Below are 72089 nucleotides of genomic sequence, written 5' to 3' on the forward strand. Positions count from 1 at the left end.
GTCTTCCAGTCCCGTGCTCTAGACTGGTGGATGGCCGAACGAAACAAGCGCGGAAATGATGCAGCTTACGAGCTAACATGGGAGGAATTGAAGGCAATCATGATCGACGAATTCTGCCCTCCTCATGAACGCCAAAAGCTGGAGGATGAGTTCTGGGCAATCAAGCAGAAGGATGGAGACAACGCTGCTCTCACTGCTCGCTTTAAACAGCTTAGCATCATATGTCCCGACCAAGTCAAGACCCCAGATCAAACCATCAAGAAGTACATTCGAGCCCTGCCCGACTGTGTAGCCGACTTTGTTCACGCCGCCAAGCCAGCAACGATCGAAGAGACTTACCTACTCGCCGCTGAGATCAATGACAAGCGAGTGAAGTCTGGCTTTTGGGATAAGCATACTACCAAGTCTCTGCACCAAGCCACTGCAACACCCACCGACTCATCTGCTCAATCCTCCAAGTCATCAAGAAGGAAGAAGAAGAACAACAACAACAGCTCCAGCAACAAGAGCTGTGCTGCCGCGACAACTGCCACTCCTCTACAAGCTGTACCAGCTCAACGGCAGCAACAGCATTGCTCAGCTCCAGTGATCAATGCACCGCCAGCGAAGCATGCATACACAGGCCCTCACCCACTCTGCCCAACGTGTTCGTATCATCACCCGGTGGGTCTAGCCTGTCGTTTTTGCGCTCACTGCAACCTTTACGGTCATTTCACTGCGAACTGTCGCTATGGTCCCCGTCAAGCCCCAGTTCAAGCCACTGTCAACCAAGCTTTGCTTCCTGCCCCTCAAGGCCAACCATCAGCTCAAGCACCAGCAACCAATGCTCGAGTCTGCTTTGCATGTGGTGACCCTAACCACTTTGCAAACAGGTGCCCGAACAGGGTGGTTAAGCAAGAGCCCCAGCAACATCAACAGCCACAACAGCAGCAAGCAGCCCATGCCCGAACCTTCAACATCAATGCCCGTCAGGCTCAGGCGGATAACAACGTGGTTAATGGTACGTTCCTTGTGAATGGTATTTATGCATCATGTTTGTTTGATACTGGAGCCGATAACTGCTTTGTGTCGTTTGAATTCGAGAAGCTCCTTAGTCGTAAGCGCTCTTATCTGTCCTCGTCATTCGAAGTCGAAGTACCTACGGGAAGAACTATTGCCGTTAATTCTGTACTCCGTGATTGTACTCTCGAACTCAACAATCATATCTTTCCAATCGACCTTATTCCAATGCAACTCGGAAGCTTTGATGTCATAGTAGGCATGGACTTTCTTCGCGAAAACCATGCTGAAGTTGTGTGCTTTGAAAACATGATTCGATTCTCGCTCGCGAATGGTGATCTATTGTGTGTGTACGGTGAAACAGCGTCGAAAGGTCTCAAGCTTATGTCATGTATTCAAGCCAGCAAGTATCTCCGCAAGGAATACCGAGCCTTCTTGGCCAACATTGTAGTAGCGGGGAAGGAAAAGAAAAAGAAAGTTGAAGTCAAGGACGTCCCGGTGGTTCGTGAATTTCCTCTGGTGTTCCCCGATGATCTTCCCGGACTACCACCAAGTCGTGATATCGACTTCCGCATCGATCTCATTCCTGGAGCTAACCCCGTTGCCAAAGCCCCTTACCGACTCGCACCATCCGAAATGAGGGAACTCTCGAATCAACTCCAGGAATTACTCGAAAAAGGCTTTATTCGCCCAAGCACCTCTCCTTGGGGCGCGCCAGTCCTCTTCGTCAAAAAGAAGGATGGATCGTTCAGGATGTGCATCGACTATCGGGAATTGAATAAGCTAACCATCAAGAACCGATACCCCTTGCCCCGAATCGACAATTTGTTTGATCAGCTACAAGGTGCATCATGTTTCTCTAAGATCGATCTGCGTTCAGGATATCATCAGCTACGGATTCAAGAGGAAGACATTCCCAAAACCGCTTTTCGAACTCGTTATGGCCATTACGAATTTGTTGTTATGCCCTTTGGTCTAACCAACGCACCCGCAGTTTTTATGGACCTAATGAATCGCGTGTGTAAGCCTTATCTTGACCGTTTCGTCATCGTGTTCATCGACAATGTCTTGATTTATTCCAAGACGAAAGCCGAACACGCGCAACATCTACGTTTGGTTCTCGAGTTACTCCAGGGGAACCAACTCTATGCCAAGTTCTCCAAGTCTGAATTCTGGTTGGAGGAGGTTCAGTTTCTGGGTCACATCGTGAATAGTCAGGGCATCCATGTCGATCCCGCGAAGATTGAAGCCGTCAAAAGCTGGATTACGCCTAAGAACCCGTCAAAAGTTCGTTCTTTTCTCGGACTAGCGGGCTATTATCGACGATTCATTGAAGGATTCTCCAAGATCGTTGTGCCACTTACCGCTCTTACTCATAAAGACAAGCCTTTTGTGTGGGGAAACGCACAAGAGACCGCTTTCCAAACCCTCAAGCATATGCTGTGCAACGCTCCGATTCTTACGTTGCCCGACGGAAGCGACAATTTCATTGTCTACTGTGATGCTTCTAACCTTGGTCTCGGCTGTGTCCTCATGCAACGAGACAAGGTTATAGCCTACGCATCTCGTCAGCTCAAGATCCACGAGAAGAACTATACAACCCATGACCTCGAGGTAGGCGCGGTTGTCTTTTCATTGAAGATTTGGTGACACTACCTGTATGGCACTAGGTGTACAATCTACACTGATCACAGGAGTTTACAACACATCTTTAATCAGAGAGAGCTTAATATGCGTCAACGCCGATGGGTAGAACTTCTCAACGATTACGACTGTGAGATCCGTTATCACCCAGGCAAGGCGAATGTGGTTGCCGACGCGCTCAGCAGAAAGAGTTACGTGCTCAGTACCAGAAATATCCAAGCCCAGCACAACCTCGAAACCCTTATCCGCGAAGCTCAACATGCTTGCTTTAACGAGCGTACATTGAAGAAAGAAAGGATCTATCACGATGGAGCTCAGTTGGTAAGCAAATCCGATGGGATATTCTATTATCTGGACCGAATTTGGATCCCTAAACGGACGGATTTGTGAAAGATTATCATGAACGAAGCCCACAGATCCCGGTATTCTATTCATCCCGGCGCAGATAAGATGTACAAGGACCTTCGTTATAAGTACTGGTGGCCGGGCATGAAACGAGATATCGCCCTCTACGTTGGAAGTTGCTTAACTTGCGCAAGAGTCAAGGCTGAACATCAAAGACCTTCTGGCTTACTCGAACAACCGCCGATACCTATATGAAAGTGGGAGAGTATAGCTATGGATTTCATTACAAAACTCCCGCCCACGCCATCAGGTCACGACAGTATTTGGGTCATAGTCGATCGTCTAACGAAATCAGCCCACTTTTTGCCGATACGAGAAGACTATAAGGTGGAACGACTAGCCCAAATCTACACCGACGAGATCATTTGTAATCATGGTACGCCTCGGGACATCATTTCAGATCGTGACGCTCGGTTCACTTCGCGATTGTGGGAAACGTTTCAAGCGGCCCTTGGCACGTCGCTTAATCTGAGTACTGCATTCCATCCTCAAACCGACGGACAGACTGAAAGAACGATCCGTACTCTTGAAGACATGCTCCGAGCGTGTGTCATAGATTTTGGTGGTAGTTGGAACAAACACCTGCCATTGGTGGAATTCTCGTACAATAACAGCTATCATGCCAGCATTCAAATGGCACCTTTCGAGGCTTTGTATGGTAGAAGATGTCGATCGCCTATTGTGTGGCACGAGATCGGTCACTCTCAACTAACCGGTCCCGAGATTCTACAAGAAACGACTGACAAAATCCACAAGTTCGAGACAACTTGGTGAAAGCTCGGAACAGACAGAAAAGTTACGCCAATAAAAGACGCAAGCCCCTTGAATTTGAAGTTGGTGACTACGTACTCCTAAAGGTATCACCTTGGAAGGGTGTAGTCCGATTCGGCAAGAAAGGGAAACTCGCGCCTCGATATGTTGGACCTTTTAGGATTCTGGAAAGAATCGGAAAAGTCGCCTACAGACTCGAACTACCGGAGGAACTCAGTAACGTCCACCCGACTTTCCACGTCTCTAACCTCTGAAAATGCCTTGCTGATCATGATCTAATCGTACCACTCGACGATCTTCAGGTCAACGAGGCCTTGCACTTCGTGGAAAAGCCTGTCGAAATCATGGATCGCCAATCCAAGCAACTCAGGCGCTCACGCATCCCTATTGTGAAGGTCCGATGGGAAGGGAAACGAGGCGCGGAGTTCACTTGGGAACTCGAAAACGACATGAAGGCCAAGTACCCGCAGTTGTTTAAATAGATCTGAAGCGTCAAATTGGTCAAACGACTCACGGCGATGTGCAGCTTCGAGCCTAATTTCGGGACGAAATTCCCTAAACAAGGGGAGGCTGTAACACCCCGTGTTTTCGAATGTCAAAGTCAAAGTCAAAGTCCAAGTCAACTTTGACTTCTTTGACTGTTAATGTTCCTTTTTACATTTTGTATTATGTGGAGTAAGTGTTGTCTAAATAAAATGATCGAATGTTTAATCAATGCGACCGATTTACGACTGTGAATAGTAGGAAGTAACAATGCGATAAAGTTAATCAATCAATAATCAAGCTAATCGATTTATCAATCAAGCTCGAGACTCGAATTATGTGAACTCTGGTATTGTTATACGTGTGTGTGTGCCTTATGTGTTACTTGTGCGTGTTTACTTATATGTTTGGTGTGGTATTTAAGCAAATCAATCGAAAGTCGAATAGAAACTCGAAAAGCAATCAAACTCAATCGAAACCGACATCGAAACGTGAAATGTAGATGCTTGTATGTAGATATAGTGATTGGGACTGAAAATAATTTGACTAGAGACTCTATCGTATTCGTATCATCGTCCATCGAAATCGAAACATCGAAAATCGTCGCGAAACGCTCAAAGTGGGTCGCGGATCGAACAGGAGGCATCCTGGTCGAACAGGCCAGCCGATCGGCTAGCATCTTCCTAGCCGATCGAGCAGCCCATTCGATCGGAGCTCCTCATTCAACTATGAATAGCTTAGATCTGACCGGTTTCCATATAAACAAACTAAGATTTGTAAGAATCTTAACATTTTTATGAATAATTTCCAACTTTCTTCAACCTTTTACACTCAAAACCTTAAAACCGGTAGAAACGGCGCTTGAACCGGCTAACTAATCGTTCTAACAGTTAAGAGGTTCAAGATTCGGATTCTACATACAAGGTTCACCGACGATGGGTTAAACTCTAAACCGACGTTCCGAACCGTTCACCGGCCGGACTTGGGTGATTCCTGTCCGAGCCGAAGAAACGAGTGGGAACGGAGGATATCATAGTTCAACTCGTTATCAAACTACCTCGAATGACAACAAGTAATTAAACAGCCAAGAGTTAGACGAAAGGCCGACCAGGTCAGACTTGCTGGCCGAACGGCTAGGCTGTTCGAACAGCCCAGCCGATCGGACATGCCAGCCGATCGACCAGGCCAGCCGATCGGCTAGCACATGGCGTCTCACTTTTCAAACTTCCTGAGGTATGGTATTGACGAAGTGATGTTCGATCGAGTATGCTACTCGATTGGTAAACATTACTCTTCGGATCATGAGATACTATGCTTCAACACTTGATTAATTTGACAACTCGTTCATAGTAGGGAATGCCAGCCGATCGAACAGTCCGTTCGATCGAGCGACATCCTGTTGAGAACCACTTCAAAAGTTCCCAGCCGATCGGTTAAGCCGGCCGATCGAACGGACCGTTCGATCGATCGACCTGAAAGGTAAGAACACCTTTAGTGTTCTCATATACTACAACGAAAACTTCAAAAGTTCAAATCCTCAAACACAAACACACCAGAGGAAGAAACAATCCACTCGAATGGTCCAGCCGATCGAGCCTACCGGCCGATCGAACAGGACTGTCCAAACGGACATACCAGCCGATCGAACAGTCCGTTCGATCGAACCTGCCGTTCGATCGACCAGCCTATTCGATCCATTCACACTTGTCTGTTTTTCCATGTTACTCATTGTTGTGCTATCGAACTATTCAGGCTAACCCTACTCTCAGCGCTCCCTTCAATCCATAATCAATCACTGTGAGTATACTCGAACCCTTTTTGCTTTAGCACTTTTGGGTGTTACATACGTTACTTACCAAAATCACAATCGAACACACTATTCAAACTATTTGAACGCTAACCGATTGCATGTATTACGTGATTAAATGTATGCTTGTTGTTATGTTTACACGTGGAATGCTGTCTACCTGCCTTAGCAACGTAGTACTATAGTTTGGACTCAGCACCGTTCACACGGGGGTTGTTAAGGACAAATACTTGCATGGATTACGGTGGTAATCATGTATTGCGAACTGTCTCGGACAGTCAACCCGCAGTCGTTGGTATTGATAGGTCCATGTCGATAATTAACATGCATCATTTCCCTCTGTGTACGTGTTGGTTATGCGTAAACTATTCGAACTCTATATGCTATTATCAAACTTGTATGCTCACCTTTACATTTTATGTATTGACTTTCTTTTAACGTATGTGACAGGTGTTTAGGATGCTTACTTGTTCTATCTGCTTTGAAATCGAGGCTAGGAAAGAGTCTAGAAACCAAGACAATTTATATTTATGTTTAATTTAAATCTGAGTTGTCGGAACAGGATTATTTGTTTGGATGTTATCTGTAATAACTTGTTATTTATTCGGGATACGGTATGGGATGTATCATTTTAAACTGAATTTATATTAATAGTTGTTGTGGAAACTTCTGGACAATCTGTTTCGCTCAGTGCCGCGCCCCGATGATTCCGCAATCGGTTGGGGTGTGACATCAGTATTTCCCGTCACGTCACCTTTAATGAACTAGAGTTCCCGCTCTCCAAAACTTTTAAACCTCAACCCACGTCATACACCTTCTTGGAGTCTGACCCCTCCCCCATAATATTCAACAACCCATGGCCCCATCTCCCAACACAATACCACCTTCCGCAACCTCTCCAACCTCATCTCCCTCACAACCGACCTCACCACCGCCCACCTAACACCCCACAGCTCCAACGGTTGTCTCCCAGATCCAACATTCACCATACACCCTTCGACCACCACCCACTCTAACATATTCCCGAAGACCACCACAATATCGACCCCTACTCCATACTTCGGCCCAATCCCCATCATCCAATCCACCATCATTTCCATCTCAATCAACCGCCCACCCCAACCCAAACTCGATTCCTTCATTCCCTATACCAACACATCCCATGATCACTCGGTCTCGTGACGGGACATCCAAGCCAAAGGCCCCATTTAACTTAAATGTTGAAACAATCTCACCTTTACCAAAGTCTCATATTGTAACCCAGTTTGATCCACACTGGTCTGATGCTATGAAAACTGAATACACGGCTTTAATGGATAATAACACGTGGGATCTTGTGCCTCGGCCTCTCGATGCCCACATTATCAGGTGTATATGGCTATTTCGCCACAAGTTTCATGCAAATGGCACTTTGGAAATATATAAGGCCCGTCTTGTGGTAAATGGAAAATCCAAATAGGTTGGCATTGATTGTGATGAAACATTCAGTCCAGTCGTTAAACCAACTACTATTCGTACAATTCTTAGCCTAACCGTTTCAAGATCTTGGCCTATACATCAGTTGGATGTTAAGAACGCATTCCTACATGGGGATCTCAACGAAACGGTGTATATGTTTCAACCACCAGGGTTTATCGATGAACGTAATCCAAAATTTGTGTGCAAGTTAAAAAATCGTTATACGGGCTTAAACAGGCACCTCGGGCTTTGTACCACAGGTTTGCTACTTATATCATTCGTTGTGGTTTTCGGACATCCACATCTGACAGCTCCTTGTTTATCTATTAAAAGGGCAATGACATGGCCTACCTCCTTTTATATGTGGATGATATTGTTCTCACCGCATCTAATGATCGTCTCTTACATCATTTTATCACAGCTATGTCTCGGGAATTCTCTATGACTGATCTTGGCAGGTTACATCATTTCTTGGGCATTGAGGTCACTCATAATTCTGGCAGCCTTTTTCTCTCACAGCGTGCCTACATTCAGGATATTCTAAGTAGAGCGAAAATGGACAATTGCAAACCTTGCTATACGCCTGCTGATACCCATTCAAAACTCAGTGCTTCGGATGGTGCACCTCTTGCAGACGGGACTTTATATCGCAGTCTTGCGGGCGCTTTGCAATACCTTACTTTTACTCGCCCGGACATCTCCTATGGGGTACAACAAGTATGCCTCTTTATGCATGCCCCACGGGAGGCTTATTTTGCTTATCTCAAACGCATACTACGCTACCTCAAGGGAACTGCTGATCATGGTTTGGACTTAACCCCCTCCAAGTCGACGAATCTCACAGCTTATTCAGATGCTGATTGGGGGGGTTGCCCTGACACACGATGTTCGACGTCCGGCTACTGTGTTTTTCTCTGGGACAATTTGGTATCTTGGTCCTCCAAACGTCAGCCCACCATCTCGCGCTCCAGTGCTGAAACAGAATACAGAGGGGTCGCGAGCACTACTGCTGAGTTATCTTGGATTCGCAACCTTCTTCTTGAGCTCCATCTTCCGGTTACACAAGCATCAATTATTTACTGTGATAATATTTCTGCCATGTACTTGTCACAAAATCCGGTTCAGCATCAACGTACCAAGCACGTTGAAATTGATATCCATTTTGTCAGAGAGAAAGTTCGTCTTGGAGCTGTACGAGTTCAGCATGTTCCTACAGAATATCAATACGCTGACATCTTCACGAAAGGTCTCCCACGTCTTCTGTTTGAACGTTTCAAGTCCACTCTTTGCATCCGGCCGGCTATTGCTTCGACTGCGGGGGGCTATTAGCGGAACATATTATAGCATTTATTGTATTTAATGTATAGATAATCTCTCCTTGATTTACGGAGATATTGTTTCCTAGTTGTGCTATTGTATTCTTGTATTTATACCCAGCTTTGTATAATGAGAAATTATTGAATTTTACCAAATAACATTTCTGACATGTGAATAAATATGGGTAAGAAAAGGAGATAGAAAGCACTATATGCTATAGCAAGTAAGTTGATTGAAAGTATTGAGTATTTTTATCAATGAGAGAACATGCTTATATACCTCCAAGAAAGTTGATTTGTGAGCACTAAATACTCCCCATCATGATTCTTCACCGTCGGCGTGGCAGACTAATATGTCAGACTTTTGTCCGCTTTCTTGGCTACAAAGAGTGTCCAAGGGATAAAACCATTATCCGTTGGGTAGTGTAATAATGCATTATAGATTTGGTGTCTGTTGGGCTCTTTGACGTTAAATGCTTAGTAGACTTTACTAAGGTTTGCTTTGTCTGGGTCTCACGCCACTGACCATGGCATTGGTTACTGCTCGACAAGACTGATTAGGCCCAATGTAGTTTGATCCTTCTTTCCTTTATGTTTATATTTCTAAGTTTGCCCCTGTCCGGGAGTTGTTATGTAAACATCCACATCTTACCATACCCATCTCCAATCTTTTTTCCTCTGCCACCCTTGACGCCCTTTCATACAGACAACCGCCTAGCTCGACAGCCTTTTAAAGTTCTCACCAAGCTCAAGCCACACGAGAATCAAATCCCGCTATTCATCACCTAGTCGGTGTTTCGCCTTATTTGTAAGACACGTCTCCTCTTGCCCCCCTGTGTCTTTGATTGGTGCTTACACTGTAACACCCCCAAAATACCACCTGCGGAAATCCCGCGAGGCGTGTTACACATCAGAGTCTGAGCCACCAATCACATTGAACCAATGGTAAATACTTAAATAAAACATGTCATTAATGGCCAAGATTAAATGTCAAACACAATATTAATTCACAAAGAGTTATGTAGCGGAAGCATATGATAAGTCGTTTAGTAATTGTTTCAAAATAAACTCAAAACCAATGTATTAATTTTAAGTAGTTCCAATAGCTTCGATCCATGACCACTCCAGCACTCCCAGATAGCAAGTCCATGTTCCAAGGTTAACGACCTACAAGCATGCAAACAAGTGTGTCAGACTACGCTGGTGAGTTCAAGGTTTTGTTAACGTGTCGAGTTACCAGAAGTATGTTAATGCGATTCAATGTTGCGTTACGATGTTGCTCATGTTAGATACCCTAGGGAGTGTGCCCATGTGTATCCGGGGAGTGGGTACCCCTAGTTTGCTATGTTGTCATCGTTAGATACCCTAGGGAGTGTGCCCATATGTATCCGAGGAGTGTGCCTCTAACAACCATAGCCCTATCCAGATAATTAGTTCACGCCCGTCCTTACGGCCCGGTGTGAGGTTTCCCACCTAATAGCGCTATCAACTAATTACCCCCATTGCCCTCCAGGCAATAACCAAAACCGATTAAGTTGTTTACCCAACGTTTCCCTTCCAAATGTTTACCAGTTGTCCCAAACCACCGGGACGCATGCTTGAGAAAATGCATTGAACTCACCTTGGTTTGATCGGCAGATTATACCAATAGTTACTTGAATTAAAAGTGATCAAACACGTCCTAACAGGATTACCATACAAGTCAGGTTTGGTTCAAGTAAAGCACACATGTTTCACACAAGTTATCACGTTACAAGCTTGAATTAATCATGGCAAACACATAACAGTCATACATTCCATTCAACTTGTGCGAATAAATAAATCAGCCCAATAATATCCGGCCCAACATGTTGTGCGATCGGCACAGCCTTGTGCGATCCACAGCATGTTGTGCGGTCCAATAAGCCCGGCCCAATATAAACGTTTAGCATACAAGTGCGGCCCAAAAGCTATCAAGAAAATACAACTTGTGCGATCCAGTTGCCTTGTGCGACTTGACACTTGGGCTGTCCGGCCCAACAGTTTGTGCGTTTGTGTTTGGGGCTGGTTCGGCCCGACTGTGACATTTATATGTGACGTTGTGCGATTAGGGTCCCCTTGTGCGACTCGACTGTGCTTGTGCGATCCGGTGTCTTGTGTGATTAGATTCCTTGTGCGAGTGGACCTCTTGTACAGTCAAGAGGTCTTGTGCGATCCGTTCAAAACATTCCAATAATTAAGCAATTCGGTTACAATCATTCCAAGGTTTCCATGTTTAAAATCAATTAACAGTTAATCTAATTCCAATCATGCCCATATTCGATCCAATGGAGGTTTTTATCATCCTAATTCTCATGAACCCTAATCCATTACAACATGTATCAACAACATGAACAATGATCCTAACACCCATAGCACATCGATAATCTAACAACCCGAATCATAAGTTATAACATCAAATTAACATCCATATCAAATCGATTCTCATACATAACAGCATATCATCGAGTATCCTACGTACACTTCAAATCATGCAATCGAAACATGTAATCATGCACAATCAAATCATCATCTATAAAAGCAAACAACATCAAGCACTAACCGGTTAGAAGTAGAAGGGAATGGTAACGAGAATGCTTCAACAGGGGAAAGAATCCGAGCACTATGACCTTCGGTTGAGGAGGGTATGCTTGCCGTCAAGCTTGAGAGGAGGAAGGAGAGTACTAGGGTTTGTAACTTGTGTGTGTGTGTAACTAATGAAAGAACACCCCAAAGGTGGATGTTTGTTTGCGTAAAGTGGAGTGGGCCGGCCCTCACCTGGGCTGCCCCTTGTCCGATTACTAGAGTAAAGCCCAATCGGCTTGTGTGGTTGTATGTAGTGTTATGCAATCGGTTCGTATTGTGCGATCGTATCACTTGTAACGTTAAATCAAATAATAAAGCATAGCATTCAAATAATAATACATAACATTCAAACATCCATTAAATCCAATAACATCGTTCACATACGCATGTAACGTTACACGAAGTGGGTTCGAATTACGAGTTGTCACAGTATCCCCAACTAAAAGGAAATTTCGTCCCGAAATTTGGTACGCACTCACTAACGTAAGCTACAATGTTCACTAGTTTTCCTGGGGTGTCACATACACTTCCTACGAGACCCAACTTTTCCAACAATCAACATCCACCATCCACTGTAACCCTATAAACAAAGATAAGTGTGTGTGATGAATTCAACAATCAATGCCCATGCAACCGTTAAAATCGAAAAAACAAGCTTAACTTGAATCCAACGAATATTAGTTATTTTCCCTATATTAATTAGCAAATTACTCTCCTCTCACATATTTACTACATATTTACTGTTCAATTTTCTCTCATCTCATTTGTCCATTTGTCAGTCTCATATGCTGTAAACTATTTTCAAAACTTCAACACATTGTATAACCAATAAAAGAAGATGGTACAACCTCATTGAAAAACCAAAACTACCAGCACCACAGTTGATTAATTACGGTGAAAAGAGAGTTGAAAAGGAGGAACAAAGATGAGAGAGCGACCCGAGGTAAGGGTTTTGCAGTGGTCAGCGGCGACGGTGGGTTGGGTGGCAACGGTTGATGAGAAGATCGGTGAGAGAGGGGAAAAGAGTAGAGAGGAAGATGTGATGGGTTAGAGTTGGAGAGATATTGTAAAGTTTATGGCAAGGTAAACAATGGTTGAAGGTGGGAGCAAAAGGGGTGGGGCGGCGGCGGTGGGGTTGCTTTTGGTGGTTGTGTTGGGTGGTGGGGTTTCCGGTGTCAGATCCGATCGGTGGGAGTCATGGTTGTTAAGAAATTTGCAAAACCAGAAAACATCTTCAACAGAAACCGAATAAATCTTATGGCTTCAAAACCAGTTATGGTTGTTAAAAGATTTGCAAATCTAGAAATTTTGTTGCATAAGAACAAGAACTGAGCTTTCCATTCTTTTACACCTTACCAGATCACCAATCCAAGTCAATTCAAGGCCCGACTAGGATGAAACACCTACAGTTTTTGTCATATTTCTTTTTTTGGTCAGCCATATATTTAATTATATGGTTGTTGAGACTTGAGAAAGTGTAGAGAGATGAATCACATATAAAGTGTAGAAGAGGGTTGTAGAGGTTTTTTTTTAGGATTTCACATATATTTTCTTTTTCTTCTCTTCCACTTCATGTGTTTAGGTGAAAGAAGGCCGGTAAAGAATTTGATGGTTTTCTAAACCACCTAAATAATGGTGTAACTGGCCCAAAATGTTAGGGGTAATCTAACATTTTTTTAGGCTCAGGGGTATCCTTTATATAACGGAAACGGAATTAAAAGATAATTTTACACTATGAAAATGGAGTTAAGGAGTATTTTTACACTATGGAGACGGGATTGAGGGATAGCCCGTGCTACCCCTATTTTCACTCTAAGTCCGCCTACGCACCTAACGGTTTCTTCTTTAAATAAAATAATAATAATAATAGTTAACTTAATGATTTAAATATAGTTGTATAGTAAACTTATAAAATGCCTACATAAATGTAATTATATAGTTGAAAAAACTTCCAGAGTTTTTATTATTGGATCTTCGAAATATTTGTTTATAGCTCCTTTTTCTCAGAGTTTTATTATTGGATCTTCAAAATATTTGTTTTTAGCTCATTTTAACAACCATGAAAATAATTATATGTTTAAAAGAAAACCAGGTTAAAGAAAACTAATTATACAATGAAAATTTTGTATTACAAGGTTATATTATTAATTGAGCCACGCGTATACCAACATAGTTATTTTTTTATATAATAATAATTACGTTTTGGTTTAAAGTTGGCGAGTTAACACCTTACAACACATATGCATGATTCAACATTTTTTCGTTTGTTCTGTTTAACGGTCTCACCGCATCACGCGGGTCATAAACCTCGTATAGTTTTATTATACTAAGTTGATTAGAAAAACAAACCTAAACGAGTCCAATGAATAACAATTTTTATTGTTAGTATAGAATTATCATGCTAGGTTTAAACTTACAGAATAGTGCCCGGGCGATACAGCGGGAAACACAACACTTAGTTTGGTGATTTTAAGGGCATTCATAGGGTGGTTTGATTCAGTTTTAAGCAAGGTTGTGAAAAGCGCTAGGCACTAGTCGGCCGGTGAGATACCGACTAGCAATTAATCAGGATTAGTCGGATTGAGATTTTTATATATATACATATACACATTTTTATAGGTAAATATTTTAAGTAGACAGGTTTTAACCCTTCCTCAATTCATTTTTTTAAGTATACAAGATTAATTGCTAGCTTTCACATGGTTTGGTTGGAAACAAGATGAAATTTACAGGTTTTGGCCGGAGTTTACAGGTTTTTGGCCGGAATCTGGTTGAAATCGCCAATTTTTGGCTGGCCGACTAGGTCTGACTACCGATTAATGGACCGATTAACGAAAAATTACTCGGTTACTGGCCGACTAGTGGTTAATCACCGACTAGTCACGATTTTTACAACACTAGTTTTGAGCCATAACCATAACCAAAATTTTCGATTTGGTTCAGTTTTTGATCTGGCATATGAACAAAGAGAAAAATCAGAACTAAACATGAAATGGGCCCATCGGAGCAGCTAAACCAATCCGCTAAGGAACTTTGTTGAGTTACTATTCCTTAGTTATAAGAGTTTTCATTGGCAATGTTTATTGAGACAAGTCATGTGGGACAAAATGAGTTTGAGAGTTACAACTTTATAAACTTTAATATATTGGTTAAGTAGAAGGGTGGAAGGGTAAGTTTATCCTTATTTTAAGACACTAAACTCCTTAAGTGTCTTAAATCCATGGTAAAATTACCTTTTTACCCTCAAAGAGTTGCATTTTAAGATAGTATAGATACACCACCCCTAACATCAACAACAACAGGAACAACAATAGCAACAACAACAATTGCAACACAAACAACAATATATATCTAATAATAATTCTGGTAAATTACATAGATGGTCCATATAATTTACTTTTTTATTGCCAAGGGTAAAAAGTAATTTGATATCACTTTAATTTTTTTGAACGACGACTTTCTTGTATTAGGCTATCGCACTCTCCAAATTGGAGAGTCTCGTTGCCCCACTCCGGCTAGGCCTGTAAATGAACTGAACTTACATGAACTGTTTGTGAACTTGTTTAGCGGGAAGTTCGTTTATGTTCGTTTATTTAATAAACGAACGGACACGAACAAAAAATTTTGTACGTTTATTTAAATAAGCGAACATGAAAACACCTTGTGTTCGTTCATTTGTGTTCGTGAATGTTCGTTCATTTATGTTCATGAACGTTCGTTTATGTTCGTTTAAATTTTAGTAAATATTTATATAAATATTAGGTTTTCTAACTACTTAGCAGTTGAGTTTTCTAGTAATAAAAAATGAAATTTTAAAATTTTTCTTAAATCATAACTGATCACTTACTTAATATTTATATTATAAAACTACTTAATTTTAGTGTCTATGAACACTAATTTAGATGTGTTTTTGGATGAACTATAATATATTAGACTTGTTTGTTTGTGTTCACTAATGTTAAATAGTGTTGTTTATATTTGTTCAATTACGTTCATTTGTGTTTGTTTATGTTTGTTCAATCACGTTAATTTATGTTTGTTTATGCTCGTTTGTGTTCGTGAACTATTCATTTAGGTTTTATGCGAACACGAACATGCCCGATTTTTTAATGAACGAACATGAACAAAAAAAATGTGTTCGATTATATGTTCGTGTTCGGTTAAAGTTAAATGAACGACAACGAACATTTCGTGTTCGTTCGGTTCGTTTACAGGCCTAACTCCGACCAGACTATGTTGTCTTAACCGGGCTCACCGCCCACTCTGGCTTCAGAGTCTGGGTTGGGCATTCTCCCAGGAAACCACACCGCCGGCTGCCACTTGACAGTCGTTGTGCCACCACAAGAGCATAACTCTCTGACGTAACGTAACACACGATGGGACAAAAACCCGTATACGCTCGTAGCTATATTCATCTACTAAAAGTCTAAAATAACACAAGTTTATGTAGCACTGAATTACTTCTGCTATCCAATCCTCTAATGGCGTCATCTTCTTCTTCGCCATTGATTCACCCCCTTCTCAGTAACAACACTCGCATTTCATCTCTTCATGCTTCCACCTGCAACTTCTCATCGCGACGCCCCCTTAACAAGCTCAAATCTACTATTACAGCCATGGCGCAACCACAGAGAAGCGCCATGCAGTATAACCAAGTTGGGGATTCTAATCTTGTTGTCAGCGAAATCACCTTCGGCACTGTTAGTTTCTTCCTCAATTATCTTAATTGTGTTTTAGTAAATTTCGTTTCTGCTTTGTTAATTGTGTGTTATATATGTATGTGACTTTTTGCCCTAATAGTCATAATTTTTTAGGGCTGCAAATGAACCAACCTTGTTCGTGTTCGTTTGTAAGAAATATATGTGTTTACGAGTTGTTCAAGAACACTTACCGAACAAGATTTTGTGTCGGTGTTCGTTTGTTAAGGAAATGAACTTGTTCATGTTCGTTTGTGTTTGTTTGTTAATTTTAGGTAACGAACAAAACCGAACGTTGTTGAACACAAATGAGCACAAACAGGGGCGTAGCTACATACCCGTACCCAGTGGCGGATCTAGAAAATCCGCATAGGGGTAACGTTTCAATAAAGAGGGGTAACGAAATCGAAAAAACGTCAGATTTTTCCAAAATTTACACTAGCGTCGGAGCGTCACCAGAGCGTCAAGGGACAATGAAGGTTACCCCTTCTATCACTCTAGGTTCGCCCCTGCCCGTACCAAATTATGTGTCATATATACGTGTATTTCGACATTGTACTACCTATAGAAATTTTGACATCGACCCGTAGAAGCCTTTACACCGAACCCTTAAAAACCTTGACACTGAACCCTTAGAAAGCTTAACACCAAACCCTAGAAAATATGACAATGAACCTTAAATCACATTTCAATTAAAAAGGAATAACTTATTAAGCCCACAATCTATTAAACAAATTACTCATTTACTCAGTTAGCCCACACTCAAATAAAACATTAACTCATAAGGTTTAAGCATACCACATAAGCCTACAATTCATTTAAATCTTAATTAAAAAAAAGTAACAAATAAACTGTTGAAGGGAAGGTAAAAAATAACTCGTTTTTACCCGGTTGCAGCGATAGAGAGATACTTTTCACCAATGAAGCACGTGAAGTCCGATTTTTGTAATCGGATTGGTGATAAACATTTAAGTGATAGTTGCATTTGTTTTGTTGGAAAAGATTTGCTTAGAAAGGTTACGATTATTGATGTAATGGATAGGTTTCATAAAACCACGTAGAGAGCAATTTTAATGAATCTGTATCATTCACTTTTTATATCGATTGACGTATTTTTAATTAATTATTTGCATTTTGATTTGATTTTTGCTATTTATATTGGTCCTTCGTCCCCCGAAAATTTCCGAACCTGTAGGAAAATAATCATGGCTACGCCCCTGAGCACAAAATTATGTTCATGAACACAAATGTAAACAAACAAACATAAACAAGCGTTCATAAACGGAATATATAATACCTTGACACTCATCAAATATTCTATTTGTCGGAATTTTGAAATATTTAAATAATATATAAAAACTAAAAAAACTAATGAACTATCGAACACAAACAAACACGTTACCGAACGTTTGCGAACATAAATGAACGAACACGCCCTCTGTTCGTGTTTGTTCATTTAACTAAAAAGAACGAAATATCTTGTTTGTGTTCGTTTCTTTAATAAATGAACTAACACAAACGAACTTCCAGCTGAACGGTTCACGAACTATTCGCCAAACGTTTGGTTCATTTGCAGCCCTACAATTATTACAAATTTTCCTATTGAAATGGTTATGCCGATTATTAATTTCCAAATGTGGTGTTTATGTTTTTAATTTTGTGGTCGCATGTTGGAGATAGAAAGTTAGGGTGTAGGGAGTGGTTAGACACTTGAAAGTGGTAAACTTCAAAATCAACCAATGAGAGTGTGCCATGTCATTCAATGAAAAGTGTTTAAACTATGCTCAAAAGTGTTGGCAATGGTTAAACACTTCATGAATTGGTAAACTATTTAAAAAAAGGAAAAAGGTGTGATTGGTTGAGATGGCATGGACCCCACCACACACACCTTCCCTCCCTTCACTGTTCGGCAACCTGTCACCGATCGAGAACTTCACCGCGCGGCAAAGGGGGGTAGGCGGCGGTGTTCCCGCGCGGCAAACTGCCTTTGTCGATCCCCTTTGCCGCCCACTCCGTATCCCCTTAAACCCAATAGTCTTTATACAGTTACACACAGTGTCAGCATCATATGCAATATATTGTTTGCTACAATGCTAAAATGTTATAACTTATAAAAGATATGGGATTGGTTTATCTATTTATGAACTAGAGATTTGTAGCAACTTAGATTTTTAGTCTCAAAATCAATAAGTTTTTAATCATTTATTGTCTGTGGATGAGACGATAACTCCATACGAGTAACCAAAAACAAAGTCATGAGGTCCTCTAACCTTACCTGACAATTCTGGTTGATATGCAAGATTGGATTTTATGTTTATATTATTAGATTCTATGTAAACCAAACTTTAGTTAATTTACTATATATTAATTAGGATTCATTATGTACCGTTACTTAATAACCGGTGGTTTAAATAATGCTTATGTTAACGACAATTCTAACAGCCGTTTGGCGGTTAAAGTTGGCGGGAATTAACTGTCTCTAACTGCCCTTAGGATCCCATGTATATATTGAAGTGTCTGAATCATATGATCGGCTTATTAGTTGATCAATCCAGTCCACTACATACTTATCAAAAAATTGCCTTGACGAATTGATACAAGATCAAACTCTGTTTATTCCATTTTAATCCTTTCTTTCCTTCGAAATCGACGCCCCGCTTGCTGTATGCGCATATAATGTATATATGTGTGGGCCATCAGGAGGCAAAAGTGAAAGTGCAGTAATTTTAACGTTATTTTACTAATTTTGTGAAAATAACGTTAAAAGCTGAGGACGGTTAATCAAGCATCATGTGGTGGCGTTGATAGCTGAAAGACAAAAGGGTACATGCACTAATCGGTCTTTGTCCCGATTGCGAAGTGTTATGTGCCTTATGTCCAAGGCTTGATGCAAAACTACTATCGAGCCGGGGGTCTCACTGGAAACAGCCTCTCTATTCCTACGGGGTAGAGGTAAGGCTGTCTACATCTTACCCTCCTCAGACCCTACCTTTGCTTTGCTATTGGTGGGATTTACATTTACCGAGTATGATGATGATGATGATGATTTTCTTTCAAAATCGATTTGATTTACTGCTGCAAATCTTGTTCCTAACATATATTTAGGCAAAAGATCAAATACAAATAATCTTAACATACTAAACATACAAATTGAAGGAAAACCCAAAAAGACAAGGTGGCATTTTTGTAATTACCACCAACTATCAAAGTTACAACCAAAAATACCTAAAAAAACACAAATTTTTTTTTAACATTTTTTATTAAAAAATCGCTACATTTCGTTAGCAAAAAAAAAAAATATATATATATACTTTTTTTTTTTTTGGCTGCTACTAAAAGTAGCGATTTTTTAATAAAAAATGTTAAAAAAATAAAATAAAATAATTTGTGTGTGTTTTTTTTTATTTTTTTAGGTTTTTTGGGGGGTTTAGTTTTTAGCATTTTAGCTTGGGTTGGGGGGGGGGGGGGTTAGGTTTTTTTAGGTTTTTGGGGGTGGGGGGGGGGTTAGGTTTTTTGTTTAGGTTTTTGGGGGGTGGGGGTTAGGTTTTTTTAGGTTTTTGGGGGGTGGGGGGGGGGGGTGTGGGGGGTTTAGGTTTTTTTTGGGGGTGGGGGGAGTGGTTAGGTTTTTTTAGGTATATTTGTAGAGTAACTTTGATAGTTATTGATAATTACAAAAATGCCACCTTGTCTTTTTTAGTTTTCCTTCAATTTGTATGTTTAGTATGTTAAGATTATTTGTACAAGAACTTTACCCCATATATTTAATAGTTAGGTACTTAGGTGTTTCAGCATATATTGTTCACTTTGATGTTCTTATCATTCAAAACAGTTAACTCTTGCAAGTGTGCAACTTATATATTTCCGAACAAATCTTTTCATACAGCGGATTTGTAAGGTTTTGATGTCGTTTCATGATAAATTACAGATGACATTTGGGCAACAAAACACAGAAAAGGAGGCTCATGAAATGCTTTCCTACGCATTTGAACATGGCATTAATACTTTAGACACTGCAGAAATGGTAAGAAATAATCATTCCCGTTATAATCCCTTTCTTTAGCATTGGTTCACAGCTTTGATAATTAATAATAGAGTTAATTGCCCGGATGGTCCCTGTGGTTTCATGTTTTTTCACGTTTAGTCCCCACCTTTTGGAAATAGCAGGTATGCTCCCTATGGTTTGTCATTTTGTTACTCGGATAGTCCCCTGACATTTACTCCGGGGACTATCCGAGTAACAAAATGACAAACCATAGGGAGCATACCTGCTATTTCCAAACTAACTGACATCTACTCAGGGGACTATCCGAGTAACAAAATAACAAACCATAGGGAGCATACCTACTATTTTCAAAAGGTGGGGACTAAACGTGAAAAAACGTGAAACCACAATGGACCATCCGGGCAATTAACTCTTAATAATATATTGTTGTTGATTTGATGTTGATAATAAATAAACTAAATAACTTTTGTTCTTCCCCCCCCCCCCCCCCCCATTTTCTTAAAGTACCCGGTTCCGGTGAGTAAGGAGACACAAGGATTAACCGATATTTATATTGGAAACTGGATGAAATCGCAGCCTCGTGACCAGGTACTTTTCCTCTTTATAACATAGTAATAGTCTCCTTCGTATCATTTTTTTACTAATTAAATGACAGTAAAAATGTTCAAATTGCAAGTGTAACTAGTGGGAAGGTATTAATAATTTGATATCCCTTCATTTCCATTAGAGTAAAATGCACGGATAGTCCCTGTGGTTTGGTGAAATTTCACCTTTAGTCCCCAACTTTTCAGAATTACGCTCTTACTCCCTGTGGTTTGACAAGTTGTTACACGGATAGTCCCTAAAGCGGATGAAGGTTACTCGGATAGTCCCTGTGGTTTGACAAGTTGTTACTCGGATAGTCCTTGTCATTTCACACCCAATTAACCAGAAAAACTAACCTCCATCCGCTTTGGGGACTATCCGAGTAACAGCTTGTCAAACCACAAGGACCAAGAGTGTAATTTTGAAAAGTTGGGGACGAAATCCATGCATTTTACTCTTTGCATTAGTTACAAGACTTTATGCTTGACATTTCTCGGAAACAATTCATTTTCGTTGAACAAATCTTTTAATCCATAATATGCTTTTGGCATATTGCAGATTATATTGGCCACTAAAGTAGCTGGTTATTCAGAGAGATCCGCTTATTTAAGAGAAAATGCGGACGTTGTGAGGGTTGATGCTGCCAACATTAAAGAAAGCGTGGAGAAGAGCTTAAAACGTCTTAATACTGATTACATTGATTTATTACAAATTCATTGGTGAGTTTCATATCCTTCAAATTTAGATACTTAACCATATAACAATTCTGTTATCTGGATTATATATTATGAGTGAATTTCAAGAATTGTCCTTTATCTTTATACCCATTTTCAGGCGCTGTCCTTTATGTTCAAAATTGACGAGTTTTGTCCTTTAGGTTTTCATATCATACACGTTTTGTCCTTTAGGCCTAACCCAGTTAGTTTTATCAGTTAAATTTGGTCATGTGCTTTGCAAATGAAGGCATTTTTGTCAATTCAAAGGTTTTAAAAGCTTTGAGCTGTAAATCTGCCGTTGAACTTACCTTTGAATTGACAAAAATGCCCTCATGTGCAAAGCACATGACCAAATTTAACTGAAAAAACTAACTGGGTTAGGCCTAAAGGACAAAATGTGTATGATATGAAAACATAAAGGACAAAACTCGTCAATTTTGAACATAAAGGACAGCGTCTGAAAATGGGTATAAAGATAGAGGATAATCCTTGAAATTCACTCATATATTATTAATGCTTTTTTTTTTTCTAATTTCTTTCCAGGCCAGATCGCTACGTTGCTTTGTTTGGGGAGTTCTTTTACGATCCTTTAAAATGGAGGGAAAGTGTGCCATTTGTTGAACAACTCAGGGCCTTTCAAGAACTTATTGAAGAAGGAAAGGTAATACTTTTAGAGTTTGGATCTTCTAAATTTGTACGAACGTTGATGGAATATTTAGCAATTGTTGAGACATCCTCGGACCGTAAAATTGACATGATACGTTTTTTAGTGGTTAAAATTGTGGTTATGATAACAACCTTTTTCAATATGATCAGGTACGCTATATTGGTGTTTCAAATGAAACTTCATATGGAGTTATGGAATTCGTTCATGCTGCAAAAACTCATGGACTTCCGAAGATTGTCAGTATCCAAAACAATTACAGTCTGCTAGTAAGATGCCAATTTGAGAGTAAGTTCTCATTTTTATATATATAAGTTTAGGGGTGCAAATGAGCCGAGCCCGAGCTCGACCAGGCTCGAGCTCGAGCTCGTTTAACATATGAAAGCTCGAGCTCGAGCTCGGCTCGATTCGAGCTTTATTTCAAAAACTCGAGCTCGGCTCGAAGGTAAATTTTCCAGCTCAAGCTCGGCTCGGGCTCGACTCGTTTAGTAATTATTAATTATAATTATTGTTATACATATAATTTAGTTATTTTTTTATATTTAAATAAATGGTAAATATTATTATTTAAATATATGTTTAATATATTAAAAAAATATACAAAAAGAAAGCTCGTTAAGGCTCGCGAGCCGGCTCGAGCTCGATAAGCGAAGCTCGGGCTCGGGCTCGTTTACTAAACGAGCTTGTTTTTAGGCTCGGGCTCGAGCTCGTTTAAGCTCGGCTCGTTTGAGCTTTTTTTCGAGCCAAGCTCGAGTAGCTCGCGAGTAGCTCGGCTCGTTTGCACCCCTATATATAACATTTGTGAAACAAGTTTGCACTGTAGTGATTGTCAATTCATGGTTTTTCTTTTTCTTTTTCTTTTTTCGTAACTCAACCTCTCAACATTCAGGATTGTCACTTACACCCCCTTAGTTTTATAAAAACTTCGTAAATATCATTTTGACACCTACGTGCTTATTTTTATGTACGTGGATCAAATATAATACGTTTCCGTGCTTATTTTTATGTAAGTTCTCAGTTGGTCTACTACGTTTTGTCTATAGTTTTGTTCGAAAATGAGTCGGGTCAAATATAATACGTTTTCACTAGGCGGTATAAGTTCAGGTTACTTTACGTTTCAACGCCGCCGCAATGCGCGTTACCATTCTTTAACTTAAAAAAATGTTATTTTCTTACGCTTGTTTTAATACGTTCCGTTGTAAATGTTTTGACCTAAAATTTTCTCGGTTGAGTCATGTCAAATATTATACGTTTTCGTGCTTATTTTTATGTCCGTGTTCAATTGGTCTACGTTTTGACATAAGTTTTGTTCGAAAACGAGTCGGGTCAAATATTTGATGGTACAAATTCTAGTTACTTTAAGTTTCGACGCTGCCACAATGCGCGGCGGGTCAAAATACTAGTTATATAACAAACATTGGATGATGTTTTCTCTGGACCTTTGCAGCTGATCTTGTTGAAGTATGCCACCCGAAAAACTGCAATGTGGGATTACTTTGCTATTCGCCATTGGCTGGTGGAGCGTTAAGCGGAAAGTATTTGGATTCAGAGTCCGAAGCCGCAAAAAAGGGCAGGCTTCAGTTATTCCCTGGATACATGGAAAGATACAATAAATCCATTTCCAAGGTATATTTCATAACATCGCTAAACACATGTTACTAATTTTGGTTCACAAGATTCGGTTTTTACACGTACTATACTCGTATGCCAGGAAGCAACTGCACAATACATTGAGATGGCAAAGAAACACGGATTGAGTCCGGTTGAGCTGGCACTTGGGTTTGTGAGGGACCGGCCATTTATGACGAGCACAATCATTGGCGCAACGTCTTTGGAGCAACTAAAGGAGGATATGGATGCTTTCTTGACAACCGAGAGACCATTATCACCGGATGTGATGGCGGATATTGAAACCATCTTCAAGAGATACAAAGACCCAACCATTCTTTAGACACTGAGGTCCTTTTTCAGTTTTTTGTCACCTTGTTTGATTAATTGTTTGAGTTTCTGTTGTACAATATATTCATAAATTTTTTATGGTTTTTTCGGCGAGGGTTAGTTCTGTTGGCCGTTATGACCACTGAGTCAAAAGGTGCCAATCTGATTCTGGACGGTGGACATTTCGTCGAACGTTTACTTGTGTTGTTGTAACTTATAAAAACAACATATATATGGATACTGCGTTCCAGTACTACATTGATACTGTCGCAACGCACGAGGTAAAATACTAAAGTTATCAATTAGTCATTAAACTATAATTCCAAAATATAATACTAACATATTGTTAATGTGAAATAACTAACAATCCCCCTTTAAGGCTAACTAACTCACTTAACTGAAATGGCAGTTGGCACCAGTAAGTACTAAGTAATGCCTTTGTACACCCTTCAACTTTGCAGAAAGTTCATTCCAGCCCCTGAACTTGAACAAACCATAAACCATCTCTAACTTTGACCCATTGCACACACGTAACAAACGGTCTCCACCTTTTGTTTATTTATCTCCATTTTCTTAAAGTATCCGATTCCAATGAAGAAGGAGACACAACAGATCTTTATATTGGAAACTGGATGAAATCGCAACCACGTGACCAGGTACTTTTCCTCTATATAATATAGTGAGTCTTTTTATACAATTTTTACTAATAATAGTGAAAAATATAGATGTTTTGTGAAAAATATAGATGTTTTGTGGTAAATATGTAAAAACAAAAAAGTTACATGTATATATATATAATAATTTATACCTTTAATACTAAATAATAGTGAAAATATAAAAGTTTCATGGTAAATATGTAAAACAAAAAAGTTTCATGATGATATTTAATATATATAATAATAAGTTATAACTTGTTATTGCTTTCATCCTTCGTTTTGTGGGTGATTTATGCAATGTTCACTACAACCGGATACAGATTACGACAAAGTCCATTGTTTGATTTATAGCGCACAAGTTGGATGATGACAACTTAAAACTGTATATTATCTTTAAAGTAGCACAATTAAATACGTTTTTAGTTCAATGGTTGTCACTAGACAACTCCGTCGCTCACAAAATCGACCCATATTTACATCTGCGTTAGAAGAGTTTGTTAAGTTGGTCATGTTTGTCATTCTAGAAAGGGCTATAATGGTAAAATTCCAACCTCATATTACCAGTTTTGTGCCAAAACATTTGATTGTAAACAACTCTGATGCAGCAGAAGCATCAAAATTTGGAAACCTTCCATTCTTCTATCTTAAACCCTGAAGTTTCAATGTGTGTTAATATGCTATATAACAAGTAATTTAGTCAAAAGGTGCCAATCTGGACATTTAGTTAAACAGTTAATTTATGTTGCTTAACTTACAAAATAACATAATTATTATGTGTATATGGCAAGCGTGGAGTTCCGCCGATTTTTGTTTTTTCGGCTCATGGTCTTCTAGTCATGCACAAGATAGTTCAAATTGGGCCGCCCAGAAAGAAAGTTTTTCAAGGGATCATCCTCAGAGCTTGTTGGTGTATTTGGAAAGCATCGAGTCTGTTCAAACAAGATGGATAATGAATGACGAATCCAAAGTGATGGAAGATTTTTTTTTTCAAGAAAGGTGGTTGATAACAGACTCAATACGATTACAAACTAATGACAGGTAGACGAGCAACAAGCTGCGCCGCTACCCTTTCTGAATAGCAAATCCTACCCTGCTAAACACAAAATTCTGCCCCTTAACATGGATTAAAACTAGATCTCCTTTTCTAAAGCTTTGTCTTAGATAGATTGGTGTAATTTTATTTTGTAATGTCTTTGTAGTTTTGGCTCTAGCGTCTTGCTGGTGCCTTGTTTTTAGTGAGATTTGTTCCTCAAAAAAAGTACTTTAATATTATAATTAAAAAAAAAACTATAAAAAGCCATGAAGCATGCTTTCATGGAATAACTTTGATGACTCAATTTTCCATGCCCTTGAAAAAACAATTTATGTGTCATTTTCAAGTTTCAACTTCATGCCCTTGAAAAATAATAAGCTACAACTTGACTTTCTTATTCTTTATTTAATATGAAATAATTTATATTAAATTTTGAGTAGAATATATTTCTAGTAGAATAAACTACCATTTTGGTCCCTGTGGTTTGTTACTTTTGCCACTTTAGTCCAAAACTCAAACCTTTTGCATCTAGGTCCCTGTGGTTTCAGTTGTATTGCCATTTTGGTCCAAAAATGAAATCAGGTCATACTTGTCTTATAAAATTCTACAATTTTGTCATTTTCCTCAGGGGCAAATCAGGTCATATTTGTCTTATAAAATATGGTATTTATTTATAAAAAAGAAATGATCATTTTGCCCCTGCGGAAAATGACAAAATAACAGGATTTTATAAGACAAATATGACCTGATTTCATTTTTGGACCAAAATGGCAATAAAACTGAAACCACAGGGACCCAAATGCAAAAAGTTTGAGTTTTAGACTAAAGTGGCAAAATTGACCAAACCACAGGGACCAAAATGGCAGTTTACTCTTTCTAGTAATATAGTATTATGAAATGAGTCCCCAAGATAAAGGATATATATACACTGTTCTAATTTTTATACTGACAAATGATAGCACTTTGGTAACAAATAACAAGATGGGACATGAAGAACTCAATCTTGTTCAAGTTTAACTTTTTCTTGAACCAAATGTGTATTCATCTTGATATGTTTGTGTATAATTTGAATTGTCACAAATAAACCAAAATAGATTTCTTAACTCTAATCTAACCCATTTCTCAAAAACCAAGTCATGATTGCCGGTAACAAACCATTGATCGCAGCAGAGACAACATCATCATCATCATCATACTCAGTAAATCTCACCAATAGCAAATTAAAGGTAGAGTCTGAGGAGGGTAAGATGTAGACAGTCTTATCTCTACCCCGTAGGAATAGAGAGACTGCTTCCAGTGAGACCCCCCCCCCCCCCCGGCTCGATAGTAGTTTTGCATCAAGCCTTAGACATAAGGCACATAACCCTCAGCAATCGGGACAAATACCGATTAGTGCATGTACCCTTTTGTCTTTCAGCTATCAACGCCGCCACATGATGCATGATTAACCGTCCTCAGCTTTTAACATTATTTTCACGAAATTAGTAAAATGATGTTAAAATTAGTGCACTTTCACTTTTGCCCCCCGATAACCCACACATATAAACATTATATGCGCATACCACAAGCGGGTTGTTATGACGTTATTGCAGCAAAGACAACAAATGAACCTAAACTTTACGAGCAAACAAAAAACATTTAGGATGTGTATGATATTAGTTTAAATAAATTTCACGAGTACAGGCCATATATGGTATTAGGTGATACCCAATCCGGTAACCCGAAAAATGCATACCCGATTACTCGAACCATACCCACAAACATTTTATTTTTATTCACTAACATTTAAGTATGGGTAATCTAAAAGAAACATACATACTCGTTTACCTCATACCAGCGAGCATACCTCATACCCGACTGCGATGACTATTTTATATTTCTCAGATTAAAATCATTCTAGGACCCTTTTTTTACCGTTGTATTAGCGTACAAAAGGAAGCCCACAACAGACCACAGGCCCACAACCACTAGTGCGCCAGGTGTGCGGTCCGTGAACCATCCTGACGTGGCCCAAATGTCAAAGCAGATAAAAAAGCAGATATTGTTATCCAGAACGTCGTCGTATCATACATCCTCATCGTCACCTCCATAAATATCCGTTCAAAATCACACCCTTGCTCTATCTATCCACCACTTCCTCTTTCATCGTTTCCATCGCCTCTTACATCTTTCAAATCTCGTTTCTCTCTTCAGATCATCAGAAATGGCGAAAGATCCAGTTCGTGTTCTTGTTACCGGTGCCGCAGGTATTGTTTCAGTTTCTCTGCTTGCTTTTGATTACGGATCTGTTAACTTCATATCAATTTGTTTGAACATCATCATGCTGTTACCGATTACTGATTACTGATTACTAATTGAATTTCTCCGATCGGATCTGATCTGATCTGATCTGGTCACCTTTACTTGTACTTCACATAATTTGTTATTAGCAAGTGTTGCATGAGTATGTAATCCGTCTTGAGTTCGATTTAAACTAGATCTGAACTAGTTTTACTTGATTTGACTCAATCGTGGACTGAATCTGTATAGTTTGTGTGACTTGTGATATAAATGTTTTCGATCTAGGCGAGCTAGGGTTTTAGTTGTGGTTTTTAATTTTAAGTTTTAATCATGCGATTGGTGTTATACAGATGTGTTTTTGAGTATTTTCTAGTTGCTAGTCGAATATATCTGATCACATCTACTTGTAGCTTATCTAATTTGTAATTAGTTAGTGTTGCAGTACGCAAACGCAAAAGGCGCATGAGTGTGTGCGTGTAATCTGTCCTGACTTTGAGTTAAGCTAGATCTGAACTATTTCTGCTTAATTTGAATCAATCGTGGACTGAATCTGTATAGTTTCTGTGCCTATTTTAAGAATGTTTTCGATCTAGGGGAGTTAGGGTTTTAGTGGTGGTTTTTAACTTTAAACTGTAAACTTGTAATTCAGCAGTTGAGGTTATGAAATACAGAGGGATGTAGTGTTATTCAGATGTGTTTTGAGCATTCTCTTGTTACTGGTAGTATATATAATATATCTGATCTCATCTGATCTGATCACAACTACTTGTAGATTATCTAATTTGTTTATTAGTGTGTAATCTATGTTGATATTGAGTTGAGTTGGATCTGACACATTTTTATGTAGTTTTTTACTCAAATTGTTGACAAAATGTTTACATTGTTTTTTTCGGATGTTTTGATCGAGGTGAAGTAAGGTTTTAGTGGATGTTTTATAGTTTTAAGGTTTAGTCATGGTATTGATATTCTAAAAGTTTAGAGGGAGTAAGGGGCGTAGTATATTTTATCTTAATTAACACAAAAATGTAAACGGTGGTGTTCTCTTATGGTGTTTTGGTGTAGCTTTCAACCTGTATGTAGCTATGACCATTGAATTCTTGTAAAAATGAATTAGGGGCGTAGTATATTTTATCTTAATCAACACAAAAATGGGAACTGTGGTGTTCTCTTATGGTGTTTTGGTGTAGCTTTCAACCTGTATGTAGCTATGACCATTGAATTCTTGTAAAAATGAATTGATCAGTGGTTGTTTAGTTTACCGATCTGTTGAGTTTGATTTAATTTGGTTAGATAAGATTTGATAACGTGTTCATTGATGTTAGTCTGCCAATCCATCTGAGTTTGTGATATGGGACTTTGTGATGGTGTTGTGCTAAGCCGCCCAGAAAGGATATTGTGGTTCCAAATCAAAGTTCAATGGAAGATGTTACACAAGATGCAATATATTTAACATTTCGTCTTGATCAACAAGTGTAGCGAGCTAGTGTAAATTTTAGGCGTATGTTTTGAAAAAAAAATGTGCATGTGTAATCCAGATGATGTAGCCATGTTTGTTTATTCAGATATTCTTATTTAAAGTCTCATAGATATGTGGTTGCATACTAATGTTGTTTTCTTAGGCTTATAGTACGGTTTTAGTGACATACTAATTGAACTCTATTTTTCTTACAGGACAAATCGGATATGCTCTTGTACCCATGATTGCTAGAGGAATCATGTTGGGTCCTGACCAGCCCGTGATCTTGCACATGCTCGACATTCCACCAGCTGCTGAGGCTTTGAATGGAGTTAAGATGGAGTTGGTTGATGCTGCATTTCCTCTTCTTAAAGGTCTTATTTTAGTTGACTTTATTGTTGCGATAATGGTTGCGGATTTTATATCGTTATCAGTAGATTTTCTTTCCTGTTACATTGTGAGTCAACTTTCATATACTGAAAATGTACGAAAATCCTTATATCAGGAGTTGTTGCCACCACCGATGCCGTTGAGGCATGCACGGGTGTGAATGTAGCCGTCATGGTGGGTGGATTCCCCAGGAAAGAAGGAATGGAAAGAAAAGACGTGATGTCCAAGAACGTCTCGATTTACAAGTCTCAAGCTTCTGCTCTTGAGAAGCACGCTGCTGCAAACTGCAAGGTGATTTTTACTTTCGTGATATTATCCAAAAGTTTTATGTTTTCTTTCATCAACAGTGTAATATAATCCCAACTAATTTGGCTTATTTTTGCTGCAGGTTTTGGTTGTAGCTAATCCGGCTAACACCAATGCGTTGATCTTGAAGGAGTTTGCACCATCCATCCCAGAGAAGAACATTACTTGTTTAACAAGGCTAGACCACAACAGGGCTCTTGGACAGATCTCAGAGAAACTTAACGTTCAAGTCTCTGACGTCAAAAATGTGATTATCTGGGGTAACCACTCATCTACTCAGTACCCTGATGTTACCCATGCAACTGTCACCACCCCAGCTGGTGAGAAGAGTGTCCCAGAGCTCGTAAATGATGATGAATGGTATGAAAGCCCCCCTAAAACAGTAGTGTTGTTTCGTATTTAAAATTTTCATATACTTACATCTGTAGTCATTTGTTTCTTTTAGGTTGAAATCTGGATTCATTTCCACTGTTCAACAGCGTGGTGCTGCTATCATCAAGGCTAGGAAGCTCTCTAGTGCTCTCTCTGCTGCAAGTTCTGCTTGTGACCACATTCGTGATTGGGTCTGTGGAACACCAGAGGTTAGTGTTACTCTCGTGTAATGTATTGTTGTGTTCATGCCTGCTTCGGTTATTTATTTATAAATTATAGTATGATTTATTTTACCTTTTCGCCATTATAGGGAACTTGGGTTTCAATGGGTGTGTACTCTGATGGCTCATACAATGTTCCAGCCGGGCTTATTTACTCCTTCCCAGTCACTTGCCGCAATGGAGAATGGACAATAGTTCAAGGTGAGAGCTTTTTCACATCCCCATTTTTATAAAAAAGATTATTTTTATAACCGGACTAGTTATCGAACTGGTCCTCTTACCTAGAGGTGAGCAAAAACTGAATTGTAACCACAAACCGAACCATTAACCGAAATTAACCATAACCGTTAACCGATCATTATGTTATGGCTACGGTTCATGTGTCTTCGTTAACCGATTTTAACCGAACCGAAACTTCTATGGCTATGATTTTCTAACTTTTATAATGTAAATTGGATCTATTCGAAGTGGCTGCTAATTTGGAAAAAGTGTAAAGCTTGTGTTTATTTTGTCCAGTTTGCTAATAAAAAATTCTATACAAATTTACCTTTTAAGTTTTTGAGAACAATATCTTCATCAGTTGATTCATTGTTACCGTTGAGCCCCAAGATGCATAATTCCAAATTAATTACCAAAAATCGAGCTTGGAACACCATAACCAAACTCTTTTTAGCCATAACAAAACAAAAAATATAATAAAAGAATACATTGGATAATGAACCAAAATTAACGAAACCGATCCATAATCGACGGTTAACCAAACAATGGTTATGGTTATGGTTAACACTTTTCAGTTATCCGACTTTGCACACACATAGTCTTACCGATCCACATGTCAGAACGGTTTTAAAATACCAGATGACATCAGAAATATAATAAAAAATTAATTATACAGATAACCAGTGAAACAAATTACGAAACTACTTTTATCTTCTGGGGTGGATTTTCGATATTAACACAATATGGAGTCTCGAATAAACGATCTTCTTAGAACATGTTTTTTAAGTGGTGAAACGTTTTGTGTGTTTAGGTCTTTCCATCGATGAGTTCTCAAGGAAGAAGCTAGACTTGACCGCTGAAGAGCTAACTGAGGAAAAGGCTCTTGCATACTCATGCCTCACATAAACTATGACCGTGATGTACTTGTGCGAGCAGCTACCGTTTCTCCAAAATAAAACCATTGTTGATTTCTTGTGAAGTTAATGATGGGGAGCTGTTTGTGGTTAGATCTTTTGACTCTGTTTTATCAGAGGGATTTAAATTTTTGAACACTTGTTGTCATAGGCAGAGTTGCCACTTTCACCATAGTATTCTTCTTCAGTTTGATTGGATAAACATGGTTTGGTTTACTTTTTACTATGGTCAAGGCAGGAACAAAAATTACTTCTATTAGTTGTATAATTGTTCACTATCTTGCTTCGTCTGGTTTGATCAGTTTTGATGGTTTATGTTTTGGTGAAACCGTTAACTGCGCTTTGACCTTTGAGAAAGGGTGAACCGGGTGATGGGTTGGCCAGTTGAAACAGTCTAGTTTGGTGATTTGAGCCGTTGTTTTCTCTGAACTTGGGTTACTATTTTCCAAAGTTATTAACATTTCAATCTTGTCGTGGGGTGATTGCGCACATGTAGCGCTATGTTTACGGTATCCCTCTCGCCTATCAATGCTGCCTTCTTTGGTTGACACAATCATTACTCGTTTTTCTTTCTTAAACGCCAAAGCTTACATCTATTCTATTACATCAATAACGTCTCTACTCTCTATCAAATGGGCTAAGCCTCACATTGGCCATTATATGCTATCCCAACAATCACTTGATGCCTCATGTCATTATATCCTTTGACCATGCCCTCCCAACAATCACTTGATGCCTCATGCCAATTACCTTCTACCATTACAACTCGGTTAACGGTGGATTATTTATTTGTCTTATGTTCTTTTTTCAACAAGGAAAAGTCGAAGATTACGGAGGGTTGATCCGTTGGCAACCAATGTCAATGGTACGTCGCTATATTAATGTTGATCATCCTAACTTTATGGGTTATGGTATCCGTCCTTGATCACTATCAGGGATTAGATCGTCAATGATACACTTTTATGTTGTGTCAATCTTGCCAACTAAACCCTCAAACCCAACGATTGCTAAGTGATCGGTAGTTTGGTACATGAAAATGATGCGGTCAATTTGGGAAACGGTTGGGTATTCTAAAACTCATCACAAACTCGACTCATTGTCGTATTTATTGTTCTCAATAATCTTTATTATATAGTAAACTAGCATAAAGCAAAACAACTATTATGTTTAATTTTCTAATCTAATGGTCCTAGCAAGGGTACAATTGTACATGTGACCTAAAATTCAGGTAACTCTGGTAACTCGTCAACACGCGTGAAAATGTCGTGCCATGAGTACATGTCATCCGTGCTACAACCAATAGTTCGATTACTAGTATTTATGTTTTTGAAGCATGTGAGCAAAGTTGTCGGATGCTCAACGCATGATATGTTGGTCAACGCCTCAGATTCCATGATGTTGTCGTCTCCCTCACCCGAAAGTGTTTCTGACCAAAAACTATCATCAAGAAATGTCTCATGATTGATTTCCTCATGTGTAGCTACACTAGTTGAGTTCGCCCTCGAGTCTGATGAATACTCACTAGATGATGGTTGAATATCCGAGACGAGTTGTTTCTTGTCAATAGATTTATGCTCTTGTTCAACAAGAAATTGAGACACAACTGATTCTTCAAGATATAGAGCCTTTGTATCACATTTTGACTTGTTGTGATGTTTTTTGGAGTCATGGATGGTTGTTTGGTGGCTTTTAGCTCTTTTCTTCAAGTGTGTGTGCCAAACATTTTTTATTTCGTTGTCCGTTCGGCCAGGTAACTTTGCAGCGATTACGGACCACCTACAAAATCAAACACATAATCATCATACTCAGTAAATCCCACCAATAGCAAAGCTAAGATAGGGTCTTAGGATGGTAAAATGTAGACAACCTTACCTCTACCCTGTAGGATAGAGAGACTGCTTTCAGAGATTATACAAAATCAAACACAATAATGTTTTAATAGAAGCCAACATCCATAGTAAAATAGTTTGTTATGAAGTATAAGAAAAACAAAATTATTATCTATTTTTATTTTGAAGTGAAGAATCAATTGATTTTAAATATACCATTATACGAATATATATACATAGAAATATGACATAATGTATTTTTAATAAGTTAAATCATTTAAAAAGTATTTTCAATAACTTTAAAAAGAGTCCTGAGATGTTGGTCAAGTGGTCAAAATGTCTGGCATCCCTAGTGGAGACGCAGATTTGATTCCCGCTTGGCCATTTTCGAGGGACATCTGGGTGAAGGGACGGACCGGAGCTTTAATCCCGGGTTCAAACCTGACGGGAGCAAGGATTTGCATATTCCATCCAGTTTCCGCGCATCAGGGACACGATCTCATATCGGTCAAGGCGTCTTGGTGATGGGATAAATTATACGAGAACTAAAGTAAAATAATTATAGGACAAATTATTGTGTACACCTTGAAAGTTGTGTTAAAAAGTTGTATTATTTATTTCATCACATGTACACTTATTTTGTCGTGTAACTAACTATATACGTTATAAATATATTATTATTATTAAGTTATTTTATTAGTGAAGCATGAAAACCGGGATTGAGATTCGCTGTGGCCAATGCCAATTTAGAATTTAGAATTTAGAATATTTTTATGGCCCTAAACAAATAGTTTTCATCGCCTCATAATTTTTACCGTTCTGCCGATCTAAATTTATTAATTTAAGATCTGTTTTCTAATTATTATTATATCATGCGTGTGATAATTAACTAATTACGTAAAACATTTTTATTTGAATTCAACAAATTTTGAATACTTTTGGACAGCCGCCATGACTTTATTTGAATTCAACAAATTGTGAATACTTTTGGTCAGCAGCCATTATTATTATTATTTCTTTTGAAAGGTGTAAATTATTCACGAATATCGGGAGGGCTAGCATACATTATCTTAACCGGGTTCACGCTAGAGAGCCCTCTCGCACAATAGATCCTCAATTTAAACCCCTCAGTGAGAAACACATATCACCCAGACTCAAACTTAAGACCTGAAGGGGAAAACTCACCCGAGCTCACCATAGGTGAAACTTAAATACCTGTGGCTACCACTAGAGCACTAGTGATGGTTCAGCAGCCATTACTTTAGTAAACCGTTAACATCTCTTCCTTTATTTATAACGAGTGGCTATGAGGGGTTGTGAACGGAGGACTAAGAAAATGCTGCCCATCTTTATATTTGGGGTACACTGTTTACCCCTATTAATTTTTTAATATTTTTAAAAAATGGTTGTGAATAAAAGAGAGAGAAAAGGTAATGATAAAGATATTAAATAGTATTATTTAATTACAAAGGAAAGAGAAAAAAATAACGATTTTTTATGTAATTATAGAAATAAAGACAGAGGAAGGGATGTGAATGCTCTAAGTCTTAACACTAGGTTAAAGTGTTGAACTCGTATGTAACTAGTTGTCGGCATGTCATGCTGACGGCCATTAACAAGTTTATACGAAGAAACCACATAAAGAAACTTAGAAACATGCTTGTTGAGTATGTAATCAACAATACCAAAATGTCCAAAAGGTACAAGACAATTATGTGTAACAACTAGGCTGATACCTTTTGGTTTGTAGATGGTAACAAAGTTGTTTTAAAAGGAAGTATGTTAAAGCTAGAATATTAGGTCCTACATCCTATGAATTATCATACAACTAAATGGAATATGATATGTAACGACAAAAATTAGTGACCATTAATAATTGTTGAAGATAAGAATTTGATTAATGGATCTTAGGGTACCTATTTCCGAGCATTTCATGTAGATGAATGATTGTTTCCTCTTCTTCTTTGGTGAAGTTGCCTCTTTTAATATCTGGTCGTAAATAGTTGGTCCATCGTAGCCTGCAACTTTTTCCACATCGTAACAAACCTAAACGGACAATCACAAATTCACAACGATCACACATCAATAATTCTATGAGTTGGAGTGTTGGACCTTTAGTAGAAGTCGGTGGAAAAGCGAACGTTATAACAACCCCTAACCAATAAGTTTTAGTTCTGCCACTACTTGTAACAGTGATCATGATAAACTTGAAAGATGATTAAAAAGTATGCATGATAAGATAAAATGCGATGTGTATATATATATTTACCGGCACGTTTGGGTAGAGCACGCCAATTAGGATGACCATGTTCTTGTATGTATGAAATCAAGATTTGATCTTCTTCTTGACTCCATGATCCTTTCTTTAAACCCATCTTTTCACAACAAGGTGCCCTCCCCATTCTCTATATCTATGTGGAATGACACAAAGAGATCCCAAGCACAGGACTCGAGTTTTTGGCCAAAGATGCCTATTTATATATCCTCAACCTTTTCTTTTGCTAATTTTTTAATATATATAATATTTAAAGTGATACAAATATCAATTCATTTTGTCTTTAGTGTGTTTGGATTTAGACGCTCTTACAACCTCTCATGTGGGTTAAGTTCTAATTGGTTATTTCAATTAATCATGTTAAATTTTAAAGTTGAAAGAGTCTAAATCTAATTCATAGCAACATTTGATATGGCATGTGATTTGATTCTTAAAGATATAAAAAACAAAGAACATTTATTAAACATATTTTGAAGTAAAAATATCTAGTATTAGATCTTCTTATAAAGAAATCTGAATAAATGAATATTTAATATAGTTTTTCATGACATTTCACTAATCTAGTGATAAATTATTTGAATGAGTTCAAGTTCCATAGACGACATGGAATAAAAGAAATTTCTCGTTAAAAAAAACATATTTTAAACGTACAAAATCGGGTGTCGTAAATTACCTATGCAACTTTATGTGTGTACATTTTATTTATTTCCAAAAAAAAGGATTGTAGGAAAACCATAGTTTATTATACATAAAAAGCCATAGAATAATATTGTTGCTTTTGAAGTCCAAAACGACTCATAATTGGTAACATAAATTGGTCATTACAACTATTTATAAAATGGTTTTTACAACTTTGATGTCCATTATAAAATATCCATTACCTATAAAATTTCAGCGTCTCATTTGGCCCGTAGCCTGATTATATACGCCTCCCATATTTTATCATTTAAATCCCTAAATTATATGTTGGTCCAGTTTTTTATAACGTCACTTAAAAGCTTTTTATTTACTATGATTTAATATAATTTTTTCTTCAAACAATTTCTATCACACCGTTTTATGGATAAAAATTCTTAGGTTTATCACTTACTAAAGAAATTGGACAACACTTATATAATGTATATAAGGACACGAAGATAATTTTACATAATTTTAAAATTTTAAGTAATTATAATTTTTAAAATATGGTACGATTTTTTAAAATATATTGTTGACTTCTAAACCAGTTTCCTTTATTATTTCTGAACTATTAAATAAATACATCTGTAAAAATGGTATGTGAATCGAACACAATACAAACAACACAAAGATAAGCGACAAAACGGTGACAAAACTTTATTATTTAACCAAACCAAAAAAAACCCCAGAAACCCTAGATCTCACCAATAGTGAGATCTTACAAAATACAGAAAAAGAAAACACTGAGATTAACTGATACAATCAGTTAATCTTTATAAACCGGTACAAACAGATCTCACACGAGATCAGATCTCACAAGAGATCAAACTATACAACAAACCCTAATCGCCTTGAAGAGAGAGAGAACAGATGTTTCGAGAAAATGAATCAATAATGCACTGAACACTGTTGAACTCTTGTTATATACTTGTAACAACTGAATTTCCAAGAAGCCCCTTAATGTTTCCAACCTTCACACTATCAGTCCTTAAATGTTTCATAATAAACCCTGAAGATTGTTACCTGTACATTACTCATGAAAAAACTTGTTACAACAAATATAACAAATTATTTACCAAATGTTGCAACATGAATTAATTCACATTGCTATAATTTAATTTAACATGCCCCCTTAATTCATGTGGCAAACATGTTATCAAGACAAAGATCTTCACAAAGAGCCTGATGTTGGGCAGCATTCAAGCCCTTTGTAAAGACATCTGCAACCTGCTTATCTGTACTGATTTTTTCAGGTTCTACAATACCAGCAGCTATCTTTTCTCTTAAAAAATGTAAATCCAGCTCAAAATGTTTAGTTCGCTCATGAAATACAGGATTTTGAGAAATAGATATTGCTGATTTACTATCACAGTACAGCTTAACAGGTAAACTACATACAACTTTTAACTCAGATAAAACATTCAAAATCCACATAATTTCACAGGTAGCTGAGCACATAGCTCTGTACTCAGCTTCCGCAGTAGATCTAGAAACCACATTTTGTTTTTTACTCTTCCAAGAAATAAGAGTTTCACCTAAAAAAATACCATATCCTGTAACAGACCTTCTGGTCTTAAGACACTTTGCCCAGTCACTATCAACAAATCCAGTCAACACCATACTACTAGATTTCTTAAAACTAATCCCTTTTCCAGGAGATAGTTTCAAGTATCTCAACAACCGTAAATGTAACATGGCATCAAACTGTTTCCACATAGTTGTAAGTTTGTTATAATATTCTGCAACTGTTGTTCCATTTTGAGACACATTATTAATTTTCTTATACAAATCATAAACAACAGAACCATCGACCCTATAAAAAGACTCTTTAAGGTCTGTCCAAACCTCTGAAGCTAACTTAGAAAACACTTGTCCTAGAAAAGTTCTTCAGATATAGAGTTTAATAACCAAGTAAGAACCACAGAGTTGCACCTATCCCACTGACTAGCTAATACAGAATCATTTTCAGGTTTAACACACTTTCCATCTATAAATCCATATTTATTTTTAGCTTCTAAAGCTAATTTCATAGCACTAGACCATACTGAATAATTTTCTGTACCTTTCAGTTTTATGTTTACAATAGTCAAAGCACTAGAATCACTTGGGTGCAAATATAATGGATCCCCTATATCTAGCTTACCAATTAAGGTCTGAGAAGTACTAGCATTAGTATCACCAGGCATTTTCAAACAAGAACCACACAATCAATTATCCAAATCAAGAATATCACAGACAACAATCAACAAGAGACAATCAAGCAATCACAAGAAAACTAATAGACACACACACAGGCGAAACTGAGTCAGTGTCAAGATTCCAGGTTCATCACTCACAGGTGCCTGGACATGTCTTAACTCAGGAGCCTTTGACCTAATATACAATCCAAAGAAAAACAAAGCAAACCAACAAGATATGCAACAAACACCAACAACCAGGAGATATAAGCAAACCAACAAGATATGCAACAAACACCAACAAACAGTAGATATCACACACAATAACAAACAATAATGGTGCCGGTCCTCACTACCCCGACTTCAACTAGTCAACAAAGTAAAGAACAGAGAACAAACAAGAACGATCTTACAGAGGGTGCGATTTTCAAAGAGGATCAGAACTATAGCCTTCACTTAGGGCTACAGTTGCAGATCAGAAGACAAGAAGATACAACAACCGGTCAGTTTGCTCTGTAGCCTTCTTGGGTTACAGAGACCAACACGGGTCTTCAACAGCACTAATATCTTTGACTTTTTCACCAAACCCTAGATTAGGGTTTCAACCTTCACCAAGAACCTCCGATTCACACCAAATGTTCCTGAGAATAAAACCTTCAAAAAATCCCAGAATCAAACAACAATCAGTGAAACAATCAACAACAAACAGCGGAAGACTAAGAACCAAAAACAACAGCAAAACAAGAGCCAAGATAGCTCTGATACCATGTAAAAATGGTATGTGAATAGAACACAATACAAACAACACAAAGATAAGCGACAAAACGGTGACAAAACTTTATTATTTAACCAAACCAAAAAAACCCCCAGAAACCCTAGATCTCACCAATAGTGAGATCTTACAAAATACAGAAAAAGAAAACACTGAGATTAACTGATACAATCAGTTAATCTTTATAAACCGGTACAAACAGATCTCACACGAGATCAGATCTCACAAGAGATCAAACTATACAACAAACCCTAATCGCCTTGAAGAGAGAGAGAACAGATGTTTCGAGAAAATGAATCAATAATGCACTGAACACTGTTGAACTCTTGTTATATACTTGTAACAACTGAATTTCCAAGAAGCCCCTTAATGTTTCCAACCTTCACACTATCAGTCCTTAAATGTTTCATAATAAACCCTGAAGATTGTTACCTGTACATTACTCATGAAAAAACTTGTTACAACAAATATAACAAATTATTTACCAAATGTTGCAACATGAATTAATTCACATTGCTATAATTTAATTTAACAACATCATAAAGAGAAACATTTTATTCTTTTTAATTTAAGTATCATATTGTTAGGGTGTAAGGGGCACTCCCCTAAGGTTATGCGTAGTGGGGCGGTATGTGGCTTGATAGCGCCACATAGCGCCGGAAAACACCATGACGAAGGGCGCTATCGGCCCAAAAACAAAACCAGCGCGATCACCTTCGCGGCGTGATGGTCTGTAAGATTTTTAGTTTATACACAATTGGACCCTGCAAATTAGAGAAGAAGACTAATTGGTCCCTGCAAGTCCGTCGAAAAATCGCCGGAAAGATGCCGGAAAATCGGAGAAGATCGGAGAAGAAGACAAGGAGGCGATTTGATTTTGAAACTAGGTTTTTAAAATTAGTTTTTAACCCGTTTGGTCCCTGCATTTATAGAAACTTATTTTATTTAATGTTTTTCTTTTATTTATTAATTTAAAAAATTGAAAATTAATTAATTGAGTAATGATGAGGTAGGGACTTTATGACTACGGGCTCTAGTGATATAACGCCCCATAAAGACTCTGTGTGACGTGGCACGACACGTGTCGCATAACGCCTCACAAAGGGCTTTATGACTACGGATGGCCTAAGAGGGGAGTCCCCTCTCTTACGCTTAACCAATCCTCGTGTGCCACGTCAACTCCCCTCTTAAACTCCCCTAACACCCTAAATTGATGGCGGCACTCCCCTCTTAGGTGACTTGGTTTTTTATTAAAAATTTTTTTTTTTGATTGGTCCATCTCCTCCCTCTCTCCTCCCTCTCTTCGGTGACTTCCCACCGATTTTGGTCCCCCAAATACCTCACCGCCTTGATGGCGGCACCCCCTCTAATCGGTAAGCATGTTCCCGCACGGGGTCACCGAAGGTGCCCCGATCCCCCTTATAGTTCATCAAAAAAACAAGATGTTACATGATTACCTAAATCTGTATTTCCTATCGAATTACGCGGACACCCTTAATTGTGTATATATATCCACAGACAATTACTTTTGATAAACAAAATAAAAGTAGTTTCATGATGCATTGAAGTGGATCTAAATGAATATACAAAATCAAATAGACTTACTTTATAGACCAAGACCAAAATGAAATTATTTAAAAGGCTCTCCAGCATGTAGCTTCCAGGAAATATCATTTGCTCTCACACACAACTTGAATATTAATACTTTATACATTTTAATAATATATCCCACAAGTGGTCTAAGTCGGAAAAAAAACGAAATAAAAACTAGTTGTCCCTTGAATGATAGAATATCGGGGTTGGGGTCTTTTGATATTATTAATGCCAATTATTTTCTTTTAAAAATATACATTTATATATATCCTTCAAACTGTACGGAGAGGAATAGTGTCATGCATATGTATGACATTTTCCCATTATTTCAGCCAAATTTATATATATCCTTCAAACTGTACGGAGAGGAATAGTGTCATGCATATGTATGACATACTTCAAACTACATGAAGCAGAATAGTGTCATGCAGCTATCTGGCACCGTTTAAATTTACACTTTTGTCATTACTTTTATTTTTTCTCTCCCAACCAAATTACGATTTTGTCCTCACATAGTTTTGCCATTGTTTTTGTGTTTTTTTCCTGTCAAATTACGATTTTACCCCTAGTGTAAATTTACAGTCATGGCATCATATTAGTTTTTTTCTTTTGACAAAACTAAAGTAGTGTTTTATTTTAATTGGATGACTCGGTTGCCTGAACACGTTCATTTGTCCTAAAAAATTACAATTTTGCCACCGGTTTAAAATTATAGTTTTTCCATCGTTTTAGTTCTTTTAGCAAAAGTATGGTATTGTTTTATTTTAATTGGTTGACTCGATGTAATTTTTTTAAGATCGTGTTGTGAGCAATATGTACAAGTAACCGAAACACAGACGGGGCACAAACTAGTTTAGTATATTAGTTGAGTATAAATATTACAGAAAAAAAATAATTAAATAGTTAAGGAGTCAATCGAGCCAGTAGCCGAAGACTTACTATTGCAAGTCAAAAGTTTACCGAGTGGACCGTAATTATCACACGCTTTTATTAGTGCAAGAAATTGTGACTAAGGTGTACGAAGAGGTTATTAAAAAGTTAAAAATAAGAGAAAAAAACATGTTGAGTATTATTTATACAAGAAAAGTCAAATTGCATTGGAAATAAGATAATTAAGCTAAATTATATCTTGATCAAGTTGATCAGTGTAAAATTATATACTGCTAGTGATTTTCTCTCGCGCTTCGCGGTGGAAATTCGGTTGTTATCTGTTTGGTTCGTTATAGTCAAACTAAACAACGTCGGTACTGCTATGGATTAATTTTGATGGTTTCTTGTTTGATAACAGATGTCGTTTCTTTGTCGTAGTGAAGCGAACGAAAAATGTTGGTTTGGTATCGGTATTTATTTTTATGGTTTTTTCTTTCGATAAAATAACATTGTATCGTTAGCGTACCATACCAAACAATATCGGTACTGATATTGTATTTGTTATATGGTTTTTAGTTTCAAAATGTTTTCATTTATATAACTCTATGTGTGACGATAATTGAATATCGGTACCAGTAGCTTGACAATTTGAACCAATCTATATCGTTCGAACAACATCGGTGTCTGTAGCGGTGTCCGTTTTTTGGTCGATGTAAAACACGTGTTGATTTCTATACCGAGTGCATGAATTATACTGGTACTATAACGAACCGAATCGATACCGATCCAATGCCCACGGTAACGTGTCATCACAATGTGCGGGCAAATAACTTGGAATGTAAAAATACAAAGATGCAAATTTAGATTTGTTTTAAAGTTAACAAATGTAACTTATTATAAAAAATCAAATTGAATGTTAAATAAAATACTACTAAAAAATAAAACAAATCCATAAGAATTATCAATTACCATTTATTACTAAAAAATCAATTGAATAATAGATAAAATACTACTAAAAAATAAAAACATTTATTAAAAAAAAACCCAAAAAACTATTCATGGTCCTTGTTAAAAAAAAAAAAAAAACTATTCATGACACTATTCATGCCCACTTTCTAATTATATGTATTTAATTAATTAATTAATAATAATTAATTTAATTAATTAATTAATTTAATTAATTAATTAATTTAATCTAATAATTAATTTTTTCAGAGCCGTATTCGAGAATTCGAGTGTTGCGTTACAGGGGCGGACCTACCCACAGTCGTGGGAGGGCGCCCGCACCCCTTGGAAAAAAAATAGTGTATATTTTAGGCAAAAAAAAACCTGACTGCACCCTTGAAAATATGGGTGAACGCCTCATCCACTCCCCTTGAAAAAATATCATGCGTCCGCCACTAGTTGCTGTGAGTAGAAAAAGATAGGCCCATAGAATATAAACTTATGTATTTAAAAACATTCAATAATTTAAAACAAAATATTGTAACAAAATCATTTAGTTACATACTTAAACAGATCATCCTTACTCATGTATTCCTGGCTGCCGACCTGATAACATGAATGGAGAACGACTGAACGGAATCGTTCTTACACATGTCTCCCTAGTAATCCTTTAATACTCTAATCAAAGAAGACGTTAGTAAATAACCAAGAACAGTAGGACTCGAATCGTCCCTGATTGCAATTCGCTGTCCACAAGTTTCTTTTTTTTTTTTCTTTTTTTAAAATTGTCAGGCTAGTTAATTAGTTATTTTTTATTGGGTTTATACTATTAATTTTTTGAGTAAATTACTTTTTGAGTCCCTGTGTTTTAGTGGTTTTAACCACTTGAGTCCAAAATCAAAAGGTTTAACGCCCTGAGTCCCTAGCCATTTATTTTATAACGTTTTGAGTCAAATTTTGTTTATTTTATAACGATTTGAGTCAAAAAAATTGGACTCAAAAGGTTAAAATTTGGACTCAAAAGGACTCAAATGGTTAAAGAAAATGCCTATAGGGACTCAGGTCGTTAAACATTTTGATTTTGGACTCAAGTGGTTAAAACCACTAAAACACAAGGACTCAAAAAGTAATTTACCCTAATTTTTTTTTTCAAAATTTTCAGGCTAGTTAATTAGTTATTTTTTTAATTGGGTTTATAATATTAAGTTTTAAATTGGGCCATGTTAGTGTAAGTGGGTATATGACAATTGGGTGGGTTTAAATGGGTCAAGGCTAAACTAGAAAGGTTAAGTTTGTCTGGTTATAAAACTTTGTTTTATTGTATTAGTTTTAGTAAAAAAAAAAAAGTTTAATAAGTTTTAAACTTTATAATTTTTTTTTTAAATTCTAAAAATTTTGCACCCTCGAAAATACGGGCCCTATATGGTCGTACCACCTACACCCTCACATCAACGACCCTTTATTTTTTTATAATTTTACTATACTATATACACAAAAATCAAATCAAGTGAAGAGTGACTTGATCAAATTAATATGGTAGTAATATTACTATTACTATTACTATATGGACTTAACATGCAACAAAAATCAAGTCCAGTGAACAGTGACTTAGTCAAACTATTTTTTTTTTATTTTTTTGGTTCACCTATTATACTTTATATATTAATTTAACTCATATAGTTTTCACCTATTATACTTTATATAATACTAGGTTATAACCCCGTGTATTACACGGGGTTGAATAAATAAAATTTATATACTAAATAATAAAACAATATATCTTTAAAAACCTCATTTATTATACGGGTTGAATAAATATAATTTTATATATTAAATAATAAAAAGTTATATCTATAAGAACTATATTGTACGGGTTGAATAAATGTAATTGTATATACCAATAAAAAAGTTATATCTTTAAACCACGTGTATTGCATGGGTTGAATAAATGTACAATTGTTTACCAAATAATAAGATAATACATCTTTAAAAAACCTCATTTATAACACGGGTTGAATAAATGTAATTTTATTTACCAAATAATAAAAAATTACATCTTTAAAAATATGCGCATTACACGGTTTGAATAAATGCAATTTTCTGTACTAAATAATAAAAAATATATATCCTTAAAAAACCCCGTGTGTTGTACGAATTGAGTAAATCTAATTTTATATCTGTACTAAATAATAAAAAGTTTCGTAAAATCTATTTGATACCAAACTAAACAAAACGTTCAAATATATATAATTCAAATAAATAATATTATAAATTTGAAGGAGATTAAACTAAATAATTGTAGAATTATATATAGGCCTATTATGGTATCTTTAACTTCCGTTTTGACGAAGTATAGTTATATGCTCTAGAGTATTACAGGCATATGCCTATTTTTAACATATTTATCCTTTTTGCTTATTGATAAGAAACATGTGAACATCACCTTCCAAGTGTTCTTAGTTTCATGTTTACTTCCTCTGTTTACTCTTATCCCTCTCCATTATATTTTGTAAACAGAATATCATCATGTGCTAATTTTACAAATTTATAAAACCGAATATAATCATGTCCTAGGTAGTCTTAGTATTATTGGAACTTCCATTTGATTCATGGTTTCTGTTAGTTACTTCGAATTTCCTTGTTTATTTTCTGTCTGAGGTATGCGTGTATCCCAAAAACGTGAAAGGCTGAAACCGGTAACCACTTCATTTAGCTGTAGTGTGATGACAGTTTAAACCTATTTAGCTTTTTTTTTTTTTTTTTTGTTTATGATCTACCCAACTGTAATATGTGTTCAGCTAATATGTTCAGTTTAATTTATTTCATTACGTATAGGTCGATACATAAAAGGTTTCGTTGAATGGCATATATTGATGGGTACTGGCCGATACATCTTAGTTTTATATCTATTTATGAGCATTACACGGTGGAGGTGAGTAACGGTGTGAGTGGTGGTTGATGGTTTGTTTTGAAGGTTGTAGAGCATTACACGGTGGAGGTGAGTAACGGTGTGAGTGGTAGTTGATGGTTTGTTTTGAAGGTTGTAGACAGAGAAAGCAGAGGGTGATGGTTTTAGGTTTAAAAAGAAATTACATTTCAGGCACTGTACTTGTGAAATTTCAAAAAAAAAAAAACCCTCATCAAACGATTGTTTCTAACCCAGTTAGGCATTTGGATGAAAATGACAAAAAGTTACAAACATGAAGGGCTATTTGGTACAAAAAAAGTAATTTTGGACGAAAATGGCAAACATGCCCAAACCTCATGGACGATTTTGGCAATTAACTCTAATAATTATCCATAAGGTATTAAACTAATAATATTTAATAGAAGGATTATCTATAATATAAGATATTAAACTAAATAATATTTAGTAGAAGGGTTATCTATAATTAATTAGAAGAAATTAAATTAAAATTATAATTATCTATAAGAGATGGTCTAATATGATGACAAGTGTCCCAAAAGTGGTTTCTTTTATTATATAGTATAGATACATATTTAGGCAAAAGATCAAATACAAATAATCTTAACATACTAAACATACAAATTGAAGGAAAACCCAAAAAGACAAGGTGGCATTTTTGTAATTACCATCAACTATCAAAGTTACAACCAAAAATACCTAAAAAAACACAAATTTTTTTTTAACATTTTTTATTAAAAAATCGCTACATTTCGTTAGCAAAAAAAAAAAAAAATTTTTTTTTGGCTGCTACTAAAAGTAGCGATTTTTTAATAAAAAATGTTAAAAAAATAAAATAAAATAATTTGTGTGTTTTTTTTTTTTTTTATTTTTTTAGATTTTTTTAGGTTTTTTGGGGGGTTTAGTTTTTAGCATTTTAGCTTGGGTGGGTGGGGGGGGGTTAGGTTTTTGGGGGTGGGGGGGTGGGGGGGGGGGGTTAGGTTTTTTTAGGTTTTTGGGGGTGGGGGGGGGGGGGGGTTATGTTTTTTTTTAGGTATTTGGGGGGTGGGGGGGGGGGTTAGGTTTTTTTAGGTTTTTGAGGGGTGGGGGGGGGGGGTAGGTTTTTTTTAGGTTTTTTTTGGGGGGGGGGGGGTGGGGGGTTTAGGTTCTTTTTTGGGGTGAAGGGAGTGGTTAGGTTTTTTTAGGTATATTTGTAGAGTAACTTTGATAGTTATTGATAATTACAAAAATGCCACCTTGTCTTTTTGAGTTTTCCTTCAATTTGTATGTTTAGTATGTTAAGATTATTTGTACAAGAACTTTACCCTACATATTTAACCCATATAGTTTTTAGCCAATTTGATTTTTATCGAAGCGATGCCATATTGCAAGTAATATAAAAAAACTGAATTCGGAAATCTGCTAGATATTTTTTTCACTACCCGTAACGAAGCAGTACCATATTGCTGTGTAACTTTGTAACTCACTTTATGTTTGTAACTCTTTTATTTGACTACTAGTTTATTTCTCACGCGTTGCGGTGGTACGTTATCGCGGACATTTGATCGGCATAAGTTCCGTTCGTTAACTGTTGCGACAAATGCACTCAATATAGAAATCAACACTTGTTTTACATCGAACGAAAAAGATAAGAACGAACATTGGTGCCGACACCGATGTTGTTCGAACCGTATCAATGGTTCATATCGTCACGGTGTTGGTACCGATATTCGTTTATCATTGCAGACAATTTTATAAACAAAAATTATCGAAACTGGAAAGCATAAATATGAATATAAGTACCAATAGCGATGTTGTTCAGTAGTGTATTGTAGTAATACGGTGTCACTTTATCGGAAACAAAAACAATAAATAAATACATGTACCGGTATCAATGTTGTCTGGTTGGTTTTGGTTCGGTTCACTATGGTACACTATGGTAGTGGCACGAAATCCGTCATTAAACAAGAAACCATAAAAATGAATAAAGGTACAAGAACCATGTTGATCAATACGGTACGGTAGCGATATGGTGTCAGTTTATAAAAAGCAAAATCAATTAAATAAATACTGGTATCGACACACACACATTATCTTATGTTCTATGCATATACAGCATTCCGTCGCATCGCATAGGGAATCCCACTAGTTTGTTAACATATCACGCTACAAAAATTTAGCATGAATGTCGCATGTTTTTTCGTTCCAAATGATAATTTAAAAGGATGTTTAGAAAACACATTTTTATTCCTTGATTTCTTGTGTACTAATTTTTTTTTTGGAAAATAGTAGTCTGAATTTTTATTAATATTATAAAAACAGAGACGATTACAGACTAATGGCAGGTAGACGAGCAACAAGTTGCGCCGCTACCCCCTTCTGAATAGCAAACCCTACCCCGCTAAACACAAAAATCTGCCCCTTAACATGTGCGGTGTTACTGCTTACCACCTGCTGAACCCGCTTGAGGAACCGCACCGCGTCAGGGACGAGAGCGCCAAAAGTATCGAAAGCGAACGGGCAGGTAATAAGATTATTTAAGTCCAAAAGCCTAAAACAGACTACTTACTTGAAAGTTTTACAAGTCCAAAAGCCTAAAAGGGCAGGTAATAAGATTATTCAAGTCTGCAAGACTAACAAAACTATCAAAGTGGGCTAAGTTGTAACTTGCGCGGTAAAGTGGCTATGGCCACTTGGCCAGGGTGACGATGGTGGCGTCGAAGGTGGCAGCAACATTGGCATGTGGGTGACAACAGTGTTGAGAGGCAACCACTAGGTGGTGGCAACGGTAGTGACAACAATCATGTCATAATCATTGACGGCTAGAAGCTCGTATCATTTCTTTTAGAGTCGTATAAATTTTAAGTCGAGGTGAGCTCGCTTGTTCGCTTGGACAAGATGCAGCATGCTAATTTCATTTTAAGCCTTTTGGCCTTCCCTTTTTGGCTAAATTTTACAATTTTCCCTTTTAAATGTATAGAAAAGGCATAATCGGAAGAGTTAACTGCCATTTTAGTCCCTGTGGCTTGTCCAATTATGCAAGTTCAGACAAAATTTCAAATTTGTACCATTTCCGTCCCTGACATTCTTGAAACATGCCAATTCCGTCCAAAAAAACATGAGTTAATTGTCACTTTCGTCCCTGTGGTTTGTCCAATTATTCGATTCAACCTTAGTTTTTTGGATGGAACTGGCATATTTCAAGAATGTCAGGGACGAAAATGGTACAAACTTGAAACTTGGCCTGAACTGGCATAATTGGACAAACCACGGGAACGAAAATGGTAGTTAACTCTTATCGGAATGAATCCTACTGGGCACACCAAAACCGAATGCGACACCAACGTAAACAAAAACCAATTGCTTAGTAACTGCAAAATAGAAAAATAAACAGATGATTATACAAATTTATTACTCCTTACAAGAGATTGATTGATTATAGCTCCTCCAGCACCCAGCTATCTCATGCCACCCATATCATGATCATCGTCGTCATCGAGATCCATGTCATTCGACAGTCTGATTTTTCTTCCATCTCTCGGTCCACTTCTTCCTTTCTTCGGTTTTCCCCTACACAAACCAAACGCGCCATTTATACGCGTAGAAAAATGAAAACCTGCAATCTATTTATTATGGCATCTTGGTAAGTGTTTTATTACACTTTTTATGATTTATTTAGACTTTTACTAGTTTTTTTACCCGCCGAGCGTTGCGGCGGTGCCGTACGCGATGTGATAATAATAGACTGCAATCGACCCAACTCGTTTCCGTACTATATTTATGTTCAAACGTAGAGTAATCCGAATTTATACCGTTGGATGAAAACGTATTATATTTGACCCAACCTGTTTCCAAACAAAATTTATGTTGAAACGTAGACCAATTCAAAATGTACGTAAAATAAACACGTGTTGGCGTCGTACACGGCGCGATAAAGCATAGACTATAACCGACCCGACTCATTTCCGAACTAAATTTACGTCGAAACGTATAGTAACTCAAATTTATACCATCGAAAGAAAACGTATTATATTTGACACCATTTGTTTCCAAACAAAATTTATGTCAAAACGTAGTCCATCTCAAAATGTACATAAAATAAGAACATTATATAACTGGCCCGGCTTGTTTCCAAACAAAAATTACGTTAAAGCTTAGGCAAACTCGAATTTATACCGACACATACATAAAAATAAAAAACGTAAGAAACTAATTTTAGGGTAAACTTGAAACTTTAGAAACTTGAGGGGGGTAAAAGTGACATTTACAAAGTTAGAGGGTTACTTTTGATTTTATCATACTTTGGCATCAATGTAAAACGCTAATAAAAGAGTCGATAGAGAGAAACGTGTACTCACTGTCCATTAATGGCTAAACCTCCGCCTTTAGGTCGGCCCGGGCCCAAATCTGATCTCCCCTCTATTGAAAGCGCATAATTTAAAAGGACCGTTACGTAACATGTAAACCGAAAAGTAAATTTGCTGGGAAGAAAATAAGAGATATCGTCAGAGAATTTCACCTTCACGTCCGGCGTTAAGCTCTTCCGTCTAAAGATATGAAAAAATAGACAAGAAATTTGAAGATTATTCAGTGTTCAAATGATAAAGTGTATATATGTATATAGAATAGAAAATCGAAAATTATTCAATGTTCAAAAGTAGGGGTGCAAACGAGCCGAGCGGCTCGCGAGCTACTCGAGATCGGCTCGAGAAAAAGCTCGAAACGAGCCGAGCCTTATCGAGCCCGAGCTTGAGCCTCAAAACAAAGCTTGTTTGTTTATCGAGCCCGAGCTCGAGCCTCACATGTGAAGCTCGTTAGGCTCGTCGAGCCTTAGTGTAAACGAGCCGAGCTTATTTAAACTTGTTTACAAGCCGACCTCGAACCTAATTAGTGTAAACGAGGCGAGTCGAGCCGAGCTTATTTAAACTTGTTTACAAGCCGACCTCGAACCTAAAAATAAGCTTATTTAGTAAACGAGCCCGGGCCCGAGCTTCACTTATCGAGTTCGCAAGCCTAAAAAGTCTATTATTTATATTATTTTTATTTAATATACTAATTAACAGATAATAAACGAGCCGAGCCTGAACCGAGCCCGAGCTTGATAAAGTACAAACAAGCCGAGCTCGAGCTTTGAAAACAAAGCTCGAATCGAGCCGCGCTCGAGCCTGAGCTCTCATAAGTTAATCGAGCTCGAGCTCGAGCCTGGCCGAGCTCGGGCTCGGCTCGGCTCGTTTGCACCCCTAATATTAATCAAATGATAAAGTGTATATATGTATATAGAATAGAAAATTGAAAACTTTTCATATATCATACCGCGGGTGAGGTGACCGATGATAAGGAAAAAAGCCTATCTTCATGCTGAAACTTTCTTGACCTTTTCAGGCTGCAATACAAAAAGCGATTTGATGTCAAATAATAGGGTAACGGTAACAGCATTTATATTAACAAATTAAACATAAAAATTAACAATCTTGCATTCAAGCACACGGTATAAATATAATCGAAATGAACTCGCTTGTCGTGCTCATTCTAACTCGATTGTAGAAATTCATAAATACACACAAATGTTTGCAGTGTTCCCACCAATATTTACTTTTCTTACCTACCACCATAGTTATCGATAGCGAATAGCGACAGATAGCGACAAGGTACCTATATGCTACGTAGCGATAGCGATGAAATAGCGCCCGCTATTTCATGTTTAGCGATAAGGTAGTTAAAAATTTTAAAAATAAAAAATAGCTATCTATAAAAAAAATTTATATATATAATGTTAATTTTGTACCTTTTTATGTATAAATTTAGAACTTTAAGGACCAAATGTAAGCTAGTGAAAATAGGAGGGTTAAATGTTAAAAATACACAAACTAATTTATGTAATTTTTTACAAGTTTTAGGGACTAAATGTAAACTAATGAAAGATAGAGGGGTTAAATGTTAAAATCCATAAAGTTTTTTAACCCTAAAAAGACTAAAACGCAAGAAAACGCAGCCCGCTCTTCTTTCTCCTATTTTCCAGCAAGTTTCCGGCAGAAATTGCAGGTTTCCAGCCGGAATTCGTCGCCGGAATCCGCTACGATCACGCTATTTAGTCGCTACATACAGATTGCGAGACCTTGGCGCTTCGCTACGAAGCGCGCGATAGCGAACGCTGTCTGCGCTATCAATAACTATGACTACCACCAACTCCACTGCAATTATGGATGAATCATTTACGGATATACGAGTTTTCATAGAAAATTGATACTGAAAAACTTAAAAGTGTATAGAAATCTCAAGACTTGCACATAACTAGAAAGAGGTTTAAAGTGGATGCCGATAAAACGCAAAGAACAGATTAACCTGAATATAAAAAACAAGTACAAGGAAAAAAAAGCGAATTAAGAAACATACTTTGCGGTGTTCTTTGACGAAGAAAGAAAGCCTTCGTATCCTTTCCACACATTTCCAAAATTGCTTGATTCTTGTAAGTAGCTGGTTTCTAACTCATACACCTATCTTAATCATTCCAACATAAAGAAGACTTGCTCAAAAAAAAAAAAAAAAAAATCAACAAATCGACAGCATGTTATGAAGAGTACTCGCGGAAGCCAAATCCACTCACAAAAACACATATTGCATGTCGGACAAAATTTTCCAATGAACGAATCATTCTTAGAAAGCAATTAACAGCGGTTATTATATTTTATAAAAGGGATAGTACAGATAAAAAGAAGAGTAAATTACAAAAATCGTCCTTTATGTATGTCACTTATTGCAAACTGTGTCCTCTGTCTTCAATAATTACAGAAACCGTACTCGATGTTTGCAAACCCTTGCAAGTTATGTCCTTTAGCCCTAACTCAGTTAATTTTTTGTGGTTAAATCTGACCAAATGAACCCCACATGAGGGTATTTTGGTCATTTTACTCTCATGTGGGGTCTATTTGGTCAGATTTAACCACAAAAATACCCTCTTGTGGGGTCCATGTGGTCAGATTTAACCACAAAAAATTAACTGAGTTATGGCTAAAGGACATAACTTGCAAGGGTTTGCAAACATCGAGTACGTTTTCTGTAATTATTAAAGACAAAGGACACAGTTTACAATAAGTGACATACATAAAGGACGATTTTGGTAATTTACTCTAAAAAGAATCCCTCCATCTTTTACTTAGATAAAGTGGATGAATTATAGTATAGTCTAAAAAATAATCAACACAGTAGTTTTTTTTTTGCTGGTCCTCCACGGACAAACAATCGAACTTTCATCCATGTGGAAGGACATACAACAAGTTGCAAAATGCAATCTTTATTACAAAAAGTGGGACCCCTAACCCGTCTAAAAAATATACGAACAACTATACAAACAAACGCACTCCAGGCGTTTGTCCATCGAAAGAGTAACGATTACAGCGATATCCACATAGCATTGCAGCTTCTCTAAACAAAGTCATAACTAGGGATTACTAGAGTAATGTGTGGGCGGTGTTTAAACCGTAGAGCATATCACCATATTAAGAGCATTCACATCCCTTCCCTCATCTCCATTTTCTATAATTACACTAAAAATCACTACATTTTCTCTCTCTTTTTCAATTAAGTAATACTTTTCTACACCTTTATCATTACTTTTTCTCTCTCCTCAGCTCACAACCACTTTCAAAATATATTAAAAAATTAATAGGGGTGAATAGTGTTCCCCAAAATATACAGAAGAACGGTAACTTTTTTCTTTCCTTCACTCACAACCACTTTTTTATAAGGGTTATTGAATTTTATCACCTCTAACTATTGGCTATTAGCCGCTGCCACCCCCAACTATCACTTTGACGTCTGTCACCCCCAACATAACACTTAGTGTGTTCTGTCACCACATCGTTAACTGATCGCTCACTTTTGATCTCGTTACTACTTTTGGGGGTGTCATAGGGATCTTAGGAAGGTTTTAGGGATCTTAGGACACCCCAAAAGTATAGTAACATGATCAAAAGTTAGTGATCAGTTAACAACATGGTGACAGAACACACTAGGTGTTAAGTTGGGGGTGACGGGTGTCAAAATGATAGTTGGGAGTGGCAGCGGCAATAGCCAATAGTTAAAGGTGATAAAATCCAATAACCCTTTTTATAATATGTAGAACCCACTCACATAAGAATACAAAATGGAATGTGAATGCCCTAATCTGAGAGCCGTGTGAATCACTTTCAGATTGAAACAAACAATTCGAAGCAATAAGAACCAATGAGGTTCCTAATACTAAAAATCATAAGAGCAAATTACAAAAATCTACCTTTATGTATATCACTTATTGCAAACTGTGTCCTTTATCTTCAATAATTACAGAAAACGTACTCGATGCTTGCAAACCCTTGCAAGTTATGTCCTTTAGCCCTAACTCAGTTAATTTTTTATGGTTAAATCTGACCAAATAGACCCCACATGAGGGTATTTTGGTCATTTTACTCTCATGTGAGGTCCATTTGGTCATATTTAACCACAAAATACCCTCATGTGGGGTCCATTTGGTCAGATTTAACCACAAAAATTAACTGAGTTAGGGCTAAAGTACATAACTTGCAAGGGTTTACAAACATCGAGTACGTTTTCTGTAATTATTGAAGACAAAGGACACAGTTTGCAATAACTGACATACATAAAGGATGATTTTTGTAATTTACTCAAATCATAAAAAACTCAAACAAGCGTTCACTCCGCACTCTCCTAACTTGTTAGATGTATATTATGATCCACTTTGGTCAACGAGTCAACCCAACTACGCTAAAATAGTCAACAGGTGGCATCAGAACAGTGTTGTTTATATTCCAAAGACAGTTATTCAAAATTTAATCTTTATAGATAATGTAAACTAACTGACTAACAGACTAACCAAGCTAAAGTCTTTTTATCTTATAAAGATGTAATATGTATACATGTATAATATTAATATATATTATGTATATTTAGTGTTAGTTATTATGGTTGAAAGATGATAGTAACTGAATGCAATAATATACCAACCTGTTTTTCAATAGTACGGAGTTCTTCCTGAAGCTTTTGTCTCTTACTCATAAGAGAAGAAAGCATGGCCTTGGGATTGTTGGAAGTTTTTTGCCCTAATAATATTAATCAATCCACACGTCAAGATTTTATCGATTTAAGAAGCATATATGTATTGAAATTGAAATTAGGGTTTACCTTGGGAGTCCATGAGCACTACAAATTCGAGAAGGATCTGGAATTGAAAAGGAAAGGGGGTAGAATTAGGGTTTAATTTTGGGTTTCTTTCTGCTCTAGCCGTTTGAGTTGTTGAAAACCTAATTGGTGGTGAATTGGGGAAAAAAGCAGGTAATTTTTTAACTTTTGTTGTTTGGATTATTTTCAAGAAAATATACTAGAACTCTAAATAGTCTCGAGTTAATTGTTATTTTCGTCCATGTGATTTGTCTAATTATGTTAATTTAGACCAAATTTTAAATTTGTGTCATCTTCGTCAGTGACACTCTTGACACATGTCAGTTTCGTCCAAAAAAAAGTAACGTTGAATCAAATATTTGGACAAACTACAAAGGCGAAAATGATAGTTAAGTCACTTTTTGTGACAAAACTGTCATGTTTCAAGAATGTCAGAGAAAGAAATGACACAAATTTGAAATTTTGTTTGCATTGGTGTAATTGGACAAACAACACGGACGAAAATGAGAGGTAACTCCTCATGTTATCTTTTTTATCGTTTTTTTAAATGTCTAACTAACTTACTTCTAAATACTGTTTATATCTGCAGCTTTCAGGATTCGAAGTATTGCTTATTGGATAGAGGGGAGACACTTTACCATCACACTATGTCTATTAAAGACTATCATTTAAACGAGGATTTGAATTTATAACATGACAAAAATACACGACACATATCTAACATGATACATGTGGGTTTGGCTTTAGTCTACTCGATTTGTATTTTAGATTCGAGCCAAACCTACAAACACGTTTAGTTAAATGAGTTGGGCTTATGATAACCAAACGGGTTTGTGGGTTGACCCATTTGTTTTATAAGTTTTTTTAAATGTACTCTATTAAATAACTTAAATTGGCTAATATATTTTAAACCAAAATTTAAGAGTTAAAAATGAAATTAACATTATATATTTATAGCTTTTTATACACATTCATCCTTTGTTGTAAAGATGTAATTTTAGAGTATTAATATATAAAAAGATTAAAAAAAGAACAAATTATTTTTCCCCCGATTAAATGAGCCGTGTTTGTCTTAACCTTGTATCATGTTCGAGTGCATACCTATAACATGATTTTCGGATTCGTGTTGTGCTAACTCAAGTCAAATTTTTAGGTTTATATTAGATTAGGCTCAACAATCTACAAACACTACAATTTAGCACCAAAACTTGAGCTATTAGGTAGTTTTTAACAAATTGATTTATATTCATATGTTTTTGTTTCATACACAAAATTAACTATTTCATATTGGAAGATAATTTTGTTTTTAACTTTTTTTTTTTTTTTGAAAACTGGATTTCCAGCCGACTCCAAAGGGCCAGCATATGCTGTTTAAACCCCTCACCCTAAGTTCGAATCCCACCCAGAGGTGTTCTCCCATATTTACATAATTTTGCACTTAGTAGGAATCGAACCTGAGACCTCCACAGGAGGAAACCACTTAGTGGAAAACCCCCTGACCAACTGGGCTATACCATATTGGCGTTTTTAACTAACTAACTCCCACACCCTCTAATCATACTTCAAAATCTGCATATTTGTCTATCACGAGACTAGAACCTTCAACCATCTGGGAAGGAACACCATTCCTACACACCTTAACACCGTTGTCGCACATTTACACTAGCACAAAATTCACACATTTGGAAGCCAAACAAGACCAACCAGCACGAGTCTAATACAGAGATCGCTCGTTCTAACAGACGAGCATTAAAAGCGTTAACATCTCTGTTCAAAATTCAAACATGGCTCACCAAAAAGAAAACAAATATATAACACATAAGTGATCAACAGTTTTCCTTTATCGGAAACGACGATGAACCGAAATTACTTGTACCAGCAGCCTGTTTCAGTTTCTTACTAGCCGAGGACGATACAGCCGTCGAACACAAATCATCGTCGGTTTCCAAGTACCCGCTTCCTGTCTTGCAGTCATGCAAATTATATTCATCCGGTTCTTGCCCTTCTTCTAGTTCTAAACCCTTTGATCTTTTTCTATCATTATTATAATTATTATTATTTGGTACCGTAACATCCTTATGCATCGAGGGTACCTTTTGATCGTTAGAGGATGATGAAGGGCACGGCTTCTTTTCTTTTCGAAGAAAAACTTTAGGAATCGGCGGGTTTTCAGGACCGCAGTTATCGACCACGACTTCATTTGTTCCTTCACCGTTGTCTTGCTTTGAAGCGGATTCTTTTTCCTTCATTTGTAGTATGGCACTTGTTAAACGGTCTCTTGCGATTTCAATATCGATGATCGGTTTTGGATAGTTTAACCCTAATTCGACTCCTGCAGCTTGGAGAACAGACAAAGGGGCATTCCATGGATGATGGATCCATTCCGTAGGCACTCGTGATAGCTCGGGTAGCCACTGTCGAACGTATTCACCCTTAGGGTCAAACTTGAATCCCTGAACCTGATTCGTCAATAATTTAAAAACTTTGTTATTTTTACTTCACACACACACACACACACACACACACACATATACTAGTAAGTTTACCTGCCGAGCGCTATATATACTAGTAAGTTTACCTGCCGAGTGTTGCGGCGGCGTTGAAACGTAAAATAATTCGAATATATACCGTCTAATGAAAACGTATTATATTTGACCTGACTCGTTTTTGAACAAAATTTATGTCAAAACGTAAACCAACTGAAAATGTACATAAAAATAAGCACGAAAAGTATTATATTTGACCTAACTCGTTTTTGAACAAAATTTATGTCAAAACGTAAACCAACTGAAAACGTACATAAAAATAAGCACGAAAAGTATTATATTTGACCTGACTCGTTTTTGAACAAAATTTATGTCAAAACGTAAACCAACTGAAAACGTACATAAAACTAAGCACGAAAAGTATTATATTTGACTTGAATCATTTCCGGAAAAAAAAAATTACGTCGAAACGTAAACCAACGTTTATACTAACACGTACATAAAAATAAGCACGTAAGAAATAGTGTTTTTTAAGTTAAAGAATTGTAAACTTGAAACTTTAGAAACTCGAGTGGGTTAAAATGACATTCGACAAAGTTTTTAATGTCAATGCTAAAAGTTCGACAGGTAAAATACAAAAAAAAAAAAAAAAAAAAACACTAAAAGACAAATAAGTTACTATTCCTTGTGTTTCAAGAATTGTGTGTGTGTGTGTATAGAGAAAGCGGGACGTTCTTTTTGGATACAATTGTTTTGAATGTGATACACAAGACAGTTATGTAACCGCCTTCGTTTCTCTCTCACTCCTGATTATCTTTTATGCACTGTGACAAGCGCGGTATGTGCTACTAGCGAAACCAACATTTTATATATATAGAAAAAGTATATCATACATTACGGCTTAACGTACTTCACGTACGACAACGTGCGTGATTTGTTATATAACATGCGTGATTAATGTTTTCAATATGCGTGATTATTGTGTTTCAACATGCGTGATTTTGGATTTTTGAGTTACAACGTGCGAGATTTTAAAAAGAACGTGCGTAATTACCTGTCGTACGTGATGTACGTTAAGCCGTAATGTACGTTAACCTTCCTCTATATATATATATATATATATATATATATATATATATAATCTTGTTTCTACACTAGTGTATGCACAATTATGACGTACCTCAGGGCTATCAAGACGATGAAGCTCGTGTCCATCTGGCAGGCTCCCCGATATATATTGCCAACCAAGAATATCACATTCGAGATCCGCATCCAACAACGTATCCCAAAAATACTTCATCCCCCATTGCCACGGCAACAATAAACATTTAACCAAAAAACTCGCGGTAATCACTCTAATCTTATTGTGTAGCCATCCCGTTGCCCAAAGTTCTCGCATTCCCGCATCAACCAACGGATAACCGGTTCGACCCTGTCTCCACGACTTAAAATGTGATTGGTTACCTTCCCACGGAAAATACTTCAAGTTGCTTAGAAGCGATTTTTCATGAGTAAACGGGAAGTTAAAACATATATATCGCGAATACTCTCGAAGCCCGATGGATTTAAGAAAACACGTAACGCTCGTTTCTCCGGGGTGGTTTGGTTGTTTTGCCCATAGAATCTGCTTCATTATCACACTGTGATAAACTTTCCGAATACTGATTTCGCCGAAATGGATGTATGGGGATAGAATTGAAGTGGAGCTGTCGGTCACTTTTTGTCGATCGTTTGCGTAATCGAGAAGATGGTTTTCTATGAAGTTGGTAAGAGCTTTTTCTGCGTGGATCCAACCTGGCGTCCACGCTCTTCCTAATAACGCGTTACTTGATTTTTCCGAATCGTCTTCAAGACCGAGTTCCTCTATTGTACAATCTTCCACTGATCCTGTTATTAGTCCATCATAAAAGCAAAAGAATAATTTGCATTTTGTTTTGTTATAATTGGCTTTTATCTTATTATTTTAAAGTGAAATAAACAGTTAGAAATAAGTTTAGAGTGAACTGCCATTTTGGTCCTTGTGGTTTGGTCACTTTTGCCACTTTAGTCCAAAACTCAAACTTTTTGCATCTGGTCCCTGTGGTTTCAGTTTTATTGCCATTTTGGTCCAAAAATGAAACCATGTCATATTTGTCTTATAAAATCCTGCAATTTTGTCATTTTCCTCAGGGGCAAATCAGGTCATATTTGTCTTATAAAATATGGTATTTATTTATAAAAAAGAAATGATCATTTTGCACCTGCGGAAAATGACAAAATAGCAGGATTTTATAAGACAAATATGATCTGATTTCATTTTTGGACCAAAATGGCAATAAAACTGAAACCACAGGGACCCAGATGCAAAAAGTTTTGAGTTTTGGACTAAAGTGGCAAAAGTGACCAAACCACAAGGACCAAAATGGCAGTTTACTCATAAGTTTATTAAAAGTAAACACCGCCATTGTTCCAAATTCCAAAACCTTGAAGTGGTTCACTAACATGTATATACCCTTAAATCACTCAAAATATAGGTACCTTGTAGGGGTGTTCGAAAAGCTCGCGGCTCGCTCGGAAAAGGCTCGGTTGTAAACGAGCCCGAGCTAGGCCTGGCTTGGCTCATGAGCCGGCTCGAATTATTTTATTTTATATAGATTAATTTTAATTTTAAATGTATTAAAATAAAAAAAAATATGTGTGCGTGCGCAAAGAGGGGGGGGGGGTATGGGAAAATAAACAAAATTTAAACATATAATAGTTTTAACATGCCTTTCGGTTTTTTTTTTTTATTTTTAGTTATCAATATTTGTAAAAAAAATAATAATAATAATTAACGAGCCGGCTCGATTTGGCTCGAACATTTTACAAGCCGCGCTCGAGCTCGACTTTTCAGCTCAATAAAACAAACGAGCCGAGCTGGCTCGTTTATGTTCGAGCTCGAGCTCAACCTGGCTTGGCTTGATTACAGCCCTAGTACCTTGGTGGCTGAAATCAAAAGAAACAATAATGCGCCCATAATTTTCTGTTTATATTTAACGATTACTATCGTTTTGGAAGATTATAATGATTATAGTATTCAAATTACCTCGGGCTTGAACCAATTTGCGCGGAGGAAGGCGCATAATAGGATCTTTTTGCATTTTCAAACATGTGTCCCAGTATGCATCGAAGGTTGTAAAAGCATAGCCTTCATCGTTGTATACTTCCCATGGTTCATACAACAAGTCCGCATTGTATGTTTGAACAGGAACACCGAGTTCCCCAAGCTTTTGTTTTATAACGTGATCACGAACAAGTGAAACGGGATCTGAAACAAACACAAATCAAATTCACTAGATATAATAGAAAGTGTAAAAAGGGAAAGAAACGGAGATATCGTAAGTAATAAACCATATGAGTGAACCAAATTATCATTCATGTTGGACATGAAAAACAATCACTTGGTGAGCTACCTCCTGGGTTTTAAAAAGCGCGCCTGAGGCGAGGCGCACTCTTGGTTTTAAAAAGCGAGAAGCGCACAAAAGCGACGAGGACTAAAATTGAGGCGCGAAGCGCAAAGCGCAAAAGCGGTGGGCTTTTCGTACCCGAGGCGCAAGATGTTTATATAATTTTTTTTATATATCCCATACATATCCCATAGGTTTTTAGCTTCCTTTAACCAAAATATAGCTATAAGTAAGGCCTAAGTTATGCAGTACAAGTCAAAAAACCCAAGGTACAACATTTTTATGCAGTAAAACGCCTAAGTTACATGAGGCGCGCACCTCAGGCCAAAAAGCCCACAAAAAAACATCAAAAATGCGCCTTTTGGTCGCTTCCTGTAATTACGCAAGGCGAGAAGCAAAAAAGCCCCAGGCCCTGCGCCTTGTTGCGCCTTGCGCCTAGGGCGCGCTTTTTAAAACCAAGGGCGCACTAAGGCGCAGGTCTCAGCGCCTCAGGGTACCTGAGGCGCGCTTTTTCCACTAAGCGCAAGAAAAGCGCATTTTTTTGGGTTTTTTGAGGTCCGAGGCGCGCGCCTTATGTATTTTGGGTGTTTTTATGTTGTTTTTATGCATGAACAATAGGTTTTTTGGCTTGTACATGTAGGTAAAATCATAAATAAACCTTAGTTATAACTATATTTTGGATAAGGGATGCTAAAAACCTATGGGATATATATAAAAATTTATATAATCTTCTTGCGCCTCGGGTACGAAAAGCCCACCGCTTTTGCGCTTTGCTCTTCGCGCCTCATTTTTAGACCTCGTCGCTTTTGTGCGCCTCTCGCTTTTTAAAACCAAGGCTACCTCTTATCTCATTTTAATCTATAGAAGCTTTTAAGTAGGCTTTAAACCCAATATCCAATTTATGAAAACTTACGACGTTTAAAGCATCCAATAGCTTAAAAACATCATATCAATGATTAAATCTTGTTGAGTAAGTCTGATTTCGGATGTATAACATAACCAAGAATATGCATATTTGAGTTCATGGTTTTTAGAATTGATTTGGATGGTAATCCAAAGTTTATTTGCAAAATTATGATTTTTCGTATAAATTTGACCCAAAGTGGCAATTATGGGCGTATCACACCGCTTTTGCTTATCTCGTGTGCACATCGAAAATAACTAATATGTTTATCGGTTTTTCGTATCATACAATTCTCTGATTTGGTCATTTCTGTTTCAAGCATAGTTAGCTACCAAAGTACTAAACTCGTCATTAGAACGACTCCAATAATCAAACTTATAAGCATCAACACAAAAATACAGATAACCGTTGCATCCTCAAATTTAGAGGTGAAATTGACTATAATCGATCAATTATGATTCTAAAAGGCCATGCACAACTTAAAAATCCTCTTTTACTTTTGTAGTCAAAAAGTATATTTTAATTATCGAGTTAATTACTGTTTTCGTCCCTGTGGTTTATCAAAAATCACTATTTGAGTCCATTAGTTTAAAAATTGCGATTTCAGTCCCTGTGGTTTCACTTTCGAAACCATTTCAGTCCACCTCGTAACCATTTCAGTCGCTGTACTTACCAGAATAATGGATTGAAATGGTTACGTAAGTGAAACCACAGGGACTGAAATGGTTACAAAAGTGAAACCACAGAGACTGAAATCGCAATTTTTAAACTAATGGACTGAAATAGTGATTTTTGACAAACTACAGGGACGAAAACAGTAATTAACTCTCTAATTATCCAATCAAATTTGAGCTTCTAGATAACTACTTTGACCAACAAAGTCAAAATATAATAATTACCAACAATAAAGATAAGAGGTAGAGCATTCATACCATAGAGTTGATTAAACACAACTTTGTTTGCACCAGTAGCACTAATGCATTCAATAAGAGCAGACATAGTACTCTGAGCTTTCATCAACACAAGATCAGCCCCAAGAGTCTTCAAAGAGTGTCCCAACTGGATCAAAGACTGCTTTAACCACCATCTCGAAACCCGACCCGGATAAAACTGCTGTTCTTCTTTAGGGCACCATATGAACACAGCAAGAACAGACCCATCTCTTGCAGCTGCTGAAAGTGCTGGATTATCTTCTATCCTCAGATCCCTCCTAAACCAAACAATTGTCTTGTAATCCCCACTAGTACCCATCTTTTTTTCACCTAAATTCACAACCTTTTTTGATCAAGATTAGGTAAAACCGAATATTCTTGAATACCCACTTGAAATCTTGAAGCAATTGACACAATCTAAGCTAAAATTGCCCTAAATTCACTAACTTTATGGATCAAGATTAGCCAAAATCACTTATTCTTGAATACCCACATGGAATCTTGAAGCAATTGACAACCTTTATTGATCAAGATTAACTAAAACAACATATTCTTGAATACCCACATGGAATCTTGAAGCAATTGACACAATTTAAGCTAAAATTGCCCTAAATTCACTAACTTTATTGATCAAGATGAGCTAAAATCACATATTCTTGAATACCCACATGGAAACTTGAAGCAATTGACATAATTTAAGCTAAAATTGCCCTAAATTCACAAACTTTATTGATCAAGATGAGCTAAAATCACATATTCTTGAAAACCCACATGGAAACTTGAAGCAATTGACATAATTTAAGCTAAAATTGCCTAAATTCACAACCTTTATTGATGAAGATTAGCTAAAATCACATATTCTTGAATACCCACATGGAATCTTGAACTTTGAGACAATCTTGAACTAATTGTGCATGATTGAGGGGAGTTTGGATGAGAATAAAAGGGTGATTTTGATTCTCTTAAACTATGTTTGTTTCAGGAAACATCGAGAATGGATGATGATGGGTGGGTCATTGATTGATAGCACATGGGCATTAGGAGTTTGTTTGGCCAAATGGGCAGTTTTGTCCTTTTAGAATTGGGAAAAGATATTTGGAGGTTTTCTGCATTCAGGAATCATGTGACAACAGTCATGTTTATCTGAGTAGATACATTTGATCTTGTCTTAACCAATGTTTTAAAAACCGGTTCAAACCGGTCGGTTGTACCGGTTGAATCATCTGGTAAACCGGTTAAACCGTCCGGTACATCCGGTTAAACCGTCCGATCACCTGATAAAACCTTTTTGAGCCAAATCTGATGCGGTAAAAAAAACCGGATTTTAAAACATTGGTCTTAACTGGATGCATAAAGTTGGGCCCATTAGCTCTCTTTTTTGAGTTTACAAAGTAGCAAGAAGTTGGGTTGGGCTATTGTAATGTAGTCAAGTTGGACCATGTTTCTAGGCTTAAGTTGGACCATATTTATAGGCTTAAGTTGGGCTTAAGTTATGCCATGCTTCTGGGCTTGAACTGAATAGATTAACATACTTCACTCTATGGCTATTCGAACAGTTTGTGACTCGAAGCTTGCTCGAAAAAAATTTGCTCAAAATTACAACTTGGTTTAGAAGTAAGTCGAGTTTGAGACTTTGAGTTGGCGTATAGATGTACAAATCCGGCTTTTTTGAAAAATGCGAACAAAAAAAAAAAAACAGGTTTGTAAAAAAAAAACTGGTTAGGTTAGGAGAGAAAATGTTAGAACCTATCAAATCAATTGGGGTCGGATTCAACCCAGTTTGGGAAAAAACGGTTTTTTGACATGTTTTTCAGATCGGATCGGGTCTAACCGGTTTAAAGGAACGAGACTACGAACTGGTGGGTTGGGTTGGGGCCAAACTATTTTTTTTTTTTTTTTGGTGAAGTGGGTCGGGTTAGAGACTGGTTTGACGAGCCCAAACAGGGTTTTTTTGTATATCTCTAGCTGGCCGCCTGGCCCTAGCTCGGCCTCCCGGCTCGGCTTAACTCAAAAAAACCCTATTGTACCATACACCAAAGGGTCAAATTCTCCAAAGAAATGGGATTGAGTGTGGGAGAGAGTGATGAATCTTAACTCATACAAAATATTAATTTTATAAAAGGAATATATGAAATGAAAAAGATAACCGGCCTTGACGAAATGACACCAAAGATGATCTCATCTTTTGCCGATCAAGTGTGAGTGTGGGAGCATGTTGGTCCATAAAGCATGCATGTTGCATGCTTCTGTTGACTAAATGCTTTCCAAAATTCAAATCTTTGGTACGTTTGTCCATAAAGCAACAGAGGCAAGTTTGACTAACCTATTAAGCATTCAATGGCCCGCTCATGGCATTATAGCCTAGTGGCATCTTTAGGATAGGATAAGGCTTAGGAACCACTAGATTCTGGGTTCGAATCCCATAAGGACGTTTTTCCCACATTTATTGGGTTTCCTCCTTTATTGGTGCATAGACATTATAGACTAGTGGAGATGGATATAATCGTGTGGTTCCGCTGGTGGCGCAATGATACTTCAGTGGTCCGTCAGTGATCCAAATTTGTCGTTCAAAAAAAGACAATCAATGGCCCATCATTCTGGTTAAGGGTACCAATCTTATCGGGTTGATGCATCGGCAAGTTAAATTGTTCAACCAAAACATAACCCATATAATTGGCCGTGTCAAAAACATCAACCATAAATCACACACATTTAAAATCGTTCAACCGAACATGACCAATTTAACTCATTTATCTAACCACGTTAAATGGGTTGATGGGTAATAATAATATTGTAAATATGTTAATCAGTTGATGAGTGATAAGGAAATAAGTTGAATGGGTCATAATCAACTAAATGAGTTAATATGGTTAATCCACACACCAAAACATAAATATATTACATCTTAGCTTATAAATATATATTATTACATCTTAGTGCTTTTGGAAGTTAAATAATTATTATTTTGAACATGTTTAAAAGGCTAACAACTTTGAATATAATATAAGTTATATAAAATGATAATTGAAAGCTTGATTTGTTTTTACAGAATTTTCCACATCTTTGGAATACCAAATGATAATCGAAAGCTTGATTTGCTTTTACATAATTTTCCACATCTTTGGAATACCAAAAATGTAGTAGGCCACGTCTTGAAAGAGACACGAAATAGTAATAAAATAAGTCTTATATTTACCAAAAGAGTAAATTAAAAAATAGCGTTTTATGTTGACATTAAATTGCAAACTATATCCTTTATCTTTAGAAAGGACAAAAAACGTATTCGATGTATACAAACTTTTGCACGATATGTCCTTTAACCCTAATTCAGTTAGTTTTTATGGTTAAATCTGACCAAATAGACCTCATTTGAAGGCAAATTAGACTTTTTGCCATTTATTTATATACAAAAATTATTACCTTATAAATAAGCAAAGTTTTTGTGCATCATCAGTTGTATCATGCGTCTTGGAAGTGTTTCAAAAAAAACATGAAGTCAAGGTAGTCAAACTATGTTTGTTGTTGATTCTATGTCTTTTATTGATTTATGATGCTTTTAGTGTATGTACCCATGATCCGACAAGGAGCCAGAAAACATGGAAGCATAAAAAAACAAAACATCCATCTCACCAAAATTAAAATAGCGCCGAATTATTAAAAAAAAAAATATTTTTTTACTTTTAACCCAAATGTTTTTATCTTTTGCAATTTTAATCATACATAATTTCTTTTTTTTTAACTTTAACTCAAAACTCATAATTTCTTTTTTTAACTTTAACCCAAAACTTTTCATTATTTGCAATTTAACTTGACAACTTTTGTCACTTATACTTTTTATCTTTCTCAAATTTTCATTTTACGTATAGTTCTAAATTTTTCGAGTTAATACGACGCAACGTGCATGTATAGTTCAACGTTTTTACCTATATTTTTCCATGTTTGACAGGTTCGTCGCAACACGCATATCCTAGGTCGAGTTAGTGCTGGTGGTCGATGACGGTTGTGTGATATTAGTACTATTGGACACCGTTTTACGCATCGCCGCAACGCGAGGTGTGCTTTGGGTGTTTTTCAAAGAAAAAATGGTTATGCATATGGTTGTTTAACGTTTTTACCTCTATTCTTCCATGTTAGATAGGTTCCTCGCAATACGCATATCCTAGGTCGAGTTAGTGTTGGTGGTCGATGACGGTTGTTTGACATTAGTACTATTTGACACCATTTTACGTCCCGCCACAACGCGGAGTGTGCTTTGGGTGTTTTTCAAAGAAAAAATGGTTATGCATATGGTTGTCGTAACGTTGGCTTTGAGGGTTTTAAAAAAAAAATTGATTTTTTTTACTTTTCACCCAAAAGTATTTCATAAATTACTTTTAACCCAAAACTATTTGTTTTTTTTTTACTATTAACCCAAAACTTTTTATCTTTTATAATATATCCTCATAACCTTTTTTACTTTCAACTTTGGTCCTTTATACTTTTTATTTTCCGCAAATTTTTCGCTTTATGCTTGGTTCAAAATTTTGTGACTTAACACATTGCAACGTGCGTCTTTGGTTTAACGTTTTTATGTTTCGTTATAAATTTTGCGAATTAACACGACGCAACGTGCGTGTATGGGTGAACGTTTTTACATCGTCTATTTTTTCCCCGTTTGACAGATTTAACATAACGTGTGGGTCCTAGATCGACTTAGTTATAACTAAAGAATCCCCGCCGCATTGCGGCGGGTCTTAATCCTAGTTTTATTAAAAAACATATAACAATACTTTCAAATATCTCTCTCATCTCATCCACCACCACCACCAACCATCCCCGCCACCACCAGGCACCACCGCCCCCCTGTCACCACCACCATCCACCGCCCCACCTGCCACCACCGATCAACAAAACCAGACACCCACCAACCTTCCCAACCACTGCCCCACCTTCCACCACTAGTCAACAAAACCCTACACCCACCTGCCACCACCACCACACAACCTGTCATCTCTACTTGAACCCACCAGAAATCAGCCCCTACATCCATAACCCACCACCACAAACCCTAACCCCCAAACTCCATCATCTTCCCCAAACACCCACAACCACCACCGTACCAAATACAACGTCCGACCCCCATCTTCCACCATCATCGAAACCCTTACCAGAAGTTCACCAAAACCCTAGATTGCACCAACAACTGCCGATGTAGCTTCCTCTACCCCGATCAACCCCCCAAATCCCCAATCACTTGAACCGAGCGAGTCCCTGTCATTTTCTTCTTGTATGACCTTGCCGAAAAAACCTAATCTGATCAGAGTTGTCATAAATCTGAACCCTAATTGTGGTGGTGACCATCGTTAGTTGCAGGTGAAGTGGTGTTTGTTCAAAGCAAAAACTACGCAAGGGAGAATGGTGGAGGGTGATGGCAGATGAGGGCGGTGGTGGAAGGTGGTGGCAGATGAGGGCGGTGGTGGTGGTGGTGGATAGCAAAGGAGAAAGGGTAGGGAGAGAGAATAAGTTTTTTTCTTATGAGTTAAAATTATTTGCAATAATATAAATAAATGTTATATGTTTTTTTATAAAATTGTTTTATATAGATAAATGGCAAAAAGTCTAGTTTGCCCTCAAATAGGGCCCATTTGGTCAGATTTAGCCATGAAAACTAACTGAGTTAGGGATAAAGTACGTAACGTGCTAGAGTTTGCAAACATCGAATATGTTTTTTGTATTATTTTTAAAATAAAAGACATAATTTATAATCTGATATAACATGACGATTTTTGTAATATACTCTTACCAAAAAGAAAAAATGCTGGAAGTCCTTGATAACATCACAAAGTGTTTTTGACTTGTTCAAACATGTGCAAAAGATTTTCTTTTATTGCTATCAGTTGTAAGAAAAAAAGTTACGTGGTTAGAAAACTAGAAAAGACTTTAATTTAAAAACAAAATTATATTAATCAGATTTTTTTTGAACGGCAAATTTCTTTTATTCCTGTCGTCTGTGGGGACTTGAACCCAATACCTTCCTCTCCCAACGTGTTTAACGACTTTGTATTTGCCAATGGACCACCTCATTGGTCAGATTTTTTATTTAGTCTAATCTTATTAAGAACATAAGTTATGTTTTACAAACAAGGTTTTAGCTAAAAGTATCCTTACTTTACAAAAAAGAAAAAAAAAGAAGCTAAAAGTATCCGTGTTTTATTTAAAACAACTTATTCCAAATATTGTTTTGTCGCTAAACGAACATAAATTATCTTTCACTTGCTAATCGTTCCTGTAACAGTCTTCTTGCTCGATTTATCACCTTTGTTATTTAATTTCAGTACTTGTACTGGATTATAATATAACTAAAAATCTTGTTGATTAAGTATATAATTAAAAACATGATAAAAACAAAAAAAAAAAAAAATCTTTTTTTTACATATTAACATGAAAATATTACTTATCCAATGGTCATGTCTGGATGAAATAAATAGAAAATTTTGCAAACCTCGTCCAAACCATTAATCATGGCATCAATAATTTGTTTGAAACAATTCATGAGAGTTGTCAAAGATTACGGAAACACGCATTCATAGATGATGGCACCTAATATTAGGTTTACCTAAAAATATGGAATAGATTTTATTATAAAAGTGACAAACCAAGAAAGTACAAACAAATGACAGGTAAACGGACAATAAGTTGCGTTACAAATCCTTTTTGAATTGCAAAACCGATCCAACCAAAGACGAAGCGACCCTTAAGGGTCGAGAAATTACTATTCACTACTCGTTGGACCATGTTCAGGAATTTCACGTCCTCTGAGGCTAGGGAACCAAAAGTATAAAAAACAAATGGGCTAAACATGTGTTGATTCTCTAAACAAGAATTCTTGTGTTTAACGACCTTGTCTGATTCTGCCTTCAACGCTGTCTGACCAGCAACAAACTCATAATCCTTAAGCCCTACAAGAGGGGACACTCCTGTAAGGTCCACTTAAACGTGTTCAATATTAATATCAGTAGAGCACTTTTCAATTTTTTAACAGCCAACAAAACTTATACTATAACTTATACCTAATAAATAAGTAACTCGTTGCGTCGCGTGTTCCACCTCCTTAAACTCCGATGATGCACATGTAAGCTCAGAACATCTCAGACTCCAAAAAAGAAGCAAGGTGGAAGTCTGCACCATTGGGACACATAGTCCCAAACTATCTGTAAGAGGAGGCAGGGGCGGACCTAGAGTGATAGAAGGGTTAACCTCCGTTGCCCTTTGACGCTCCGGTGATCCTCCGATGTTAGTGTAATTTTTTGAAAAATTTGACGTTCTTCGATTTTGTTACCCCTTTTTTATTGAAACGTTACCCTATGCGGATTTTCTAGATTCGCCACTGAAAGAAGGCACGATGCGAAAAGGTGATCCAAATTCTTTTCATAATCATCATAAACCCTACACCGGCTCGATGGCACAAATACGTTCTTCCTAGCAAGCGAAGCCTTTGTAGGAATCTGGTTCAAGAACATCCTCCAATAGCACTTAACATGATTGATAATAATTATTTTGACAGGATGACTAAAATTACGTTATTACTAATCTATAATCTATACCTAATAAATAAGTAACTTGTTGCGTCGCGTGTTGTAATTTTGGGAGTCTAAAATTATTTTTTCTGTTTATCTTATTACCATTACCACATATAAATAAGCAACATTTTGTTGCTTTTGTTGTTGTACTATATGCATAGGGTGTGTTTCAAAAAAAAATTGATTTTTCATTTTCAATCCAAAGGTTTTTATCTTTTTATTTTAATCCCTTTAGGTTTTTAACTTTTAACTCAAAGTTTTTCATTATTTCCAATTTAATCACAACACTTTTTTATTTTTTAACTTTCATCCCTTATACTTTTCATCTCTTACAAGTTTTTCGTTTTATGTTTCGGTTAAAATTTCGCGAGTCAACACGATGCAACTGTGTGTCTCTGTGGTTCAACGTTTTTTGTCTGTTTTTCCCGTTTGACATGCCCGTCGCAACACGTATATTATTCTACGCTCGAAAAGTTCATTCCAATGCGCGGGACCCTAAATCAACTTAGTTTTTTCTTTCTATGTTTTACGTCTCGGTCTAATTTCTCCACACTAACACACCACAACGGGTGTGCGTGATTCAACAAATTTACGTATGTTTTTCGTTCAATGTTATTTTTATTTATTTATTTATTTATTTTATTTTACGAGCTCTTCTGTTGTTGGTTGTGTGGCATTGGGGATACTTAGCACGATTTTACAAACGTATTTAACCTATTAATTTTTTACTAAAAATAATTTGTTTCGAGTTCACCCCTATACCTCCTTTACTTAAAAATAACATATTTTTACGTGCATATTTTATGTACGTGTTGGTATGAATTCGATTTGCTCTACGTTTTGACGTAAACTTTTTTCTGGAAACGAGTCAGATCAAATATAATACTTTTTGTTTAAAAAAACAGCTTTTATGTGCATATTTTTATGTACGTTTCGGTATAAATTCGAGTTGGCGTATGTTTCAACGTTAACTTTTTTGGGAAATGAGTGAGACCAAATATAATTTGTTTCCGAGTTTATTTTATGAATGTTTCGTTAATTTTGTTTCGAACCGAGTCGAGTCAAATTGTGGTTTATTTTTTTCAAAAGTTCTAATTAATCTCTTTTGATTATACGTGTCAGCTTTTCCGTTATACCATTACGTTTTCTATGTATAAGTCGGATCCTATATAATACGTTATGACTGTACAGTATAAATTTGATTTACTTTATGTATTGATCTAATCGCAATGCTTATATAGGTTACATTTAGTTCGATCAGATATGTCGAAATGCACGTTTTCATATGGTTAACGCATCACATAACGTTTAGACTAATCCATTCGACGTTTGCAATGTACCCGCGCCGCAACGCGCGCGGGTGTTATTCCTAGTTTAACTTAATTTATAAAAGTTAAATTATATCTTATTTCAAAATATCATTTAAAAAATATATATTTTTATTACTAACTATTTAATATTTTTTTTTTATTTAACTCATGTAATATACGAGTTGTATAACTTTTTTAACCTACTTATATATGTGTACATATCATTGTATATTATAATTAGAACATAAATCTAATAAAATAATAAGTTATAGTTATATCAAACTTAAATATAGTAAATCTTATCCACATAATAAATAT

General features: G+C 36.8%; 6 protein-coding genes across 7 annotated transcripts; 3 read left to right on the forward strand and 3 right to left on the reverse strand.

Moving 5' to 3' along the window:
- The first annotated feature begins 7909 nt into the window (after positions 1-7909).
- On the forward strand, positions 7910-8896 carry LOC110932619 (uncharacterized mitochondrial protein AtMg00810-like). Its single transcript, XM_022175943.1, has one exon. It carries the CDS (start codon positions 7910-7912, stop codon positions 8894-8896), a length of 987 nt encoding a protein of 328 aa, XP_022031635.1.
- A 7029-nt stretch (positions 8897-15925) lies between these two features.
- LOC110930877 (protein tas) lies at positions 15926-24346 on the forward strand. The gene is made up of 8 exons (XM_022174267.2): positions 15926-16187; positions 20110-20205; positions 20692-20775; positions 21331-21491; positions 22032-22149; positions 22305-22440; positions 23600-23778; positions 23864-24346. Exons 1-8 carry the CDS (start codon positions 15969-15971, stop codon positions 24101-24103), a joined length of 1233 nt encoding a protein of 410 aa, XP_022029959.1. The 5' UTR covers positions 15926-15968; the 3' UTR covers positions 24104-24346.
- Positions 24347-27842: 3496 nt separating this feature from the next.
- On the forward strand, positions 27843-32215 carry LOC110930874 (malate dehydrogenase). The gene is made up of 7 exons (XM_022174266.2): positions 27843-28025; positions 29731-29889; positions 30021-30196; positions 30294-30571; positions 30657-30792; positions 30894-31005; positions 31835-32215. Exons 1-7 carry the CDS (start codon positions 27983-27985, stop codon positions 31927-31929), a joined length of 999 nt encoding a protein of 332 aa, XP_022029958.1. The 5' UTR covers positions 27843-27982; the 3' UTR covers positions 31930-32215.
- Positions 32216-33014: 799 nt separating this feature from the next.
- Positions 33015-36201, reverse strand: LOC110930873 (transcription factor MYB14). The gene is made up of 3 exons (XM_022174265.2): positions 36036-36201; positions 35683-35812; positions 33015-33713 (listed from the first exon to the last, which is right to left on the reverse strand). Exons 1-3 carry the CDS (start codon positions 36166-36168, stop codon positions 33155-33157), a joined length of 822 nt encoding a protein of 273 aa, XP_022029957.1. The 5' UTR covers positions 36169-36201; the 3' UTR covers positions 33015-33154.
- A 13113-nt stretch (positions 36202-49314) lies between these two features.
- Positions 49315-55330, reverse strand: LOC110930872 (chromatin modification-related protein eaf6). Its single transcript, XM_022174264.2, has 7 exons — positions 55159-55330; positions 54982-55076; positions 52375-52475; positions 51295-51364; positions 50501-50528; positions 50340-50400; positions 49315-49551 (listed from the first exon to the last, which is right to left on the reverse strand). Exons 1-7 carry the CDS (start codon positions 55169-55171, stop codon positions 49440-49442), a joined length of 480 nt encoding a protein of 159 aa, XP_022029956.1. The 5' UTR covers positions 55172-55330; the 3' UTR covers positions 49315-49439.
- A 1488-nt stretch (positions 55331-56818) lies between these two features.
- Positions 56819-63984, reverse strand: LOC110930871 (cryptochrome-1). 2 transcript variants are annotated; one of them, XM_035987779.1, is made up of 5 exons: positions 63776-63984; positions 62903-63232; positions 60706-60927; positions 58822-59528; positions 56819-57614 (listed from the first exon to the last, which is right to left on the reverse strand). In XM_035987779.1, the coding sequence occupies exons 2-5, from the start codon at positions 63219-63221 to the stop codon at positions 56982-56984; spliced, it is 1881 nt and encodes a 626-aa protein (XP_035843672.1). In that variant the 5' UTR covers positions 63222-63232; positions 63776-63984; the 3' UTR covers positions 56819-56981. The 2 variants fall into 2 exon arrangements, with proteins under 2 accessions (XP_035843672.1, XP_022029955.1); XM_022174263.2 differs by having other exon boundaries at positions 63729-63938.
- Positions 63985-72089: the final 8105 nt, after the last annotated feature.

This window comes from Helianthus annuus, chromosome 3 (genome assembly GCF_002127325.2).
Source record: "Helianthus annuus cultivar XRQ/B chromosome 3, HanXRQr2.0-SUNRISE, whole genome shotgun sequence".
NCBI classification, from domain to species: domain Eukaryota; kingdom Viridiplantae; phylum Streptophyta; class Magnoliopsida; order Asterales; family Asteraceae; genus Helianthus; species Helianthus annuus.

Bases quoted from the DNA above. Each gene is read 5' to 3' on its own strand.
- LOC110930871 (XM_035987779.1), bottom strand. From the start codon at position 63,221: ATGGGTACTAGTGGGGATTACAAGACAATTGTTTGGTTTAGGAGGGAT. The intron at 60,928-62,902 runs GTATGAATGCTC...TGTTTGTTTCAG, and splicing joins TGTGTTTAATCAACTCTATG to ATCCCGTTTCACTTGTTCGT. The intron at 59,529-60,705 runs GTAATTTGAATA...GACTAATAACAG, and splicing joins CAAATTGGTTCAAGCCCGAG to GATCAGTGGAAGATTGTACA.
- LOC110930872 (XM_022174264.2), bottom strand. The intron at 50,529-51,294 runs GTATGATATATG...TCATATCTTTAG, and splicing joins CATCGGTCACCTCACCCGCG to ACGGAAGAGCTTAACGCCGG. The intron at 50,401-50,500 runs GTGAAATTCTCT...CGCTTTCAATAG, and splicing joins GCTTAACGCCGGACGTGAAG to AGGGGAGATCAGATTTGGGC.
- LOC110930873 (XM_022174265.2), bottom strand. From the start codon at position 36,168: ATGGGGAGGGCACCTTGTTGTGAAAAGATGGGTTTAAAGAAAGGATCA. The intron at 35,813-36,035 runs GTAAATATATAT...TTGTCCGTTTAG, and splicing joins TGCTCTACCCAAACGTGCCG to GTTTGTTACGATGTGGAAAA. The intron at 33,714-35,682 runs GTACCCTAAGAT...TTGATTTTGTAG, and splicing joins CATGAAATGCTCGGAAATAG to GTGGTCCGTAATCGCTGCAA.
- LOC110930877 (XM_022174267.2), top strand. From the start codon at position 15,969: ATGGCGTCATCTTCTTCTTCGCCATTGATTCACCCCCTTCTCAGTAAC. The intron at 21,492-22,031 runs GTGAGTTTCATA...ATTTCTTTCCAG, and splicing joins GATTTATTACAAATTCATTG to GCCAGATCGCTACGTTGCTT. The intron at 22,150-22,304 runs GTAATACTTTTA...CAATATGATCAG, and splicing joins AACTTATTGAAGAAGGAAAG to GTACGCTATATTGGTGTTTC.
- LOC110932619 (XM_022175943.1), top strand. From the start codon at position 7,910: ATGGCCTACCTCCTTTTATATGTGGATGATATTGTTCTCACCGCATCT.
- LOC110930874 (XM_022174266.2), top strand. From the start codon at position 27,983: ATGGCGAAAGATCCAGTTCGTGTTCTTGTTACCGGTGCCGCAG. The intron at 30,572-30,656 runs GTATGAAAGCCC...TGTTTCTTTTAG, and splicing joins CTCGTAAATGATGATGAATG to GTTGAAATCTGGATTCATTT. The intron at 31,006-31,834 runs GTGAGAGCTTTT...TTGTGTGTTTAG, and splicing joins AGAATGGACAATAGTTCAAG to GTCTTTCCATCGATGAGTTC.